The sequence below is a fragment of the Triturus cristatus genome, chromosome 10, assembly GCF_964204655.1.
Source record: "Triturus cristatus chromosome 10, aTriCri1.1, whole genome shotgun sequence".
NCBI lineage: Eukaryota > Metazoa > Chordata > Amphibia > Caudata > Salamandridae > Triturus > Triturus cristatus.
The window spans coordinates 438404743-438476831 of NC_140593.1; positions in this window are offsets into that span (position 1 = coordinate 438404743).

The following is a 72089-nucleotide window of genomic DNA, read 5'->3' on the forward strand; positions in this document are numbered from 1 at the left end:
ACTGGAAGCGGACCTTAAGAGCATTGAGGCTGCAATACAATCTAGTCCCACGCCAGAGTTGCAGTCTCAATTACGTAGTGTACTCAGTGAATACCAGGAGACGGCCGAGAGCGTGTGTAGGTTCCGAGGGAAATATTTTAAGGCTCGCCAGTACGGGGAGGGGGATAGACCAGGCTTTAATTCGTCCTCTGCACTTTTCCAATATGGTCCTTGAGGTGGTGGATAAGGATGGGCAGACGCACAGAAACACGTGTGAGATAGTGGAGACGTTTCGCAGGTTTTATAAATGTCTGTACAAAACTCACAGAGACCACCCAGTTGATTTTACTTCCTTTTTTGATGATACCGTAATCGCTTGGTTGGGGGATGGTCAGAGGGAATTCCTCTTGCGGCATCACGAAGATAAGGAAATAATAGAGGCCATAATGCAATTGCAATCCAGAAAGGCGCCAGGGCTGAATGGCCTTCCAGCTGAATTTTATAAAACGTTTCACCCATTACTCATCCCGATACTGCGGCATGTATATGAGGAGGCTCGCGAGACTGGGATACTGCCTCCTTCTATGCGAGATGCACGTATAATTTCTCTTCCTAAGTCGGGCAAATCACCTCAATACTGTGACTCGTATAGGCCTTTGTCTCTAATAAACGTGGATGCCAAAATGTTGTCTAAATTAATTGCTAATCGCATCAGTCCTCTCATGCCGGCCCTGGTACTCCCTGACCAGTCAGGATTTGTGCCTACAAGGGGTACGTCTCATAACCTGAGAACGTTGTTTGCGTTGCTACAGGACATGGACCCTGACGTTAGCGCGGCTGCCATATTTCTTGACACCACTAAGACGTTCAACTCCCTGGAGTGGGAATACTTAGATTTTGTGTTGCAGCGGATGGGCTTCCCCGCCCCATTTCTGGCCTGGATAAACGTATTATACTCGGGTGTGCGAGCGAGAGTTATGGTGAACGGTATCCAGTCGTCCCCCTTCACGATCACACGTGGCACCTGGCAGGGGTGCCCATTATTACCTCTTCTCTTCGCCATAGCCATCGAACCACTCGCGGCCAAAGTCCGACAACATTTTCGGGATCATGCATTGGTACACCCAGAAAGGCAGATCTTAATTTCTATATATGCAGACGATCTTACTTTATATCTGCGGGACACTGCCATTAGTCTAAACCCCATTCTCTGTCTGTTGATTCGGTTTGGCCACCTCTCTGGAATCAAGGTGAACTGGGGTAAGTCACAAATGTTACCCCTCACAGACTCCACTTCTGAGTTTAGGCCAGATTACCCCTTGGAGTGGTGTGCGGAAACCCTTAAATACCTCGATATACACGTCACCCGCTGCCGGGAGGAGTTGATGCATGCTAATTATGGTCGTACTCTTGAGGCCATAGCGGACAAGGTCACCAGATGAATAGTGATGCCCCTTTCAATGGCGGCCAGGATATCCCTGATTAAAATGGTGGTATTACCTAAACTTGTCTATCTTTTCACAAACATTCCTCTTGTAGCGCGTTACACAGGGGGAGTGGGAGAGGGATCCGGCTTTGGCTAAGGGAAAATGGGAGGCGGAACTGGGAAGTTCCATTACGACTGAGCAATGGGCTTTTTGTTGCCGGCAGATTGGCAATATATCCGCCAATAGTAGGTTGCGGCTTATACATTATAAATATATTCATAGATTGTATTACACGCCGGCCCGGCTTCACCGGCTGCATTTGCGAGACACGGACTGCTGTGATAGATGCGGAGCGGACGGGGCGGACTTTGGACACTTGACTTGGGGCTACCCGCCTATCAGGGAATACAGGGGGGAAGTACTACACGCTCTGGATGAAATGACAGGAGTACACGTGCCGGATGACCCCCTCACAGTCCTTCTCGGCTATACAGAGCGAATCCCTGTTAAGGTGCGGAGGTACGCATCACTTGCTCTCCTTATGGCGAAGAGACGAATAGCCAGTAAATGGGGACGTGGTCGAGCTCCAAAATTCAAGGACTGGCTGGCTGATTTGATTTATTGCCAGGAGCAGCTCCACCCTTTTGCTGACCTAATGCCACCTTCCTCTTGTCCTAGAGATATTTGGGCTCCTCTTCACACATATTTGTTAGCACACACCACACCTGTAGACACGATCCTTGAACCGAATTAGAGTGGGGGACATGGCGTAGACGGTGGGGGGGCGAGGGGGAGGCTGGGTCTGTCCGGGAGATAAGGCTGCGCTGCCTACCTCACTGGGTTTCGGGGACTGTGCTAGTCCTGATGGGGATATAAGACATGGACTAGAAAGCGATAGATGGGTAATGAAGTGGAAATGCTCTGGTGCGCCTGGCGTGGATGGCTTTAGTAAAGGGGTTTATGGTTTTTGGGGGGTGTTATGTCTTTGCTGGTGACCTGAGTTGATGACTGCCCATAATGCTTGCCCACCTGACGCGGCCGGCCCCATGGGGTTGTAGGCGACTTGTTGTGTTTCCATCCTCGCGGCCCTAAGCCATGAATAGTGACTGCTGCAGTGCCGGCCCGCTGGAATGTAGGCATATTGCTGTGATACTAAGGTGCAGTGTCAATAAAGGTCTTAAAAAAATAAATAAAAATGGTTTGGTCTCCCCCTGGGGCCCATTGTATATTCTGCTATTTACTGTTGTTTTAGAACTGTATTATTGTGTGCCTTGCTCTCTAATCTCATAAAGAGGTTAGTAGAGAGTGTTCAGAAATAAATACATATATTATATATATATATACCTTGTGTGGTTCTCCTTTAATTGAGTTATTCAAGAGATTATAATCTGGTAAACCAAGCTGCTTTACACTCCTTCAAGACTTAGCCTGAAGGCTGCTCTCCATAGCTACCACTAGGATAGCTTTCAATAAAGGTTGTCTTAAACCTAATCATCAATAAGGGTTGTTTGGACTGGTGCAAGGTGCCCACTATAACTAGTGGACAGCATATACCAGGCCAACTTCTCACAGTGGGCCCATGCTCACCAGCAGCAGTTGACAGCTTTTACCTCCACACAACACTGACATCAACAAGATAACACATTAACAGAGAAACATGTATGAGAAGATCACTGATATTTGAAGGAAGGCGATAATTATGCTGAACGCCTCTGCCTACCTTTGGTTACACCTTCATTGTTAGGCCCATCATGCCTCATGAGTATGATGTCTGTTGACAAATCTAAAGGAGTGTGCATCATCACGCAGAACAGTTTCACATTTGCACATCAGATCATATAATTGCACTGGAGAGTTTATATGTGAGATGTCCAATAGTGAGGTTCATTTTGTGGCACATTTGTGCTTTCCTCCCCATGAAGTCACAAAACTCACTTAGGACTGGGAGATCACACATTTGTTTTGTTCAATCTTTGTGTGTCCTCAGTTCCCATTATACATGTACGACATCATGGTAGAACTTAGCTGTCAATGGATCATTTCTTGTACATCACACATCCTAACCTCATATATTATCCTGTCACTTATAAATGGGAATACGATAGAAGAGGAGACAGCTTAAATACATATTGTGGTAAAGTGTAAATGCTTGGATGTTTACCGCCTACACTGGATTTGGGTTGTGCAGTTCAGCCACCTGATATATATGTTTCACTTCCTCTACATCCACCTTAGCGCCCACACACCCCTCCCAAAACAATAGAAAAAAATGGCATCAGTGCGACCCTCATCCACACGAATTTCCATACATTTTGTGCCCTGTGGTTTTCCTTGAGAGTTTTCATATCATTGACTTACAATCCAGTTGAGGCTACTCCACTTCACATGACACAATATAGTCCATTTTGTACATACTGCACTAACTTGCCATACATTTAGTGTCATCCTTTCACTAGCCACCATGATGTGATATGGTATGCAGTAAAGGCCATATGTGGGCATATTGTGATGAAGGACAACAGTGATGTTGAACACATACAGCATTCTGTAGACATTAAATCCACATTTTATGAGCATGAGAATTCAGGATGTAACAATAGGTAGGGGAAGACAAGGATCAATTGTGATCCAGTAGGGCATTAATTACCATTCACAAGAGAAGGGAATGGAAGGTCCGGCCACAGTCGTAGCCCCAGATATGAAAGCAACAGAAAGAGATGACTGGGCTGTTCCTTAGGAAAGGAAAGAGGAAAGGATCACTAGGAAAAAATGGGGTTAGTGCTCAATGGAGGACAACCCCTGGGTATCCAATTTGTTGGATATAATGGCCTCACACACCCTTGCGAGTGTCATGCTTCATCATCGGCAATGCTCCACGTTGGGCAGGCGGTGCAATGCCCTAAGGGCTCACCTCTAAGAGGGGCTCTTTATCGGAGATCTTTTATCCAACTGCCTATGGGTGAAGTGGGGGTGAGGGGCCAGGACAGAGTAGATAGTGTGGGTGGGGATAAAATGTGGCCTAAGGTACCGGAAAGCAATTTTTATTCTGGTGGTCCTCTGCCACAAGTAAAATCAAGGATAGCCGGTGCTCATGGGGACTATGGTTTCCCGGAATGGACCAGGGCTAGAGTGCAAATGATGTGGTCAACATGTTTCTCGCTTCTAGTACATTGACTGCGAGTCTTCAGGACCTAGTAAAAAACTACAATCTACAAAACATGACCTAATGATTAGTATCAGTTTAAATACAGCACATAAGTTGTACTACCTGTATGACACTGCTCCTACCTAGAAAGTGAAGATAAAGGAGAACATTACCACAGGTAAGTAACAACATGACCCTGTAGTGACCGTGAACACACTGTGAAGAAGTGACATACTAGTGCAGATAGTGACTAGTATGTGATTAAAAACCAAGTTAAAAACTGGTAGCATCAGTATCCATTTGAACTACTTCACGCACCCATGGAATCGGTGATACTGTTACTCACCTAAGGGTTAGAGTTATAGGGTGTCAACAGTACCCGGTGGATCTGACATCAAGGGAGAAGCCATAAAGTTTCAGGCTGGGAAGAAAAGGACAAAAGTGGGATGGTATTGAGATAAGTGGTAAACTCAAATGTTGGGCGCATATGTATCCTGCTGCCTCGGTGCAGACGTTCTGTCTACGGAGTAGAAAGCCAAATGGTGGAATATTGGCTAAGTAGTATGTATTTGAGGCGCTACACGGCACTACGTGGGAGTAAGCTAAATTTCCTCTATCCAGCCAGTAATAACCCGTTAATAGATGGTGGACTGGGCTAGGTTTTTGGACATGTTAGGTAGCTAACAATGGGGAGACGCTCCCATTGTAGTTGTATTATAAAGATATTGCAAAGATAGAGTAAAAATATAGTAAAATTAGACCCGAGTCATGGGACACTAATGTGCCGCAGTGAGTACTGGTCAAAAACGGATATTAATTCCTGGTCGCTGTAAAAGCGCACAATTCAAAACTGCTGTTTGTTCCTCCCAGGGCCGCTATAAGAATAACAGGAAAATAGTTAAAAAATAGTCAGGCAATAGGACCCTGCAGCGCGGTAAAGAGGTTTTAGTCATAATGGGTTGGAAATCCCTGCTGGTGTAGAAGGCGGTACACCTACTTTCTACTGCTCGTGTCAGGGCCAGTCAAGCCTACCCATCTCACCGGGTCCGGATAGTGGAAAGCCGGTCGTGTCCCTCCTCATTAAGTAGCACCCAGGGTGTGTTCCACAGGATCCCAAACAGGAAGTAGGACCCGCCCGTAGATCATGTGGTTTCCCTCGCGAATCGGGCGGCCATGATGGAGTGGGGGGTAGTGTACAAAAAGGCAGTGAACACATTCAGGGTTATGTCACTAAAATGGCGGTGTAGCTCAGTGATAAGTGGGAAGTGATTGGCCTTATTAAGTGTGGTACGCCAAGGCATGTGTATTGGCCATGATAACTGTTGTAAGACCAAGCCAGCGGGTGTACACTGAACTTTGCATAGTTCGCTGGGCGGATCAGGGATGTTTTGGCAGAGATGTGTTCACAACGTGGAGCATTGCCGATGATGAAGCATGACACTCGCAAGGGTGTGTGAGGCCATTATATCCAACAAATTGGATACCCAGGGGTTGTCCTCCATTGAGCACTAACCCCATTTTTTCCTAGTGATCCTTTCCTCTTTCCTTTCCTAAGGAACAGCCCAGTCATCTCTTTCTGTTGCTTTCATGAGAATTCAGGTACATCATTCTTGGGTCCCGCATCTGCTCAGTGTGTGGTTCCTGACCAGATTTCACAGCAAACCTTGTAGCAGATTTCACTGAGGGGACTGGAACTAATCCTGGATGACATCATTGGATCTACAACGATACGTGTTTGCCAGTTAATATTCCAGTTGCCATATGTGATGCACTCAATTTGAGAGTTCAGTTTACAGTCTTGGCACTGTTGATGAAATACATGTAATGGCCCGATGTACAAAGGTAAACTGAGACAAAAATCGAATTTATGACTGTTGGTATTCACAAATGGCATTTACTACTCATAAATGGCCTTTCTGAATACCGAAAGTCATAAAGTTAGACTTTCATCTCACTTTACCTTTGTGAATCGTGCCCAATATGTCCATCTGATGTCTGCTGACAATGTAGGCTTTTGGACCCTCTCCTGACCAGTTTTATTTACCAGTTTGTGAGGGTGGTATGGCTTGTTGTGGGTGATGTTGTTTCATCCCAGCAGATGCAGGGACCTCTGCTACAGTGGGTGACTGTACTCTGGCTGAATGTGTCAAGCTAAGAGAACAGAGAAAAGTCCGTAAACCAAAAATGTACATGTGCAACTTGTCAGAAATGTCCTCAATGCATCTACATGCTAACAGTAATGCTAAATGCAGCTGTGGCCGGTGGGGGTAGGAGCAGTGGACGGGGTCGATGGGGGTGTACATGGTAGGGTTGGGCAGGGGAAAATTAGGCAGACGACAGATTAGGGAAAATCTATTTAAAAAAAAAGAAAATCACTCACTTTGTGCTTGCCAATGCTGCGAGCGCAAGGTAAAGAAGGGTTTTGATTATTCTTTTTATTTTATTTTACCTGTTACGTTGTCTGTCGATTTTCACCCGCCCACCACGCCCCACCCCATATCACTTTTACATGTACTGGCCACAGCTGGCTAAGTGGAAGGGGATCTTTGTCTATTGCTATTTACCATTGTTCGGTACATACGCCAGCAGTTCTGAGCCCATGTTTTTTTGATAGTGGGAATGAGATTTACCATTTCCATCTCAAAGGGTTCTGGGACTTGTGGTGCAATGTACAGAAGGAGACACATGAGGCTCTGACTCACTATTCTTTTTATACATACTTGGGACAACTTTCTTAGTCACAATTGTGGTGCAATGCAGACAGACATTTCATATCCATGTTCTTGTCATCACATTTACCTGGTACCACATTGTGGACATCACTCACTCACAGGCAGCCCATGGAGCATGTGGGGGTGTATGGTGTTGAGGTCATCCTCGTCTAGTGGGGTGAGACAGAGGCGGGCTCCGGATTGTAAACCAGTGAGAATTCTGGCTACCTCAATCCTGGCATACTCCCCCTTCACCCGCCTCTTCTTATCCTGCCACTTCTTCTTTATGTCAGTGACAGTGCAGACATCCAACCCCATTGCTGTGAATACAGTGGCTAACTGCAGCCATAGGGCTGCCTTCTGTGTGCCACTGGTGCTGTAAGGGGGAAAACCATGGAGCCATTTGTGGTGCCTCACAATAAACTCCAAGATCATGGTGGCCTCCTCCCCTGTATATTTTTTCTTCCCCCTCTGGTGTAGCAAATTCCTGAAGTAATGCCCAGAGAACTCTATGTGGGCAAACCTGGTCCTTGTTTGTGTGCTGCTTTTATATTGTTTGTAGTGCAGGTCTTGCAGGTGGTGTCAATTGACTTAACTCTGTGTAAGCATGGGGAGTGGTAATCACTTACACAGGTGTTTAGCATTGAAGACAATGACCATTCGGCCCGAGTATGGAGATTCCGGCCCGGATGCAGGGCCGCACTGGCTACCGGGCATTTTTGCATGCTGCCGAGCTGGGGGCTGATGTCACTGCGGTGGGGGCTAATTTCGTTGATAGAGAACTGCGTGTGCTTCAAACAAAGCGAAACAAATTTCGTTCAGCACACGCAGGTCCCCATCAACGAAACCAGCCCCCAGCTCTGCAGCATGCCAAAACGCCCGGTAGCCAGTCCGGCCCTGCCCGGATGTGGAGAGTTTGGCCAGGGTGTGGAGAATCCGGCCTGGGTGTGAGGATTCTGGCCTGGGTGTAGAGATTCCAGCCCAGGTGTGGATATTCCGCCCCAAGTGCGGAAATGACTTCTGTGAATACCAAAAGTCGTAAATGACTTATGTGAACACCAAAAGTCATAAAGTTAGACTTTTGACTCAGATTACCTTTGTCAATCGGCCCCAAAGTGTTTAAAAAATCAAACACAAGGTTCCAGGTTTTTTAAAATATTTTGTGGACTTTTACCATGATTAATGACTGACTTTCTTACAAATCGATAATTTGGTACTCCCATCCTGTCACATTGGGCGGGTTGCAATCCATCCATAATCTGGTGATTTGCAATCTAGAGAGTACGACAGAAGCAAGAATAATACCCTTAAATCTTGCCAGAATTGTTTCAGAATACCCAAACAAAATTAATTTTGGTGACATGGGAATTTCTATTTTTAACAAACGGCCTGGTTCCCTCTCCGTCTGTTGCCAATATTCCTATTTTTTTTTAAATTATTTTTATTGCAGGAATCAGTAAATCTTTACACCATCGGACCGCATTACATCTCAAGCCGGAGCGTTGAAACCCACCCCTCCGATCCCCTCCGGAAGTTGCTTACACAGCCGTTCAGCCCACAACCCTGGGGTCGGGCGGCAAAAGTCCATGGGGGCTCAGGAGGTTGACGAGGTCGGCCCGGAGGATTCGTTGTCCTTCATCTGCTTTTCTAAACAACCCCATAACTCCAAAAAAAAAAAAAAGAAAAACACCCCCCCACCCTTGAAACCCCCCCTATCCCAGAAACCCCCCCCCCCCCCGCCATCAGCGCGCGGCATCAACCGCAACCGGATCTTCTAGGGGATCTATGGGGAAAGCGATAAAGCTGAGAAGTGCAACCGTCTAACGGGACTCAGGGCGCGCCGCTTCCTCACGTTCTGCATCGCCGGGGGCGCAATACTCCCTAAGGGCCTGCACGAGCATCTCCCACTCCAGCGCTGTCTCCTCGGCCTTCTCGTTACGCTGCCTCCTAGCTAGCTGGTATCTAAGCGTACTCTCCCCCGCCGCCCACTTCAAAAATTCACTGTGCCACCGGCTCCCTGTCGGGCCGGTCCGTGCCTTCCAATTCCTGGTCACCTCCCGCTTAGCAAGGAGCAGCCCCAAATCGATGAATTTGCTAGATATTTTATTCTTGGGGGTATGAGGGAACCAATGCAGGAGACCCACCGCCGCATCCAACGAAAGGGATCTCCCCGTCGTTTCCTCCAGGGTCTTCCCCACTTCCTCCCAATAGGCCGCCAATCCCGGGCAGGCCCACAGCATGTGGAGAAGGTCCGCCTCCTGGGCCGGGCACCTGGGGCACTCCGCCGAGGCCGCCGCAAAATATCGCCTGATCTTCACCGGGGTCAAATATGCTCTATGGAGCACATAATAGTGGACTAATTGAAAGCGGGCGTGGCGCGTGCCCTTCCAGGCTCGCCGCACCAGCTGAGCCCAGGTCGTCTCTGGGATCTCCTTGCCAATGTCCTCCTCCCATCGGTTTCTCAGGGTGGTGAAGGGAGCCAGCTCCTCCGTGAACAGTCTACCGTAAAGGCATGTGACCGCCCTTACCGTGCCCGCGGACATCATCACGTATTGGCACACCGGGGATAAAAGGGGTTCTGCCTGCCCGGACCTCCAGTGCGCCTGGATCGCTCGAACAAGGGCCGAGTGCAGCAAAAAGTCGCCGCGGGGAATCCCGAAGCGATCCATGAGCTCCTGGAATGGCAGGATCGTCCCGTCCTCGTAGAGATCACCGATGAGCTGCAGCCCGGCGTCCTCCCAGGTCGCCAGCCGCGACCAATCACCCCCATGGGGTAAAGCCGTTAGCATCCCCAGCGGTATTTCGGGTGCATATGGTGTTCGCTGGTGGCCCCGGGCGTGAGCCCGGTTCCAGCACAGGCGAACAGCCCGCTCCTCCATGGACAAGTCCTGCAAGGCCAACCGTTGCCTCATCACTATGAAGGAGAGAACATGCCTGGCCATACCCGTTCCCCTCCCGTCCTCAGGGCCCCGGAACTCCCGAGCGATCTCCTGGGTGAAGGTCTGGAGCTGCGCCGCTAAGTAATACTTTTCGAAGTCCGGCGCCGCAAGCCCACCCTCCTCCTTCGGCCTCATCAGGGTCTTGAGGGCCACCCGCCGGCGGCCCGAGCCCCAAAGGAATCCGACTATCATTGACCGTAAGAGTCGAAACGTGGTCGGTGGGATCCAGATCGGTAGTGTCCGGAAGTAATATAACAGCCGGGGGAGCGCCACCATTTTAAGCAAAGCGATCCACCCTGCCACCGAGAGCGGCAGCGTGGCCCAAAAGCCCATACTGCCCCGGAGAGCCCGGATGCCCCGGGCAATGTTCCCGTCAAGGAGGCCAGAAGGTTCGTGGTAGATGTACACCCCTAGATATTTGAAGCAGTCGGGTTCCCATCTAATCTCCCCACTCAAGGCAGGTGTAGGGGTGCCCCTGCGAATCGGGAAAAGACAAGTCTTAGTCCAGTTCACTCGAAGGCCCGAGACCTCCCCAAACTCCGTGAGCGCCGTCGCAGCTCCACGTAGGGCAGCAAGCGGGTCCTCTAGGAAGAGCAACAGGTCGTCTGCGTATAGCGAGACGTAATGCGGGCCCGACAGGGTCCACAGGCCCGCGTAATGGGCTCCCGACCGGAGATGCAACGCAAGAGGCTCCACCGCCAGCGCAAAGAGCAGTGGGGAGAGCGAGCAGCCCTGCCTCGTGCCCCGTTCGACCGGGTATCGCGAGGAAATCAGCGAACCCGCCCGAACCCTGGCTGACGCCGAGGCGTATAGCACCCTGGTCCAGCTGACGAAACCCTCCCCGAGGCCGAACCTCCGCAACACAGTGCAGAGGTAGTCCCATTCCAGGCTATCAAAAGCCTTCTCTAAGTCCACTGATAGGACAACCGGGCACGGGGCGTCCACAAGCGGTTCCCCAAGCAAGCGACACAACCTGCGAATGTTCATGGTCGTGTTACGCCTGGGGATAAAGCCAGCCTGGTCCTCATGCACTAAGGAACTCATGTGCCCAAGCAGCCTCGTGGCCAAGATGCTGCTCAGTATTTTATAATCCACCGTCAGCATCGATAAGGGACGGTAGGAGCCCGGATCGGATGAGTCCCTGCCGGGCTTGAGGAGCGGGACCACCAATGCCTCACACATCGAGCCTGGAAGGCGCCCCAGCCTCCTCGCCTCTCTATATACCACCATCAACCTAGGGGCCAGGAGATCGGCATAAGCCGCGTAGAACTCCACAGGAAGCCCGTCCAGGCCAGGGGTCTTATTTCTCGCCATCTTTTTAATGGCGCTACGGATCTCTCCCAGTTCTATGTCGGCCCCCAAGGTTTTAGCCACCTCCTGCTCCATTGCTGGAATCTCTAGGGGCCGCAAATAATTATCTCGAAGGGCCGGGTCTTGGACAGAGCGACTGCGGTACAAGCGCTCATAGTATTGCCGGTAGCAGCTCAAAATCGCCGGCTGAGTGTACACCTGGGTTCCGTCTGCCCTGCGCATGGACGTTGTCAGTGAAGTCTGCCGCGTAGGGTTGGCCAGCCATGCCAACAGCGCACTCGACCTGTCCCCCTCCGCGATGGACCGAACCGTATAGGCTTTATAGTCAAAACAGCGGAGCCGTTCGACCTCTGCTGCCACCGCCTCCCTCGCCTCCGCCGTGCGCGCCTGTAAGTCTGGGTGCCCCGGGCGGCGTAATTCCAACTCGCGGAGTTTCCGATCCGCTGTCTCCAGATCTGCGAGGATAACTCGCCGTACCCCTACCTGTTTAGATATGCAGTACCCCCTCACCACCACCTTAAAAGCGTCCCACTCTAGCGCTCTCGTGCTCGCGGTGCCACCGTTGGACGCGAAATACTCCGAGATCGTGTCACCCAGGTCCGCCTTGAAGACACTGTCCTCAAGGGTCTCGGGACGCAGTTTCCAGGTGGGCACCGCCGGCACCCCAGGAAACCAGCGAAGGTCCATCAGGAAGGGGTTATGATCAGAAATGGTTCTGGTCAAATATTCAGACCGGACCGCCGCCGAAACCAATTCGGGCGAACCAAGAAAGCCGTCCAATCGAACGTGCAATTCATGGAGGCTCGAGAAGTAGGAGTAGTCCCTAGTTGTGGGGTGTTGCGCCCTCCAAATGTCCGTTAGACCCCAGTGAGTCTGCCAGTCTCGACGGTCCCTAGCCAAACGACGAACCGGAGAATCAGGGAGGGGTGGGTGCGAACGGTCATTGTCTACATCCACTACCGAATTGAAATCTCCACCCAGCAGGATGGGCCCGGAGAGGCAGTGGGCCAGCGAGCCCGATAACCTGGAAAGGAAGGCAGTCTGGTCGACATTAGGAGCATACACACAGCAAACGTTTAGGTCTCTCCCTCCCAAAGTCCCCGAGATGGCCACATAGTGCCCCTCTGGATCTATCACTGTGTTCGTGACCTGGAAGGGGACTCCAGCTCTAACCCAGATCAGCGCCCCTCTGGCATACGCGGAGTACGAGGTGCAAAAGACCTGCCCTCTCCATCTACGCTGTAGCGCCGCCCCTTCCGCCTTGTTCAGATGGGTTTCCTGCAGCAGCGCCATTTGTATCCCCCTACGCACTAAATAAGCGTGGACCTTGTGACGCCTGGACATTGTATGAAGCCCCCGTACATTCCACGTAACACATTTCAGATTGGCAATCTCAGCCATTGTCCCATATCAGTCTCGCAAAGTCTCCCCAACTGGGTCCCATCCATAAAAGGACATCGATCCTCATAGCACTGATGGCGGCCATTGTCCCCAAACAAAACTGAACAACCCAAATATTAATCAACTCCCCATCCACCCTCCCCAGAACAGGACCCAAATAGCACCATCTAGTTCCCATCCAAACCACACTCACCAACAACCCACTACACCCTACTAATCCTGCAGTCGCCACCACAGGAAGGCCTTAAGGGCCAGGTGCGGGCCGGACGGAGGTAATGGGCCCTCGTCGCCCAGGCCACCAGGACTAGAGCAAGCCCACAACAGTGTCACGAAAAGACCCCCTGGGGGCCAGTCCAGGGCACCCCGCCCATCCTACCCCAGTAGACAACAACTCGTACCGTCATCCGCCATCCTCCCGCCGGGCCCCCACCCAAACTGAAGAAGCACACCCAGTTACCCCTGTCCATCCAGTATGTCCTCCACCGATTGTGGTGTGATCTCCGGCGTATGGCCACTGTCCGGTACAGATCCCTCGGAGTCCGTTGAACCCCCCTCGTCACCCGGGATCCCCTCCTCCGTCGTGGCATCGTCCCGTGACCCAGACAGCGCCGTCAGAACCTCCAGCACTCCTCTCCGCTCCGTCGATGTCTCCACCGTTGAGGGACCCCCCGCTCGGCCTCCGCGACCTCGGGGCCTCCTGGATTTCCGCCTCTGTCCCGGCTCTGCCATCCGTCGAGGCGACGAGCCGGATCCACCTTTCCCCGCTCTATAGAGTTCGAGCCAGTGACAAGCATCCTCTGGGGTTTCGAAGAACTGGGTTTTGTCATCAACAATTACGCGGAGCCTCGCCGGGTAGAAGAGCGAGTACTGGATACCCTCACTCCGGAGCTCGCGCTTGACCGCCAGGAAGGAAAACCGTCTGCGTTGGGTTTCATAGGTGTAATCCGGGAAGATGTTCACCTGACTGTTCGCCACTTTGAATGGTCCATTATGTCTGGCGGCATTGAGGATCAGGTCCCTGTCCCTGAAGTGCAGCATCCGCGCCACCACCGGCCGCGGGGCACGGCCCTGCTGCGGTGGCCTCGCCGGGACTCTATGGGCACGCTCCAGAGTGTAGAAGGAGGACAAACCCTCCGGGGCCACCGTGTCTCGGAGCCAAGCCTCCAGATACGCCACCATGTCACCATCCTCGACCTTTTCCGGCAGGCCAACCACCCGAATGTTGTTCCTCCTGTTGCGGCCTTCTGCATCCTCCGCTCTCTGCTCGAGGACCGTGATCCGGGATAAAGCCTCCTTCATTTCCGCGGCCAGGGTGCGCTGCGCCGGCTCCAAGGTTTTCACCGAGCCCTCCACTTCCTTGACCCGGTCCGACAGTTTGCCGTGGTCCGCTCTGAGGAGACCCAGGCTCGTCGCCACCTGGGCAATGTCCTGCTGGAGGGCCGAGCGCGTGGTCTCTATTGCCTCCAAAACGCGGTCGAATTGCTGCTGCAGAGGTGCACCACTGGCTTCCTCCGGACCTCCGCGTTCCTCCTTGTCCTGGGTCTCCAAGTCCGAGACGACCGGGGCAGTCCCCTTGGCACCTCTAGGTTTCCCCATGTCTCCGGCCGTTCTCCGCACGGGTCCCGGATCAGGCGTCCCCGAGTGTCGGCACCGGCTACGACTCCCTCGGGTGCTAGGCCTTAGGTCAAGTGCCGGAGATCTCCGTCTCCAAGGCCCGTTGGATCGTCCCAGCCGCGGCCCGCGCCACCGCCTTGCTGTCCAGGGGCACCGTGGAGGAGGCGGGGACAATCGTCGCTGGGCCGGGCAAGCCCACACGGCCGACCGGGTGTCACCAGCTCTATCGGACGACTCGCGGCTCCAAAGGGTTGCGCCTCCCATGGGAGTGGGTCAGCCAGGAGAAAGTAGCCAAGTACGATGCCGGGATTGGGGCCACCGTCGGGATCTCCGGTTGTCCCAACGTGGGATCCGCTATGGTGTGGGCATCCGTTCATCCGAGTGCAATCCCCAGTAGAAGAGACCACTCTGACCGATGTCCAGTTGCAATCCCCACCTGGAGACCACCGAGCAGGGAGCGCCCCGTCGTCAGCGACGATCCTCCATTCTATCGGGTCCGGCCACGGGGACAAAGAAGTCCGGGCGCCATGTTGGGTCACACTCCGCAGTTCCTTCAACCGCGATTTGCACCGGGTTACCGCTCGCGCCGATCACGCCGGGGGTCCCGGCAGGTCTCCGTTGGGCCGGTCACCAAAATACGGGGGTCGGGGTGCCCCGTAGCCGCCGATTTACAGGATAATTACGGGCTCAGTCCCGGAGCCGAGCTCTCAGGCGACCATCGCCATCGGCGCCCAAGCCACGCCCCCCTGTTGCCAATATTCCTATATAGCTTGACAGGTAATGAACATATGGGCAGTGTCAGAATTGGCTATGTGGCATCATGGCATTTTGAGTCAACTCGATATCACCATTTATGCAGCCTGTCAGTGTATAGTAACTACCCTGAATAGGTTTAAAATTATGAATTTTAAGCTGAGAAACATTTAGAAGTTTATGGATTGAACACATGATATGCTATGCTTCCTGGGTGGAAATTGGTTTGGAATGCGCCCAAAAACATCCATCCGCAAGTTTGGGATGTTAGAGGTTGCTTCGCCAAACAAAGATAGTAGACCTTACAGATAATGCCCTAATATCTAGAAGACAACATATATTCTATAAAAGTAATTGATGTTAAATTAATAGATTGACCTTTGAAATAATACATGATCTATAATTCTTTTTAATATCCCGAAACTGGAATCAATGTTGATGCCAATGGATTAAATTGATGTAGAGCGTTATCCAAATATTTGACAAAATGTCTGCAATTTTGTGCAGCACCAGATTTGGACTAAACCGTCCTATAGAAAACTGGGAAAACATGATTTATGTAATAACAAAATATATTTATTGACTCTAGGAATCTGTAGTTTATTCGATATAACGATACAGTCTATTTTTTTTTAAAGTAGAAAGATTCAAAGAACCTTCGCGCATTGGTGCTAGCTCACATTAGAAAATTCTTTGAGGTCGGACATTAGGGAGTGGCAAGAACTTGTAAGAGTCTTGTTGAAAAACTGGCCTAAAAATAAAACTTTAAGCATGGAAGTGCCCACCCCCAATTGCTTAATGGCTGTTGCAGCTGAGAGAAAGCTTTCCTTGGTTTCTTGTTTTGCCATATAAATTGGGATCATATTTTAGCCATCTTGTCAAAGAAGGAATTGGGAATCCAGATAGGTAAAGCCCAGAAAAAAACAGAATTTTTGGCAAGGCTAACACCTTATTCACATTACATCAGCGTTTTATTCGGACGGGTAGATTTTGTCATTGTGTAAGAAGTTGAGAAAAGTCATTTATCAGTGATGTATTAATTAAGGATGAAAATGTCAGCAAGAATAGGTATAATCTGAACCCTGAGTATAAATCGGGGGGGATGTTTTCTGTTATATAAGACTTGAGTCTTATCCACATTTAAAGCATAGACAGACAAATCACCCTATTTTCTGGCTTCTTATTCGAGTGCTGCTGTGACTGAGTTAGATGTAAAAAATGGCCACATCATCAGCGTAAGCTACAACCTTCCTGGTAGATCCATTTAAAACTAAAGGTAGGATATGCTTGGATTGAATTTATTTATTTATATAGGGGTCCAGATATAAGATGAACAATTGGGGGAAGAGGAGACAGCCTTAGTGTGTTCTCCGTAAACTTATTACATTGCATGCCCATTCTTTGAGTCAGTTTTGGGCCAAATCCAAACTCCTCAGACCACACCAGAAAAAAGGCCTGTTGAATGCCTTTTCGACATCTAGCAGGACCATGCCAGCAGCTAACCTGAGTTTTGGTGCCCCATTGAAGGCAGCGACAGCTAGGTTTGTTTAAAGCGTGGTATCTCTTCTAGGAACAAAACCATTTGGGGGTCAACCTGGCTATTAATCTAAGACTTCGATCTAGCTGCCAAAATTTTAGAATACATCTTGGAATCAGCATTATAATATTGGCCGATACCACCTACAACTGAGAGGGTCTTTATTTTTCTTAAGGAAGAAGACTAGGGGGGATATTAGCAAGGGCCTTATCGCCGCTTTAGCAGCACTTTTTGCCGCTAAAGCGGCGATATTTCTATCGCCCTATTAGCAAGCTGTCGCTAACAGCAGTTATATATATATATATCGCTAATGACATGCAAAGTAGGCGTTCAAAAACTTAAAGCGACTGAAAACAGTTGCCAACACAGCTTCCCCCTATTTGCAATGCCCGCGAAGCGATAAAAAAATTTGCGCTAACCGCGACTATCGCTGGTATCTAACCTCTGCTAAAAACCTGACTTAACCATTCTTGTCAATGGGAGGTGGATTGTAAGGTTAAGTCCTCACCTGCCTATTAGCAAGCTTTTCATTAGTGCGTTGAATTTATCGCTGGATTTCTCGTGCTATTGCTGGGTTTCGCCACTATCGCTGGATACACTATCGCCTTGGAGATAAGCGTTGATAATAACGCGTTATCTCGGCGATGAAATCCAGCGATAGCTGGCGATAAAAAAAACAGCGCTAAGCGCGCTTTGCAATAATTATCGCAATTTCTTGGTAACATCCCCCCATATTTGTTTCTTTCCAGGAGGGTGAGATCAAGTTATTACTATCTACATAGCTTAGTACATTCCTAAATAGTGGCATAAGAATAGCAATGAACCTTTTATAGAACTCCAAAGGAATACAGTCTGATCCAACTGCCTTGCCAGTGGGGAGATCATCAATCCCTTTTTATAGTTCCATAGAAGTTGTGGAGTTGTAGCTCTTATAAGTTGTGCTGTGTGATGCTTATTCTTTGAATCTTTGCATCCTCTATATAGGCCTTAACTTCACTCAGTGAAAAATCTTTAGATTCACTGTAAAGTGTCTCATAAAACATACAAAAAGTTGAGATTTACCCTTCTTTCTCCGTTATTATTTGACCCTGAGGGTTGCAGATTGCCTATATATAGTTTCTACTTTCTTTCTCTTTACACTGCATGGTCAAACTTTTCCCCAGATCTTCATTAATCTCAAAGAATCTTAAACAAGTCAAGAGTGTCTAGCAGGTTTATCCCACAGATGTTTTTAATTAGCATTCTAGTTACATTAAGCTGGCTCAGCAAAGTATATAAAGGTGAGGTACAAACCGCCCATTATCTAACAATCTGCCCTAGCTCAGTTTCCAACCTTTGGTGTTTATCACTCAGTTCTGCTGACCCTTGAAACTCCTCCTTATCTTTTTTGCTTGTATTATATATACTTTCTTTTCTTTCTTTTATTACTTTATTTCGGCCATATTAGGCCATGAAAGTTACAATAATAAAATATCAACATAAAAACATCCACTTGTATTAAAATCATTCCATAAAAATCGTAAAAATTAATTTACATGGGAATTCTGATCAAAGGGGGCAGTTGCAGTTCATATCATCAATGTTCAGTCTTTTAGTAATTTTCTCCTTATCTGCCACATGGCCATTATGAATTTGGAAACTGCAAAGACTATATGGGGGAGCGTGCTCGTTTTCAATATTCTGTATGAGTGCGAGTGGCTCCGTATACCCAGGTTTCTGCATAATGGTACTAGCCAATATTTCCTTGGTCTATTGTAAGCTGGGCAGAAGAACAGTACGTGAATTTCCTCCTCATCATGATTACAACACCCAGGACAGATTTTATCATCCCTCTTTATCCATTTACAGGTAAAAGTTTTAATAGGCAGAGTCCCTAACCTCCATTGGATGAACAATTTTCTAGCTGAGGTGGGGAAGATAATGTCCATAAAACCTTCAAAATGATAGGAATTTTTAAAATCCAAAAATCGATCAGTTAGAATACCGTTATTGGATGCAGAGACCAGAGAAGCTAGACTTTTCTCCTTATATATCTCCACAAGACTTTTTCGTGAGACCCTTTGGCAGCCTTGTTCAGGAAGCTCCCACAGCTCAGGGAGTCTCAAACGATACAGTTCTTTCTTTATATAAGCCAACCACGGGATTCTATCGCACTGGTTCAAGTTCATTACGTGAATGAGCTCTTGCCTATAATGTACCAGCTCGCCAGTGGACCAGAGCCTATGCCAAAATCTTAATGGCATTAATTCCAAATCCTCTCCTATAGAGCGAAGACCTATCTAGTCTTAAAGGGAACAGGGGTGTACCACGGGGAAGGGCCAGGAGGCGTCTAAGAAAATTATTTTCTACAGTAACAAGTTCTGCCCCTGCTTTATACCCCCATAGCTCACCGTCATAAGATGCGGCCGCTGTAGCCCGGGTTTTATACACTTCTACTGCCGGACTGATGGGTTTAAAAGTAGAAGTGTTTACAACCTTCAAAATTGCCCCAGACAGTTGGGACAACTTTAGTCGACATCTTGCTATTTGGGGTTCCCATGATAAGTTCTCTTGTAAGGTGAGCCCCAAGTACTGAAAAGTTTTTACCCTCTCCAGTCTTACTGAACTCAGTGATGGATTAGGTCTGGTTTTAGGTGAGGGGTTAAATATCATGAACTTGGTCTTCTCTGTATTGATTTCTAGACCGTATTGTCTACAGAAAAGACCAAATCCATCTAAAATCCGTTGAATCCCCATCGGGGATTTTGAGAGCAGGAGGGTATCGTCCGCAAACATGATGGCCGGTACCCTCCTGCCCGCCAAAGAGGGAGCGTCATTGTCCCCAATGTTGTCAAGATGGGATATGACATTGTTAACATAGAGACAGAACAGGGTTGGCGCCAAAACGCAACCCTGTCTTACCCCTCTGAGGACTGGGAACCTGGATGACAACGCTCCATCCCTCCCGCACCTAACCTGAGCAAAGTTGTTGTCATAAAGCCTAATTATGGCATTTAATAGATGGATAGGAACACCCAACTCCTTTAGGACCTCCCATAATTTCTTGCGGGGGACCAGGTCAAAGGCTGACCTCAGGTCCACGAACACCATGTACAGCCTCCCCCCCTCGATCCTCACAGTTTTCCAGTAGAGGAGAACGAGGCGGAAAATCTGATCCATGGTGGACGTGTTTTTCCTGAAGCCAGCCTGGAGGGGGCTGAGGATTTCATTTGTCTCCATCCAATCTAAAAGATGGTCCAGGAGGAGGCGAGAGAATAGTTTTTGGGGGACATCTATGAGGCTGATCGGCCTGTAGTTGGCTGGGAGAAGAGGAGAGCCCTTTTTAAAAATAGGTACTATCTCCGCCCCCAGCCACGTACAGGGGATCTCCATACCTCCCGCAATGGAATTAAAAAGAATGAGGAGGTAAGGGCCCCAGATCTCTGGATGTTGACGAAAGAGGTCACCAGGCAATCTATCGAGTCCTGGGGCCTTCCCTATCGCCAGACCCTCTATTGCACTAACCACCTCGCCGAGGGTAAATTCCAGTCCAGCTACAGGATTAGATAGGACAACGGAGGCCACATCATTAGCAAATTCAGGGGTTTCTTGGTACAATTTGCAAAAGTGGGCCTCCCAGACAGAAGCTGCAATGTTTGGCTCCACCGCAGCTTTAGGTTCTCCTGTGCCAGTATTTACCAAAGACCAAAATGTTCTCGGATCCCTCACTTCTAGTGCTAGAGAGAGTTCCTGCCATCTATTCCAGTCCCATTCCGATCTTGCCAATGCCATAGCTTTCCTGTATTTCCGCCTAAGCTCAATGACCGTACCCTTATCAGAACCTACTTTTATTGTATTTATTAGTTCTGTCTTGATCTTTTTACAGGAGGAGTTGTACCAGGTTGGGGTTCGGGTATTTTCCTTCCATAGTGGTACCACTGGGTAGAAAACTTCACCTAAGGCTCCCACTAGGTCTTCGTGGATTTGGGCTAGCTTCTCATTGAATTCTAGGGGCCCGATTCACAGAAATAACTTAAGACAAAATCCTAAACTTACTAACATTTTTGTATTCACAGAAGGCACTTACTCATTTTGGTATTCACAGAAGGCACTAACTCATTTCGGTATTCACAGAAGTTAGGAGTCCTAACTTTAGGACTCCTAAATGCCTTCTGTGAATACCGAAAGTCTTAAAATTAGGTATTTTCTCAGTTTAGTAGTAGTATAGTTAGGGCTCCTAACTTTAGGACTCCTAAATGCCTTCTGTGAATACCGAAAGTCTTAAAATTATGATTTTTCTCAATTTAATAGTAGTAAAGTTAGGAGTCCTAACTTTAGGACTCCTAAATTGAGAAAAATCCTAATTTTAAGACTTTCGGTATTCACAGAAGGCATTTAGGAGTCCTAAAGTTAGGAGTCCTAACTATACTACTACTAAACTGAGAAAAATCCTAATTTTAAGACTTTCGGTATTCACAGAAGGCATTTAGGTGTCCTAAAGTTAGGACTCCTAACTTCTGTGAATACCGAAATGAGTAAGTGCCTTCTGTGAATACCAAAATGAGTAAGTGCCTTCTGTGAATACCAAAATGGTAGTAAGTTTAGTATTTTGTCTTAAGTTAGTTCTGTGAATCGGGCCCTAGGGGTCTGGGCTGGTTAATTAATACATCCAATTCTATTAGCTTAGGGAGTGCTAGCTGATAAATTTTGCTTATACTCTCTTCTGAGTTGGCCAATTTCCCCCATTTAACCCTGCGTCTGTTGGAACTAAGAACCAAATTCCCTGGGTCCTCACTGGGCTCGGCGGGGGGTGGTCCAACAGCCCATGCGGGGTGCACCATATCCAGTAAAAGTGCATTATGGTCACTGTCTGTTCTTGCAATTACTCTAAAATCCTGGACCTTGGGCCAGAGACCAATGTCTACAAAAATGTAGTCCAGCCGCGATTCATGGTCCTTCCTATTGAAGGTACATGATGAAGGGATGTCAGAAGGAGTGCGTCCATTACAAGCCCTTAGCGCAAAGTTTAATGTTAGGGACATAATTTGTACTGCAAGGGGGGACCAAGATTTGGCGTGGGGGATTGACATGGGGGAACACCCCAAAAGTCGTCTTCAGCAGTAAGGGCACCTTCCTTTAGACCTTCCAGAGGTTCAAAGTGACAATTAAAATCACCGCCCATCACTTTCTTACAATCATTTGGAAGTTGACCCAAAAAAACGAAAGATCGTCTAGTGTGGGTGATTCCATAGCCGCACTAACTGGACGGGAGTACACATGAATGATTGCTATATTTAAAGCATTGGGCCACTTGAGTAGAACACACTGTATGTCCTGCGAGAGCGTAAGTACATTCTCCGCAGTGCACCCAATGTGACTAGCTACCCAAACCGCCAGACCACCTGAAGGCCTCCCTTTACCAGTCCAACTAGCTTTAATTTCAAATACTGCATATCCTACTCTACACAGCGGTTCCCTCGCCCAAGTCTCTTGAAAAAGACAGATGTCACTGTTGCCTACTAGGGAGTCCCAGTCATTTGTATGTAATTTATTGGCGATGCCCGCCACGTTCCAAGAGAGAACCTTCAGGATTTCAACTGAAGGTTTTAATCCCAATCCCCCAGTTTCCTCAGGTGCGACTTCCAGTGTTGGGACTAAAAGCTCTTGCAGTGATATTTCCAAAATGGATGGGACAGTAGAAGTTATATGGGGAGCAGGCGGGACTATCGATGTTAAGTTATGACCAGGTGGACTCTGAAGTATATTAATTACTTGACCCCGGGAGCTAGTAGGGATTAAATTCTCCCACGGGGGTGCATGGGATTCTCGAGTGATAATATCTGTATCACCTCTCACGGTCCCCTGTCCTACAGATTTACTAGTGATACCTTGGGTATACCGTGAGGATACACCCTTATATGGTCAATCAACCTGGTCAAGACAGCTGTACCTATTAGGGTTTATATGGTTGCCGTGAGTAGTAAAAACATTATGAGTGGGCCTGTATCTGGACCCATCAACAGCAGATTCCACCCTTGTCCAGCCATCGTCCCTCATCATAATCGGGTCAAGTGTGTTGGGATAGAAATATGACAGATGAACCAATTCGATGGATGTGGCTCCTACACTCCCAGACCAATTACAAATATAAGGCACAACCAGCGGACTCTTGAAGCTTACAATTATACAGTCCCCCACACTTTTCTTAGCGGTGTATCCAACCCATGGAACCCTTCTAACCATAAGGATTTCTCCTCTTAGATTAGGTGGAAGAGACCTTTGGATGTTTAACCAGCTAGTGACCTTATTACGTAGAGAATTATAAGATTCCACCACATTACCGGGGAGCACAGGTACCCCCTTCAGAATCACAGTATAGGCTGCCGCCTCTGGAGGCAAATTGACTGTTTTTCGCCAATTATAAGGGCTAACTGACCGAAGTGGGTAGTTAACTATTTAATTTGCTAATCTCTCCTGGCCTGAAGTAGGGGCCGGAGCAGACGGTTTCGACCTCCTGACAGCTGGTGTTGGTGGCAGTTGCCTAGGGAGAGATACAGGGACAAATTGTGGCAAGGGAACTATAGTAGTGTTTTCCCGAGAGGTGGCTGTTAGCAAAGTAGGAACCACAGTGATTGGATCAGTAGAGGTGTAAGAAGTCCCAGTGTTTGCCCCATGGGCTCCGTGTGAGCTTGCTCTTGGCCCTGCTGCTGGGTGTAAAAGTCCTTTTTGCAAGTCCAGTAGACACATTTCCATATTTACTAAGCGGTCTTCTAGGGGGGTGAGCATTTCCCTCAGAAGAGTACGAATACCCAAGAGAGTCAAATCCTCCACCCCCACTGGAACATTTTGGCTAGAAGGGATTTTAGGCGGGATCTGGGGGGTCGATGCCCCTGTTTTTAAAGGCAAATTTGACCCTTTGCCAGCTGTACCCGGTTGGTTGCCCTCACCCCTAGGATTAGGTTTTGGAATCTTTGGCTTTCGCCCCCCTGGAGTATATGCCCTTTTTTTCCTTTTCGGGATAGCTCCCTCCCTCACTCCCTGTAATGGCTGCACAAACTGGTGAGCCCTATCAGTAGTTGTGTTCATGTTAGAGACACTCCCTTCAGCAATAATTTGGGGCGAAGGGGCCTTAAATGTTGGAAGGGGTAATATACTAAGCTCTGCAGTAGCAGAGATGTCACAATCAATAGTAGAAATAACAGAGCAATTTAGGTTAGATGAAGCAGGCATGCCATTTATCCCCCCTGGAACTGATAATATACAATCAGGCGTTTGTTCTGGAGTAATAGCGTGAGCAATGGGTCCCAAAGAAGATCTCCTGACCCAGTCAATTTCTTGCGAAATGCGCCTTTCTAGGATAGTGATCTCATCAATAAGAAGGGGCCCCGCTTTGGCAAAATACGTATCCAAGGTACCTGTTGTCTTCCCGGTGGCCAGTGAGCTTTTACTCCTCGTTTCTCTGGAAGTCATAGTCCCGAACAAAGTACCAAGATTGTAATATGGGGACTTTGGCAGGGGGATAGGGCCCAAGCCCTAACTCGCCCGTTCTCGAACGGCCTCAAACGGCCCGCTCTTTGCCCGGTCTTCGCCCCGAGCGTCGTCCCGCGCGCGTTCCGCTGGCGCGTATGCACAGGGCACATAAGTCGTAGGAGGGGCCAGAGGAGGAGTGGGCGGGAAGAGGCCCCAGCTGCAGCGATGGTGGTAACGCTGTGCAGGCTGGTCCTAGCAGTCCCACCGGCAAACGGATAATGCAACACAAGCTCCCCAAGGTCCAAGAGAACACCAGAATCACCAGGAGTAACGAAGGTCCGTGAAGCAGCGAGCGGCACCCGTGAAGCGGGGGCCGCGAGTCTTTTTATTGCACAAATGGGAGGAGCGGGCGGGAAGAGGCCCCAGCTGCAGCGATGGTGGTAACGCTGTGCAGGCTGGTCGTCGCAGTCCCACCGGCAAACGGATAATGCAACACAAGCTCCCCAAGGTCCAAGAGAACACCAGTATCACCAGGAGTAACGAAGGTCCGTGAAGCAGTGAGCGGCTCCCGCGAAGCGGGGGCCGCGAGTCTTTTTATTGCACAAATGGGAGGAGCGGGCGGGAAGAGGCCCCAGCTGCAGCGATGGTGGTAACGCTGTGCAGGCTGGTCCTCGCAGTCCCACCGGCAAACGGATAATGCAACACAAGCTCCCCAAGGTCCAAGAGAACACCAGAATCACCAGGAGTAACGAAGGTCCGTGAAGCAGCGAGCGGCTCCCGCAAAGCGGGGGCCGCGAGTCTTTTTATTGCACAAATCGGAGGAGTGGGCGGGAAGAGGCCCCAGCTGCAGCGATGGTGGTAACGCTGTGCAGGCTGGTCCTCGCAGTCCCACCGGCAAACGGATAATGCAACACAAGCTCCCCAAGGTCCAAGAGAACACCAGAATCACCAGGAGTAACGAAGGTCTGTGAAGCAGCGAGCAGCTCCCGCGAAGCGGGGGCCGCGAGTCTTTTTATTGCACAAATGGGAGGAGCGGGCGGGAAGAGGCCCCAGCTGCAGCGATGGTGGTAACGCTGTGCAGGCTGGTCCTCGCAGTCCCACCGGCAAACGGATAATGCAACACAAGCTCCCCAAGGTCCAAGAGAACACCAGAATCACCAGGAGTAACGAAGGTCCGTGAAGCAGCGAGTGGCACCCGCGAAGCAGGGGCGCGAGTCTTTTTATTGCACAAATGGGAGGAGCGGGCGGGAAGAGGCCCCAGCTGCAGCGATGGTGGTAACGCTGTGCAGGCTGGTCCTCGCAGTCCCACCGGCAAACGGATAATGCAACACAAGCTCCCCAAGGTCCAAGAGAACACCAGAATCACCAGGAGTAACGAAGGTCCGTGAAGCAGCGAGCGGCTCCCGCGAAGCGGTGGCCGCGAGTCTTTTTATTGCACAAATGGGAGGAGCGGGCGGGAAGAAGCCCCAGCTGCAGCGATGGTGGTAACGCTGTGCAGGCTGGTCCTCGCAGTCCCACCGGCAAACGGATAATGCAACACAAGCTCCCCAAGGTCCAAGAGAACACCATAATCACCAGGAGTAACGAAGGTCCGTGAAGCAGCGAGCGGCTCCCGCGAAGCGGGGGCCGCGAGTCTTTTTATTGCACAAATGGGAGGAGCGGGCGGGAAGAGGCCCCAGCTGCAGCGATGGTGGTAACGCTGTGCAGGCTGGTCCTCGCAGTCCCACCGGCAAACGGATAATGCAACACAAGCTCCCCAAGGTCCAAGAGAACACCAGAATCACCAGGAGTAACGAAGGTCCGTGAAGCAGCGAGCGGCTCCCGCGAAGCGGGGGCCGCGAGTCTTTTTATTGCACAAATGGGAGGAGCGGGCGGGAAGAGGCCCCAGCTGCAGCGATGGTGGTAACGCTCTGCAGGCTGGTCCTCGCAGTCCCACCGGCAAACGGATAATGCAACACAAGCTCCCCAAGGTCCAAGAGAACACCAGAATCACCAGGAGTAACGAAGGTCCGTGAAGCAGCGAGCGGCACCCCGTATATATACTGTAGCCCCCTAATTATAGCCATTTGGCATTCCCATACCATGATGGGAGAGGTGCTATGTATGTTAACATCAATATATTCTTTCATATCTTGGTGATATGATTTAAATTAGATTCATTTTTAGAAAGAGTTCTGTTAATGGTCCATCTAATTGGATTAGAAATTGAACACAGTGATCTCTTATGAGACCCAGTGAATTATGATCGGAGATGATTTGTGGGTAGATATCTATTGTAGCATCACTAATTAGGCTATAGCTGACTAAAAACACATCTCGAAAAAAAGTATGCTGTTCCTAAGGGAGGACAAAAGAAAAAGGGGAATAGGTCAGAGAACAAGGAGCCACTAGGTGGGGAGTGGTTCCTTTATGGAAATGGGGCTCTCACACATCCTTGCGGGTGTCATGCTTCATCATTGGGCTTGCTCCTCGTCGGGCGAGTGCTGGTATGCCCTACAGGCACCCTCAAGGGGGGCTCTTTATTGGAGATCTTTATCGAAAGCAGTTATGTGAAGTGTAAGTTAAGGGCCCTTTGTGTAGATTTAGGGAACATGGGGGTCGGTGTAGTGAGTAGCAACTTAAATAGAACAACTCACTCTCTCACTCACGCTCAAAGTGATTCACTTTGATCACAGGAGGTCAGAGGGGCACCAGAGGCAAATCTGCACAGCTTTTTGCAACCCCATTGACAAAAAAGTAATCTAAAACTCTCAAACCAATTTTCTGTTACCAAGCCCAAGAACTTGAAAAAGACCCCCTCGAGCCTCATAAGTAATTCAAACTTCTGAGTGATGGGAAAGGCTTGAAAAACTCACCTAGTCCAACTATCTGAAACCAGATAACTATTGAACCCCTCAAAGCTACTGCTGCATCTATTTGATTGCTTTATTCTCCTTGAAGTTGTGATTTAGTTGTTGCTATGCTTCTAAACGGTATCACCATGTGTTGCAATCTACTTCTATGTAATATGGTGTTTTATGTGAAGCTGTCCACTACCAATATGGTGATGTCTGCGCTACTTAAATATCAGAATAAATAACTAGACTATGAAAATGATGTGAGCATGAGGCATTTCTCTTTCACCAGAAGGTGATTCAATCCAGACCCAGCAATCTGCCAAAATAAGTCAATATCTGTCAAATCCACCATTTCCATGGAAATGTGAAAGGTTACACTCAGGTCTGTAGTGAGGATAGGACATTTACAGTGAAATGCAGATATCAAATACTTGTGATATGCGGAAGGAGACAATGGCCTTCCAGACTAGTGGCAAAAGTCCATTCCGCGTGGTTCCAGAATATCATTTCACAATATCAACTGACATAATTATTGTGAACAAAATATTGTTCACTGAACTATCTCCCAATTGGAGATAATGCTTAGAAATCTAAGCCACATGTGCCTGGTCACACCATTCTGACCTTTAATTACTGCCTCCGACTAAAAGCGTCTGAGAAACCAAGGGCGTACTTCCTAGTGTTGAACCATAAGCTTTGAATATATGTGATGTGAATGTTCACATTAACATTATCATTTCTTAGAAGAATTGGGACAAGCAGTGTTGCAAAATTGGAAGCTGTTGAGCGTGCCAGACCTTTACTCTGCTCTATGTTTAGAGTCTGTTTGAGTTTTGTTTCCGCAGCCAGGCATCTGTCTCTGCAGTCCAGGCACATATCATTCCTGATCTGTAAGAGTTTCTATTCCTTCTCTGGACAATATGTTTGTGTGAACGATTTCCTTATGAAGTTTCTTTTTAAAACAAAGAATTTATTTCAGAAAGGAAGATAGATGGATAGATAGTTCGACAGACAGACAGACAGACTGACAGACAGACAGACAGACAGACAGACAGACAGACAGACAGACAGACAGACAGACAGATAGATAGATAGATAGATAGATAGATAGATAGATAGATAGATAGATAGATAGATAGATAGATAGATAGAGAGATAGATAGATAGATAGATAGAGAGATAGATAGATAGATAGATAGATAGATAGATAGATAGATAGATAGATAGATAGATAGATAGATAGATAGATAGATAGATAGATAGATAGATAGATAGATAGATAGATAGATAGATAGATAGATAGATAGATAGATAGATAGATAGATAGATAGATAGATGATAGATAGATAGATATGGGCGGTTCACTATTGTCCACTCCCTTAAGCCAAATAAAGCAAAAACAAATATATATATATATCCACATCCACAAGATCCGGAGACCCGGGGCTGTGTGTGGCAGTGGTCCTGGTCGGGCCCCAGAGGCCCACTCTATTTACACCATGTCTCCACCAATACGGAAACTCCAGGACAACACCAGGATACTTACATTTACTTTATTATCAGCTTGCTGGAGAGAGGGAGAGAGAGAGAGAGAGAGAGAGAGAGAGAGAGAGAGACAGAGAGAGACAGAGAGAGAGAGAGAGAGATGAAGGATTATCAGAAATCTGCCTGGTGCTAATTCTCACGGAAGTGGTACTCAACCAGTGTAAGTACAAACTTAATATATAAATAAATATGTCTGAGAATGATATTCATCACAGACGCTTGTTCCAATCACTTCCTTTATTCTTCAAAATATGTTGTCACTGTAATACAGCCGAGCACCCACTCACAGGTCCACTCAGACACTCATGCACTCACTCACAGGCTGACTCACACACTCTTTGAGCAGTGCTTAATTTATAAAATATTAAGTGCATGTGCTCTAATTTTTTTATTAGGCCACACCCACTTCCCCTGACTCCACCTACTTCCACCACTGGCTCCACCCACATCTGTATATGCTCCGTCCTAATTCTACAACTGGCACTGCTGAAAGCCAGATGTAATACCGGAGTTGAATTTCAGCCAGCGAGCCTTCCTCCAACATGGTTTTGATAGAAGGTTCCTCCCCTCCAGCGCCCCAAGTAAATTTTGAAAAAAAAGTAAATCACAAAGTGCATTTAAAGCACAATTTTGGCATAAATTTGCTAAAATCACTAATGCACTAAAAGGTAATACATGGAATATTCCTGTGCTTTATGTGCCGACTTGGGGAAAGGAGAATACTGGGGTATATCCTGGCCCCTGTATCTTAGCGGTCAGCCTGAACTTCTGACTTTCCCCCAGTCTAGATCGACCAGATGACCGCAAGTGGGGCTTTGTGCTTTTAGGTGCAATACCTACCATAAATCTTTAAAATTGCACATCTGCAGTTCTAACAATTAGATTTTTGTATTTTTGGTGTCAAATAATGTATTACATTTTACTCTATTGTTCTAAATTGGTGTGGGGTTTTTCCTATGTTGTGTTTTCACTTTAATACTGTTTGTGAATGCTGAATAAACACTTTACACATTGCCTCTATGCTAATCCTGACTGCTCTTGTGACAAGCCTTCCGAGGGTTAAGCACAGATTAATTTAGTAACTTCTAAGGTTCACCCTGACAGGGATTGTTACTGTTGCTTCAGAAGGGCTCACACCCTCCCCTTCAATCAACAACCTAATTTCTCACAACAGCCATACAACTTTCATCGTGTACATACACTGCACCAAGATTTGACTGTGACTGTGGTCACTCACCAGGGATAGTGGAACACCCTCTTTTACTAAGTAGAGCAAAACTTCAGAGCGATCAGGAGAAGGGACAGGATAGAAAGAAGGCAGTGCTGAGAAGAGAGGGACCAAGGAGAGGGAGGGTATAAAAGAAGGCAATACTGAGAACAAAGCAGGTAGGGGTAGGGAGAGTGAGAGAGCAGGCACTGCTGAGGGGAGACTGGGCAAAAGCAGGAAACGGGCTGAGAGCAGAAGGTTTGTAGGCAAGAGGTTTGGGAGAAAGAGGGAGAGCAATGATTGCTGAGGAAAGAATGTCCAGGCATGAGGGGGCGTGGCTTCGCAGGGCTGCGAAATGGCCGTGCATTAGTTCGGCACCGCCGGCCGAGTATAATTAATCCGTTATAAATTCTTCCATACTGCACCAATCGAGAACCGATTGCTAGCTGACTGTCCTGCTCGAGTAGTTGGAGTGCTGGGACCCGTAAAAGGCAAGCAGCATAGCGGGTGATTGAAGTGAAGCAGGTGCGGACCTCCGCATCCGGGACGGCGAAGCCGGGACCTCGAGTAGCCGCCGCCCCGGGGAGCCGGAACCGTTGTTGTGGAGGTGCCGGGGTGCGGTAAGAACCGGTCCGTGGAGTAGAGGAGAGCGCTGACTGCGTATGCAGTACCCCGTCCTCAGACCATCGATTGAACCCGGGAGACCCGCCGTGACACGGGAACAAAGCGCCGAGCGCGGACAGCTGCACCGGTCCGCGCGGCGTTGTCGGATTATTGCGGTATGCCCAGGGAATGGTGGCGGTGAGTGGCAGAGCGACGCGCTGCATGCGCTGTACAGAAGCTGACCTGCAATGAAGTGTGGTCCCTGGGGGGTGCAGAGGGCGGCGTGTTGAGGACACCGCCACTGAGAAGGAATGAAGTGCTGGGCAGTCATGGCTGACGACGACGTCTTACTGCAGGACCTCCGGGGGCAGTAAATATTGGTTGTTTCTGCGCGCGGACCCCTACAGATTGCCTACAGAGTGGTGGTTGCTACTTTGGCGAAGGAGGACTGCAGTCTACTGGGAGCTTACTGTGGCGCTACAATTATACTAATTAGATCGGTAGGAGTCGGCGCGCTGAACAGATTGATTGTGACCGGCCATAGGAAAACTGACCTGGCTGTTGCGGACCGTGGTGGTGGAGAGGGCACTGAGATCCTGCCATCTCGCGTAGTTCAAGTGTGCTGGTGCTGGAACGCAGTAAATAATCACTACAGCTGAGCTGTCGGCCCTGTGCTACTGGGCGCGGGGAAGCCTGTGTTGGTTGATAGCTGAATCGGATCACGCGGGACCCCTCTGAAATACTCGGGCAGGAAGTACAAAGCCTGACAAAAATACGCCACACATCTCGGACAAGTGGTCTGTCGTGGTGTGCGCCAGTGGAGGGTAGTGCCCGTAGGTGGACGATGCCATTGCGTGGACTGAGCGTAGAGGAAACTAAACAGGAGTCGCAATTTTGGAGGCCGTTCGAAGCCAGTGCGTCTGCGCTTGCGGAGTAGCTGTCCAGTGTCCAGCCTGACTCTGAGAGGCCCACTCAATCCGGGGTAGATTGCAGATCGTGCCGACGGTGGCAGACAGTGACCAGTATCGGACAGCTCGGCGAGATACGCAGTAGCACATAATCCTGCGCCAGGTGACGGATAGCAGAACGGAAGGCGGGTCTGCCTCGAACCCTCATTGTTGCGAGTCGCCAAGCGCTAGCCAGGATGGGTAAACCAGACACACGCCAACCAAGAATAACTTTTGAGAAAAAATCCAACAAGGCACCTGACGGCGTAACTAGCCAGCAGAATCAAACGGAGGAGGCGACCTCGGCGCTGCTGTCGATAGAGGACATTCGCTCAATGTTCAAAGATCTGAAATCAAGTATCCAGGGCCTGGACTCTAAGATGGACTCCCTGGCAGACAGGTTGGAAAGGATGTCGCAAAGGGTAGACAAACAGGAAGGCCGAATGACAGCGCTGGAAACCAGGGTTGCGGAGACCGAAGAGGGACATACGGAACTGGACAAGAAAATGCGCGAGATAGGCGGGGTGTTGAACGCAATCACGCTAAAGAACGAGGATTTGGAAGCACGGTCAAGAAGAAACAACGTACAAATCACGGGAATATCGGAAACAACAGACATGGAAAACATGGAGAAGTAGGTAGAGACCATGATGAAGGACCTCTTCGGAAGCGCCCTGTCCACCATGTTCATAGTGGAGAGGGGTCACAGAACGCTGGGCCCGAAGCCACGACCAGGAACACCACCACGCCCCATCCTAGCGAAGATCCTAAACTACAGGGATCGAGACATGATACTTAGAATGGCGTGAGAAAAAGGAGGCATACAATACAATGGTAACAATATAGCGCTCTACCCTGACTTCACGCTAAAAGTCCAAGCGTCCCGCAGAGAGTTCCTGCCAGCCAAGAAGATTTTTCAACAGATGGGCACCAGATACTCATTGATCTATCCAGCCAAATTGGGAGTCCAGGGTCCCGGAAGGCCTACATTTTTTACAGATGCGAAGGCGGCTTTAGCGTACGCAAAGAAGATTGCCAAGGAGCAGAAACAGGGCAGTAGCTCGACGGACCCTACCGAGGCAAACAATCTGAGTGACAATGACTGAGGACCCCGGCAGATTACCATGGCTGTGCAGATAGGTATACAATAAAAAGCCTTTACACATATAGGAGGAGAACGACAGAGGAAAGTTCCTCCACATATGAAACTGCGATGTTGGCACATGTTAAAATGTTTGTAGACTTCTGTTTTGTCTGAAGCACAGTCGGATTTTGCTGTAGACATATAAGCACTCTATGTTTTGGGGCAGTAAGCACTAAACTCGGCCACCCTGCCATGAGCGCAGGGGTGTAAAGCCGGCGGACCCACGTTCCCCATGGGATGATTCCCTTAGGGTTCCTAACTCAGAGCTCTTATTTACAGTTGAAGGGTTTAGGTGGGAGGGTATCACAACCTGTTTGGTGGGTTGGTGTGGGTGGGGAGGGGGGTTTTGTAATGCATATTCTGAAACACCTGCCACATGGAAAATGTGCACCTCGATGTGTGTTGTGGTTGACACGTGGGATTGCTTACCTGCTACTTATTGCAAATGAAGTTTTGAAGTCTGATACTTGGGCCAAAACTTTGAGGTTTTCTGTTGTAGAGGGAGCTACGTCATCCTCAATGTCTCCATCTACTCAATATCTATACTCGACATGTCACACCTAAAATGTCTCACATGGAATGTAAGAGGTCTGAACGACCGTAGGAAGACGAGACTGGTATACTCATACCTCGCTAGACATGGAGTGGACATATGTCTACTGCAGGAAACCCATCTAACCGGGGATATGGAACGCATGCTTAGACATAACAGATGGGGTGAGGTGGTGGACTGCGGGTACTCCAACTACTCACGGGAAGTGGCTATACTTATACGTAGGGGACTGCAGTGGCGCACGCACAGCACATTGTTAGATAGCGACGGACGATATATATTACTGCAAGGCACCCTATATAATACGCCCATGGTGATCAGAAACACATATGGCCCGAACACGGATGCTCCGGCCTTCTTTCAACATGTTAGGCACATGGTGCACTCCTTGGCTCCTGCTGCGGTGGTCTGGGGCGGAGATTTCAATGTGGTCTTCTCCGAGGAGGTAGATCGGCGGGGATCATCACGGGAACACCATCTGAGAGCAGCCGCAATGCTCCAGGATATTAAGTCTGAACTAGAGTTGGTGGACTCCTGGAGAATGCTACACCCAACCCTTAGAGAGGGCACATGCGTGTCACAGCACCGTAGTGCATGGTCGAGGCTTGACTACTGGCTATTATTCAGAGACATGCACACATGGGTCACTGAAGCGATGCACCACCCGCACACTCTTTCGGACCATGCACCTGCACAACTGACACTTAAAGTACCAGATCCCTATACAACCCCATTCAGTTGGAGATTTCCCTCGGGAGCGCTGCTGGACCAGGTATTCCGTGAAGAATTACGGGGAAAGATAGAGGAGTATTTTATATTTAATGAGGGAACAGTGGAATCCCCGGGCATGCTATGGGAGGCATTTAAAGCTTTAATACGAGGTGACTGCATAGCACTAAAGCAAGGGTACTTAGAGATATACGTATCACACTACAAACACTGGAGAGGGAGACAGGTGAGCTTGAGCGTGCCAGGGAGCGTGCCCCATCCCAGGCTATTGCGGCGCAGATCCGAACTAAAATGTCGGAATTCCAAGCAGAAGCGGAAAGGGAAACAGCATATTTATACATGCATGTGAAGGCGCGACGATATGGAGAAGGGGATAGAGCCGGGAAAACGTTAGCAGGTCTATTGAGAGCACCCAAGGGAGCTGACTATATAACTGAACTGTCTACAGAAAACGGTGAAAGGGTCAGAACACCGCCAAAAATCCTCACCACAATGACCAGATACTATGAGAAGCTCTACACTTCCCAGTCCAGTTCATCACAGTCTGACATAGTAGATTACTTGGACACTATGGCACTGGCGTTGTTTAGTGACAGTGCTAGACAATACATGGAGCTCCCCATCACGGTTGAAGATATTAAACAAGTGATTAGAAGTATGCCGGCGGGAAAGGCTCCGGGAGCGGATGGGCTGACTGCAGCCTTTTATAAGGAATATTCTGATTTAATAGCCCCACGCCTCCTGCAGGTATATATGGAGACGGTGGAGACAGGGTTCCTCCCTCCCACCCTACGTGAGGCCACCATTATCGCCCTGCTGAAGCCAGATAAAGATCCTACTGCACCTGATTTGTACCGGCCCCTTTCCCTAATACATTTAGATGCAAAAATATACGCCAAACTCATTGCAAACCGGCTCCAACCTATGCTGCCGCAGATAGCGCTGCCGGACCAATCTGGTTTTATACCGGGTCGCTCAACAGCCCATAACTTGCGTACGCTGTTTGGTCTGCTACATTATTTAGCTCCACATGTTCAAGCAATAGCCACATTGTTAGACGCCACGAAGGCATTTGATTCGCTGGAGTGGCGCTTCCTGTTTACAATGCTGCCCCGCTTAGGGCTTAGCCCTCTATTCATCCGTCAAATACAGGTGCTATATGCAGGCCCTGTGGCACGAGTCAAGATTAATGGACAAATGTCGGAGCATTTTGCCATAACAAGGGGAACAAGACAGGGATGCCCACTGTCGCCCTTGTTGTTTGCCATCGCCACTGAGCCATTGGCAGCCCGGCTGCGCCAGCACCATACGCAGCGGAGCATAGGATTTACGTCTCGGGGACTGTTGATTTCTATGTATGCAGACGATATGATAGTATATCTGACTAACCCGAAAGAAAACTTTGTAGCTGTAATGAGAGACATCGTCCGCTATGGTGGGCTCACAGACGTAATTCCCTATTCGGTGGGCAAATGGTGAAGTTAAGTATTTGGGAATATGGGTGAGCAGATCACTCCAGGAAATATGGCTTGCGAACTATGGGAAAGTAATGGACTGGATAGAGGGCAAGATAAAGCGATCAAGACAACTTCCACTAACACTGATGGGCCGCATATCCATCATCAAGGTGGTAATCCTGCCCAAACTATTATACTTGTTTGTAAACATCCCGATGCCGTTGAATACACACTTTTTCCGGAAACTGAGATCCATTATGATAGATCTGGTGTGGGCGGGCAAGCAGCCTAGGGCTGCCTGGAAGCTGCTGAACCTGCCATTTGCGCAAGGAGGACTGGGAGCTCCCGATTTCGAACTCTATGCATACAGCGCACAAGCGCAGTACTTGCACTTCTGGCAGCACCCAATGCCATTTCAGCCACACGTGGCGGTAGAAATAGATAAAATAGCCCCCATGCCTCTAAACACGACAATCTACCAGCCTTACAAGAGACCCCACTCATAAATTGACACGGTAGAAACCATGACGTGGGCATGGACAGGAATTGCGCGGAGGGCCAAGCTTGAGGAACTATACGCCCCATCCATGCCAATAGGGGGTAACCCGATACTGACTCCATTAATGGACAAAGCCATTGCATTAAGAGCAAAGACACATGCATTGGAAAGGGGCAGCGATCTATTCCTGGGAGACACGTTTCTGCCGTCACAACAAATGTGTAACCCCGATACACCCACGGCATCTGACATGTTGTTGTACTATCAGATTAGGGCTGCATGCTGCGCTAGATACTCGTCATTTCCTCAAGCGCCTCGGGCAATGCCTGCACTAGAGAATATATTGGTTAACCCCTCTCCCCGCAAATTGATTACGCGAATCTACAGTATAACACAAAAAGAGTCACCTATAATCATATGCACCACAAGAGCAGATTGGGAGAATGACTCCAATATCATGATCACATAAAAACAATGGCAATATTGCTGTTCACAATTAGAAAACCTCTCCCCTAACTATAGACTAAGACTAATTCATTTTAACTTTCTGCATAGATTGTACCGGACGCCCTCCCAACTGCATAGAATGGGCATCTACCCGGACACTAAATGCTGAAGATATGGGGCCCAAGAGGCCACATTCTCCCATCTGGCATGGTACTGCAGACCTGTTGAGGGCTTTTGGATGGCAGTCCTGGGGCATATCAAGCAAATAACTAACACCGAGGTAAGGGCATCCCCGCTGACGGCACTCCTGGGCTACGTGGCAGAAGTCCCAAAGAAGTCCCGAAAACTTAGTCCATGCTGCTCTTGTTCGCTAAAAGGCAGGTTGCGCTTAATTGGAAGAAGCGACGAGCCCCTACAATAGCAGCATGGTTGAATAATGTAATATACTTCAAGGACCAGCTGTCCAATTATTGGGAATTAATGTCTAGCAGATCCAGACCTTTGGATATTTGGCAACCATTTGCCACCTGGCTTGATGCGGGAGGTTCAGACCTATGCGGGAACTAAGCATATATGCTGTGGTAGAGTGGCCGGGGCTGGGGGTAATCACTAACCATTTCAGACTGGGATCTAGGGCAAGGGGAACAAGAGATGTAACTCCAGGACAAGTGACATGAAAGGGTATGGAAGATCGGACCAACTACATCTCTCATATGCATCACACGACACACAGGGTGGCACTACAGTCCATTCGAATATGGTAGGTGGGAGGGGGCGGGGGGGTTATTCTTGTTTAAATGTTTTTATTGACTGCAAACAAGGCACAGTAATGTACATATCCGTGCGCCACCAACCTAGGGCCCGCCACCTTTTCTCATATAGCAACCAACTGTATCGGCTCTCCCACATCCCGGAGGTCGGGCATCGCCGTGCATAACTGATGTAATACCCACTGCTTCTCGAGTGTCTCTCCACCTCGACGCTCGTTTGCGGGGCAGTCCCCCTGTCGGCGGCCAGGCTCTAGCGTGCTCCTCCCTCAGAACGTAGGGCACAGTCACGCGTTTGTGGCCGTAAACACCAAACCCCCTCCCTCCCCCCACGATTCCCTCAACTCCCCTAACCCACCCACCCCAGCTAAACAATTGAGGTCCTAAGTCAGTCGCAGCCCCATTCGCTTCCCGCACTCAGCCGCCACTCATCTTCATCTTGCGTCCCCCACACAAACCCCTCCCCCGGGAGCTTCCTCTTCTGCAATCTCCGTAACAGGACCCCCATCAGGGCCCTCCGCCGCAGTCTCCCGCGCGCTCAGGTAGTCTACGTACAATTCCCAGAAGTTTTTTGGCCGGCTACGCGGTGGCAGCAACTCACTGAACCTCTCCGCTTGGGTGCAGCAGTATAGCACATCGCGCTTCCACTGCTCCACCGTGGGCAAGGGACCACGCATCCAGCTCATCGCAACTCGTCATTTCGCAACGAGCATCCCCATATCCACCAGGCGCCGGGCCGCCTTCGGCACCACTCTGGAATGCCCCAATAACGCCACTGCCGGGTCCGGAGCCAACTCCACCCCCGTCACCCCTACTATCTGGTGGTATACCGCCTCCCAGTAGTTGTATATGCCCGGGCATTGCCACGCTAGGTGAAGGAAGTCCGCCGTCGGGTGTTTGCACCGTTCACATACAGGGTCTTCACGCAGCCCATATCTATGTAAGCGCTCCGGCGTGTAGTAGTACCTGTTGAGGAACTTGAAATGGACGAGTCGATGCCTGCCATGCAGAGAGATGCGTCTGATCCCTGTGCAGCAGTATGCCCACATAGCATCGTCAATTGTAACACCTAAGTCTCTTTGCCAGTCCAATCTGCATTTTGCGAACTCGTGCACCCTATGAGATTGCGCCATTCGGTACAGCTTAGAAATCCACCCTTGGGGGTTGTCATTCTTAATTATGTACGTCAGTTCCTGAACCTCCGCCGGCTCCTCCATGTCACACCCCAACAACTGCCTCCAGGCATGCCTGACTCTGTGATACTGAAAACGCTGCAACTGCGTGCCCTCTACGCCGGAGGCTGCCACCGCCTCCCACGTCTTGACCTGGCCGTCGGCAAACATGTCACCCAAGGTGTGTACACCTATCTCTTTAAGCGATCGCCGCACTCCGTCCTCATTACAAGGGGCCAGCCACACCGCCCAAGCAATTGGCATTGCCGGCGAATAAAGTTGCGCCCCCGACTCGCGCTGTAGTATACAGTTCCAGGCATGCCTAGTGGAGTTCAAGGAGTCGAGAAACCCCATGCGTCGGTCCGGATGCCCAAAAATGACCGCGGGGAGCGGCTGCGGCGCCGCAAACAATGTCTCTAACTTGAGATACGGGACAGTCTCACCCCCGTGTATCCAGCTATGCGCCTGAGCCCCCTGCGCCACCCGATAGTACAGCTCCATATCGGGCGCCCCCAGGCCGCCCATCTGGTAAGGCAGCGTCAGTACTCTCCAGCTGGTCCGCGCCTGCTTGCCTGCCCACGCCAGCCTCAGCATTGACGCCTGTAGTCGCGCGAAGAAAGCACGGGACAGCACCATGGGGATGTTCGCAAACAGAAACAGAAACCGAGGGAGTACCACCATCTTCATGATGGATATGCGCCCCAATAACGAAAGGGGCAGCTTGATCCAGGTCTCCACGTCGTCTTCAAGTTTACTGATGGCCCTTCCGTAATTCTCAGACAGCACCACCTCTGAGTCCCTATGGAGCTGGATCCCCAGGTATCGGACCGGTTCCTCAGACCATTGCAACGGGTATTCCATATCAAATGGGGTCGTGACCGGTGTCAGCGGGAACACGATAGACTTGTCCCAGTTAACCTTCAGCCCGGAGAGCGCTCCAAATTGAACCACCTCCCTCAACACTGGGGCCAGGTTATTTTCTGGGTCCCTGACATACAGCAAGGTGTCATCTGCGTACGTGGATACCGTTATCCTGTAAGATGGAAAATTAATACCTCGTAGGCTGTGGTATTCACGCATAGCGCACGCCAGCGGTTCTGCCACTAGGGCGTACAACAGGGGCGACAGGGGGCAGCCCTGCCTCGTGCCTCTCGAGATTGTTATCGGTTCCGTGACTCGATCGCCCAATCGTATTCTCGCCGTGGGGCCACTATACAGCACCCCTATCATTTGAAGGAAGATCGGGCCTAGCCCCATTCTCGTCAGGACCTGCCGCATGAATGGCCACTCGACAGAGTCAAAGGCCTTTTCCATGTCGAGGAAGACAGCGAGCGCGCGCGCGTCAGGGCGGACATGTTGCATGACGCCAAACACCGTCCGCAGATTGTACGTGAGGTTCCTGCCCGGCATGAACCCCGCCTGCTCTGGGGCAACCAGTTCGGGAGCGAGAAGGGCTAACCGCGTGGCCAGGACCTTGGCATATAATTTCGCATCCACGTTGAGCAGCGATAACGGTCGATAGGAGCTGCACTCATCGGGTGGTTTGCCCGGTTTCGGTATAGCGACCAAGAGCGCCTCGCGCATGGACGGCGGCATATGTCCATTGACACACATATCGTCGAACAGCGTCGACACGTGTGGCAAAAGCTGGTCTATAAAAGCGCGGTAGAACGCGACAGTGAGGCCATCAGCTCCAGGGGCGCTCTGCGCCTTCATGCTCGCAAGGGCCTCTAGAATTTCATCCCTCTCGATGGGCAGGGATAGAAACTCCCTGTGTTCGCTCGCTAGGAACGGCAACTTTATATAGTCCAGATAGTCCCTTATGCTGTCCTCCATCCCGGTTTGCTGAGAAGCGTAGAGCCCGGCGTAGTACGACCTAAATCACTCCACCACGTCCTCCTCCGCCGTGAGCAGCGAGCCATCCCCAGACTTGAGCTGCGTGACGGCGGTTCTGCGTCTGCGGGCCTTGAGCAGATTAGCTAACACCGACCCCGGTCTGTCGCCCTCACCATAAACCCTGGCCGTAGCATACTTCCCCAGATGCAGCACCTCTGCATCAGCAGTTTCGTGGTACTTTGCCAGGAGAGTTTTTATCTCCTCAGTAACGTCCTCTCCTCCCGTCTCTAGTAGTCTGGTCTCCAGTGCAGTCAGACTGCGCTCCTGCGTCGCAAGGCGCTGCCGGATATCTCGGAGAACCCCCGAGTGTTTGGCCATCGACACTCCGCGAATGTAGACCTTAAAGGTCTCCCAGACAGTCTGGAAATCCTCCACGGAGCCCAAATTGGTGTCAAAGAATAGCTCGATCGCAGCTGCCAGCTCCTCCTTAAATAGGGGATCCAGCAGCGAGTAAGGGGGAAATCGCCAAAGAAACGGCGGGGGGACCCTTCTGGGCGCCGCCAGGGAGATCAGTATCGGCGAATGGTCGGAAAGCGTGCGCGGGAATACCGCGCACTCGCGTATCTGCGAGAGGAGGGACGCAGATAGTAGCCAGTAATCTATCCGCGTATGCAGGTTATGGTATGCTGAGTAATGTGTGTAGCCCCCTATTGCCGGGTTACGAGTTCTCCACAAATCCACGAGATCCAAACAAAGCATACCTCGAGCAATCGCCTTCGCTGCCGCTGGTTGCGCTCGTGTCGGGCCGCCTGATCTATCCAGCTCCGGGTCTAATACTACATTAAAGTCGCCTCCCCAAAGCACATGCCGCGCGCCTGCATCCCCAACCGCGCCTGTCATCGCTGTGAAAAACTCCGGGCAGTCATAGTTTGGCCCGTAACAATTAACCAGGAGTAAATCCATGCCCTTTCCCTGGAAGCGCGTGAGCGTGGACCTGCCAGCGCTGTCTGTGGCCACGCGTTGCAATCTGTGCTCCACCCGCGCGCTAACCCATGTCAGCACCCCTCTAGAGTGAGTAGTGAACCCCGCCGCATGTGCCTCCCGCAGGTCCCTAGTGCGTAGGATAGGGCTATTATTAGGAAGATGCGTCTCTTGTAAAAAAGCAATATCTATCTTATGCCTCTTAAGGTAGTGCATTACTTTACGGGCTTTGCGGTAATCATTAAGGCCCCTTACATTCCAAGTGAGGATTCTTAGTGTGTCGTGCCTCTCAGGCATGGCCGCTTCGGTGTTCGCCATAGCCTGCTCTAGGGTGCAAATCCCTCAACTGAGCGCGTCTCCAAGCGCAGGAGCATACTAGCAGATAAAACCACGCACCCCAACCTAGTGACCTCAAACCCCCGTAACCCAAACCCCCCCCTCCCCCCCACCCACAGCAGACCCACCCCAACTCGGCCTTGCAGATTCCCATACTTGGGCACCCCATACCTCCCGCCACCCCACCCATAACTTTTGAACCCTCAAAGGTGTGGCACGCACACGCGGGCGGAGGTCGCTCAGCGCTCACACACTAGTGTGGAAGCGCCTAGTACCTAACTGCCGCCGCCCGGCCCAGCGAGCCACTATTGTGTCTCCCGTCCCATCCCAGCGCAAAGTTACCACTTCTCAGCGGCCCTCTCAGGTAGCAGGTCCCAGCAGCGTCCTCGATAACCATATACAGGATTGGAGCAACTGGGGGATGAGTCACTGTCCATGGGCCTCCCATTCGCGTCTAGTCAGGGGGGGGGGGGGGGGTGCATCTCACATTGTACTGTACTCCATAACGATATCGTCCAAATGTTCCCCACCCGTGCCCCCCCAAGCCTACCTCCCTTCAGCCAAGCATGTCCCGCCAAAAATACAATCTAGGTGAGTCCTGTCCTCGTGGTCAGTCCTGTGCGTCCAGATCGCCGTCTCTCTCGTCCTCCCGCGGTGACGTCGCTGGGCTCCGGCGCTGCTCCTTCGTCCAGTCCTTCAGCGCCTTTTGGAGTGCTTTAGGGTCTTGGAAGATGTGCGACTTGCCCTGCCGGTTGACTCGCAGCTTAGCACGGTACAGCATTGCATAGTCTACTCCTAGTTCCCGCAGCTGCTTTTTGGCAGGGGCAAACTGTCGCCTGGCCTCCTGCACTCGGGCCGTGAAGTCCGGGTAGAGCGAGATAGGCGACCCTTCGTAGGACAATGTCTTTTTTTCCCGGGCAACCCTCAGCGCTGCATCTCAGTCCCTGTAGTTCAATAGTTTGGCTATAACCGGTCGGGGCGGTGCACCTGGCGGGGGCCTGGGGCCCAGGGACCTGTGCGCTCTCTCTACCACGAACATCCCAGAGAACACATCTTTCCCCAGCAGCGCAATCAGCAGTGTTTCCACGAAGGTCTCCATTCGGCCCGTGGCAGTGGACTCCGGCAGGCCAGTGATTCGCAAGTTGCACCGCCGAGAACGGGCCTCTAAGTCCTCCGTTTTGTCCTGCAACATCTGCATTTGGCGCTCGAGCTTCTTGTGTTCACGATCCAGTATCGTCTGCGCGCCCTCCACCTCCGATATGCGCTTGTCGGCTTGGTCCAGGCGCTCCGAATGTTTGTCCAGGCGCTCCCCCATGCGGTCCATTCGGTAGGAGAGCGCGTCAATCTTAGCGCCCAGGGCGGTGATGCCGCTCTGCAACCCCTTCTCCATGGACAACAAGAGGCCCCTCAAGTCCCGGTCGTCCTCCGCGGGCGCAGACTCGCCTCCCGTAGCCCCCTCCAGCGGTGTCTGCGTCTTGGGGCGCCGCTGCTCGAACGTCAGTTTTGACTGGGTTTTATCGGATTTGCCCATCTTGGACCCACACACCGTTCAGGGCAGCGCCGTCCGGCCTGGGCGTGCTCCAGTCGCCACGTAGCCGTGCCGCGATCGCAGGCAGCCCTCCGTGGGCGTCCTGGTGGCTTGCTCACCTCCAGTTGGCTCCACCAGGCGTGCCAGTCTTCTGCAGTCTTCGCCTCGCCGCCGCTAGGCCGCCCGCTCTGTCTCAGCTCCTCACACTCCAAGCTCGTGGCGTTCGCACCCAGCCCTACACCGGAGGCACCTCACCAGTGGTTTCTCCTTTCCTGCGGCCTCCTCCGCACTACCGCAGCAGGGTGCACCAGTTTCCCTCGCCCAGGCCGCCACTGCAACGAGGCCCGGGAATGCCTCCAATGTGTCTCACTCCAAGTCGCTCTGCCACTTCTCTCCTGGTCGCTGCGGGGGTTTAAGGGGGTGCTGCTGACCTTCCGTGTATCGAGCGCTGCGGGGCTCACCCAGGGCCTCCCAGTGTGCTCTCCGCCGATCTCGCTTGCTCCTCCTCGGCGCCCCGCTCTCTGCGCTATCTGCTGCCTCTGTACTCGCCGCAGGTCTCCACCTCCGATCTCTGCTGTCAGTCTCTATGAGCCTCGGGTCCGCCTCTCGCGGCCGCCGCTGGCCGCACGTCGCCCCACGTCGTCGGCCGTCCTCCCCACGCGAGGCTGGGGATCTTCGGCCTAGGACGCGTCCCGAGTCTCCGGCTCCGGAGGTCGCCTCTTCGCTCGATCGGGCTGGAATTTCCGCCGGTCGACTGCCCAGCTCCTCAGGATGTTCCGCTGGGGCCAACCGTCGTTCTGGGCGTCGTTGGGATCAGGATAATTGGCGAATATATGGCGTGGCTCGCCGGAGCTCCGAGCTCAAGCAGCCATCTCCGTTGCGAGCTAAGCTCCGCCCCCGGGGGCGGGGGGGTTATTGGTAAGTTAAATCAGGTTTTATTGTAAATAAACTCATGACATATGCTGTGACAGGCTTATCAAAAGACAATGGGATGCTACTACACAAATGTTTGACTTCGCTGCCGGCCCGCTGGGTTGTAGGCATGAAAGCCGTGTCCTGTTAGTCAAGGAATATTACAATTAGTGCTGCCGGCCTCCGGGTTGTGTGCATACAGCTGTGTCGTGAAAGCTTGTTTAAATAAATAAAAAAAAGAATGTCCAGGCATAAAGGGATTGGAGAGAGTGAGATCAAGCCCTTGTGGGGAGAGAGGGACCAGATTGTGGAAGGGAGAGAAAGGAGGCATTGTTGGGCAGAGACTGGAACTCAGTCAGGACCTGACTCTCACACTGGGGCATGCTTCGCGCCTTCCCTGCCTCTAGCCTTCATCCTGAGATATTAAAAGGAGTCATCAAACTATTTCATATTAAACAGGTTTTACCTTGTTTAATTGTGTTTTTCTGCGTCGATATGTGCAATTGGTACCACCTAAAAAATTAATCTTTGCTTCTTTGAATTTTGCTCCCCAGCCATTTGAGAAAATAGTTTCCATTTACCAAGTTCTCGAGCGGTTCTTTCCTTAGTCTTATAACTAGTTACCTTTTGCCAGCAGTAACTCACTAAAGATATCCAGGTACTGCATGACCTGTCTCCCATCCACCATGAAGCTTTGTTGATAAAAACTGCCAGTATTGTAGGTTAGAACCTTTTTATATTCGAGCCAAAATAAACCTACCTCTACGGAGAAAATTATGTAGGTTTGTATGCAAATCATTATTATGAAAACTTATGTTAGAAAGTCAAAGACAAAACGCGTGAACAAAATACTTGAAATGATGCTCAGACATGAAAAATATCTGGTGCCTCCTAGGGGTCAGAATCAATGAAAAGACAGTTGACCATGAGGTGGGCATGGACAGGAATTGCGCGGAGGGCCAAGCTTGAGGAACTATACGCCCCATCCATGCCAATAGGGGGTAACCCGATACTGACTCCATTAATGGACAAAGCCATTGCATTAAGAGCAAAGACACATGCATTGGAAAGGGGCAGCGATCTATTTCTGGGAGACACGTTTCTGTTGTTACAACAAATGTGTAACGCCGATACACCCACGGCATCTGACATGTTGTTGTACTATCAGATTAGGGCTGCATGCCGCGCTAGATACTCGTCATTTCCACAAGCGCCTCCTGCACTGCCTGCACTAGAGAATATATTGGTTAACCCCTCTCCCCGCAAATTGATTACGCGAATCTACAGTATAACACAAAAAGAGTCACCTATAATCATATGCACCACAAGAGCAGATTGGGAGAATGACTCCAATCTCATGATCACAGAAAAACAATGGCAATATTGCTGTTCACAATTAGAAAACCTCTCCCCTAACTATAGACTAAGACTAATTCATTTTAACTTTCTGCATAGATTGTACTGGACGCCCTCCCAACTGCATAGAATGGGCATCTACCCGGACACGAAATGCTGGAGATGTGGGGCCCAAGAGGCCACATTCTCCCATCTGGCATGGTACTGCAGACCTGTTGAGGGCTTTTGGATGGCAGTCTTGGGGCATATCAAGCAAATAACTAACACCGAGGTAAGGGCATCCCCGCTGACAGAACTCCTGGGCTACGTGGCAGAAGTCCTGAAGAAGTCCCGAAAACTTACGTCCATGCTGCTCTTGTTAGCTAAAAGGCAGGTTGCGCTTAATTGGAAGAAGCGACAAGCCCCTACAATAGCAGCATGGTTGAATAATGTAATATACTGCAAGGACCAGCTGTCAATTATTGGGAATTAATGCCTAGCAGATCCAGACCTTTGGATATTTGGCAACCATTTGCCACCTGGCTTGATGCGGGAGGTTCAGACCTATGCAGGAACTAAGCATATATGCTGTGGTAGAGCGGCCGGGGCTGGGGGTAATCACTAACTATTTCGGACTGGGATCAAGGGGAACTAGAGATGTAACTCCAGGACAAGTGACATGAAAGGGTATGGAAGATCGGACCAACTACATCACTCATATTCATCACACGACACACAGGGTGGCACTACAGTCCATTCGAATATGGTAGGTGAGAGGGGGCAGGGGGGGTTATTGGTAAGTTAAATCAGGTTTTATTGTAAATAAACACATGACATATGCTGTGACAGGCTTATCAAAAGACAATGGGATGCTACTACACAAATGTTTGACTTCGCTGCCGGCCCGCTGGGTTGTAGGCATGAAAGCCGTGTCCTGTTAGTCAAGGAATATTATAATTGGTGCTGCCGGCCTCCGGGTTGTGTGCATACAGCTGTGTAGTGAAAGCTTGTTTAAATAAAAAAAAAAGAATGTCCAGGCATAAAGGGATTGGAGAGAGTGAGATCAAGCCCTTGTGGGGAGAGAGGGACCAGATTGTGGAAGGGAGAGAAAGGAGGCATTGTTGGGCAGAGACTGGAACTCAGTCAGGACCTGACTCTCACACTGGGGCATGCTTCGCGCCTTCCCTGCCTCTAGCCTTCTTCCTGAGATATTAAAACCGGGGTATCCCCTAACCCACCCACCCCAGCTAAACAATTGAGGTCCTAAGTCAGTCGCAGCCCCATTCGCTTCCCGCACTCAGCCGCCACTCATCTTCATCTTGCGTCCCCCACACAAACCCCTCCCCCGGGAGCTTCCTCTTCTGCAATCTCCGTAACAGGACCCGCATCAGGGCCCTCCGCCGCAGTCTCCCGCGCGCTCAGGTAGTCTACGTACAATTCCCAGAAGTTTTTTGGCCGGCTACGCGGTGGCAGCAACTCACTGAACCTCTCCGCTTGGGTGCAGCAGTATAGCACATCGCGCTTCCACTGCTCCACCGTGGGCAAGGGACCACGCATCCAGCTCATCGTAACTCGTCGTTTCGCAACGAGCATCCCCATATCCACCAGGCGCCGGGCCGCCTTCGGCACCACTCTGGAATGCCCCAATAACGCCACTGCCGGGTCCGGAGCCAACTCCACCCCCGTCACCCCTACTATCTGGTGGTATACCGCCTCCCAGTAGTTGTATATGCCCGGGCATTGCCACGCTAGGTGAAGGAAGTCCGCCGTCGGGTGTTTGCACCGTTCACATACAGGGTCTTCACGCAGCCCATATCTATGTAAGCGCTCCGGCGTGTAGTAGTACCTGTTGAGGAACTTGAAATGGACGAGTCGATGCCTGCCATGCAGAGAGATGCGCCTGATCCCTGTGCAGCAGTATGCCCACATAGCATCGTCAATTGTAACACCTAAGTCTCTTTGCCAGTCCAATCTGCATTTTGCGAACTCGTGCACCCTATGAGATTGCGCCATTCGGTACAGCTTAGAAATCAACCCTTGGGGGTTGTCATTCTTAATTATGTACGTCAGTTCCTGAACCTCCGCCGGCTCCTCCATGTCACACCCCAACAACTGCCTCCAGGCATGCCTGACTCTGTGATACTGAAAACGCTGCAACTGCGTGCCCTCTACGCCGGAGGCTGCCACCGCCTCCCACGTCTTGACCTGGCCGTCGGCAAACATGTCACCCAAGGTGTGTACACCTATCTCTTTAAGCGATCGCCGCACTCCGTCCTCATTACAAGGGGCCAGCCACACCGCCCAAGCAATTGGCATTGCCGGCGAATAAAGTTGCGCCCCCGACTCGCGCTGTAGTATACAGTTCCAGGCATGCCTAGTGGAGTTCAAGGAGTCGAGAAACCCCGTGCGTCGGTCCGGATGCCCAAAAATGACGGCGGGGAGCGGCTGCGGCGCCGCAAACAATGTCTCTAACTTGAGATACGGGACAGTCTCACCCCCGTGTATCCAGCTATGCGCCTGAGCCCCCTGCGCCACCCGATAGTACAGCTCCATATCGGGCGCCCCCAGGCCGCCCATCTGGTAAGGCAGCGTCAGTACTCTCCAGCTGGTCCACGCCTGCTTGCCTGCCCACGCCAGCCTCAGCATTGACGCCTGTAGTCGCGCGAAGAAAGCACGGGACAGCACCATGGGGATGTTCGCAAACAGAAACAGAAACCGAGGGAGTACCACCATCTTCATGATGGATATGCGCCCCAATAACGAAAGGGGCAGCTTGATCCAGGTCTCCACGTCGTCTTCAAGTTTACTGATGGCCCATCCGTAATTCTCAGACAGCACCACCTCTGAGTCCCTATGGAGCTGGATCCCCAGGTATCGGACCGGTTCCTCAGACCATTGCAACGGGTATTCCATATCAAATGGGGTCGTGACCGGTGTCAGCGGGAACACGATAGACTTGTCCCAGTTAACCTTTAGCACGGAGAGCGCTCCAAATTGAACCACCTCCCTCAACACTGGGGCCAGGTTATTTTCTGGGTCCCTGACATACAGCAAGGTGTCATCTGCGTACGTGGATACCGTTATCCTGTAAGATGGAAAATTAATACCTCGTAGGCTGTGGTATTCACGCATAGCGCACGCCAGCGGTTCTGCCACTAGGGCGTACAACAGGGGCGACAGGGGGCAGCCCTGCCTCGTGCCTCTCGAGATTGTTATCGGTTCCGTGACTCGATCGCCCAATCGTATTCTCGCCGTGGGGCCACTATACAGCACCCCTATCATTTGAAGGAAGATCGGGCCTAGCCCCATTCTCGTCAGGACCTGCCGCATGAATGGCCACTCGACAGAGTCAAAGGCCTTTTCCATGTCGAGGAAGACAGCGAGCGCGCGCGCGTCAGGGCGGACATGTTGCATGACGCCAAACACCGTCCGAAGATTGTATGTGAGGTTCCTGCCCGGCATGAACCCCGCCTGCTCTGGGGCAACCAGTTCGGGAGCGAGAAGGGCTAACCGCGTGGCCAGGACCTTGGCATATAATTTCGCATCCACGTTGAGCAGCGATAACGGTCGATAGGAGCTGCACTCATCGGGTGGTTTGCCCGGTTTCGGTATAGCGACCAAGAGCGCCTCGCGCATGGACGGCGGCATATGTCCTTTGACACACATATCGTCGAACAGCGTCGACACGTGTGGCAAAAGCTGGTCTATAAAAGCGCGGTAGAACGCGACAGTGAGGCCATCAGCTCCAGGGGCGCTCTGCGCCTTCATGCTCGCAAGGGCCTCTAGAATTTCATCCCTCTCGATGGGCAGGGATAGAAACTCCCTGTGTTCGCTCGCTAGGAACGGCAACTTTATATAGTCCAGATAGTCCCTTATGCTGTCCTCCATCCCGGTTTGCTGAGAAGCGTAGAGCCCGGCGTAGTACGACCTAAATCGCTCCACCACGTCCTCCTCCGCCGTGAGCAGCGAGCCATCCCCAGACTTGAGCTGCGTGACGGCGGTTCTGCGTCTGCGGGCCTTGAGCAGATTAGCTAACACCGACCCCGGTCTGTCGCCCTCACCATAAACCCTGGCCGTAGCATACTTCCCCAGATGCAGCACCTCTGCATCAGCAGTTTCGTGGTACTTTGCCAGGAGAGTTTTTATCTCCTCAGTAACGTCCTCTCCTCCCGTCTCTAGTAGTCTGGTCTCCAGTGCAGTCAGACTGCGCTCCTGCGTCGCAAGGCGCTGCCGGATATCTCGGAGAACCCCCGAGTGTTTGGCCATCGACACTCCGCGAATGTAGACCTTAAAGGTCTCCCAGACAGTCTGGAAATCCTCCACGGAGCCCAAATTGGTGTCAAAGAATAGCTCGATCGCAGCTGCCAGCTCCTCCTTAAATAGGGGATCCAGCAGCGAGTAAGGGGGAAATCGCCAAAGAAACGGCGGTGGGACCCTTCTGGGCGCCGCCAGGGAGATCAGTATCGGCGAATGGTCGGAAAGCGTGCGCGGGAATACCGCGCACTCGCGTATCTGCGAGAGGAGGGACGCAGATAGTAGCCAGTAATCTATCCGCGTATGCAGGTTATGGTATGCTGAGTAATGTGTGTAGCCCCCTATTGCCGGGTTACGAGTTCTCCACAAATCCACGAGATCCAAACAAAGCATACCTCGAGCAATCGCCTTCGCTGCCGCTGGTTGCGCTCGTGTCGGGCCGCCTGATCTATCCAGCTCCGGGTCTAATACTACATTAAAGTCGCCTCCCCAAAGCACATGCCGCGCGCCTGCATCCCCAACCGCGCCTGTCATCGCTGTGAAAAACTCCGGGCAGTCATAGTTTGGCCCGTAACAATTAACCAGGAGTAAATCCATGCCCTTTCCCTGGAAGCGCGTGAGCGTGGACCTGCCAGCGCTGTCTTTGGCCACGCGTTGCAATCTGTGCTCCACCCGCGCGCTAACCCATGTCAGCACCCCTCTAGAGTGAGTAGTGAACCCCGCCGCATGTGCCTCCCGCAGGTCCCTAGTGCGTAGGATAGGGCTATTATTAGGAAGATGCGTCTCTTGTAAAAAAGCAATATCTATCTTATGCCTCTTAAGGTAGTGCATTACTTTACGGGCTTTGCGGTAATCATTAAGGCCCCTTACATTCCAAGTGAGGATTCTTAGTGTGTCGTGCCTCTCAGGCATGGCCGCTTCGGTGTTCGCCATAGCCTGCTCTAGGGTGCAAATCCCTCAACTGAGCGCGTCTCCAAGCGCAGGAGCATACTAGCAGATAAAACCACGCACCCCAACCTAGTGACCTCAAACCCCCGTAACCCAAACCCCCCCCTCCCCCCCACCCACAGCAGACCCACCCCAACTCGGCCTTGCAGATTCCCATACTTGGGCACCCCATACCTCCCGCCACCCCACCCATAACTTTTGAACCCTCAAAGGTGTGACACGCACACGCGGGCGGAGGTCGCTCAGCGCTCACACACTAGTGTGGAAGCGCCTAGTACCTAACTGCCGCCGCCCGGCCCAGCGAGCCACTATTGTGTCTCCCGTCCCATCCCAGCGCAAAGTTACCACTTCTCAGCGGCCCTCTCAGGTAGCAGGTCCCAGCAGCGTCCTCGATAACCATATACAGGATTGGAGCAACTGGGGGATGAGTCACTGTCCATGGGCCTCCCATTCGCGTCTAGTCAGGGGGGGGGGGGGGGGTGCATCTCACATTGTACTGTACTCCATAACGATATCGTCCAAATGTTCCCCACCCGTGCCCCCCCAAGCCTACCTCCCTTCAGCCAAGCATGTCCCGCCAAAAATACAATCTAGGTGAGTCCTGTCCTCGTGGTCAGTCCTGTGCATCCAGATCGCCGTCTCTCTCGTCCTCCCGCGGTGACGTCGCTGGGCTCCGGCGCTGCTCCTTCGTCCAGTCCTTCAGCGCCTTTTGGAGTGCTTTAGGGTCTTGGAAGATGTGCGACTTGCCCTGCCGGTTGACTCGCAGCTTAGCAGGGTACAGCATTGCATAGTCTACTCCTAGTTCCCGCAGCTGCTTTTTGGCAGGGGCAAACTGTCGCCTGGCCTCCTGCACTCGGGCCGTGAAGTCCGGGTAGAGCGAGATAGGCGACCCTTCGTAGGACAATGTCTTCTTTTCCCGGGCAACCCTCAGCGCTGCATCTCGGTCCCTGTAGTTCAATAGTTTGGCTATAACCGGTCGGGGCGGTGCACCTGGCGGGGGCCTGGGGCCCAGGGACCTGTGCGCTCTCTCTACCACGAACATCCCAGAGAACACATCTTTCCCCAGCAGCGCAATCAGCAGTGTTTCCACGAAGGTCTCCATTCGGCCCGTGGCAGTGGACTCCGGCAGGCCAGTGATTCGCAAGTTGCACCGCCGAGAACGGGCCTCTAAGTCCTCCGTTTTGTCCTGCAACATCTGCATTTGGCGCTCGAGCTTCTTGTGTTCACGATCCAGTATCGTCTGCGCGCCCTCCACCTCCGATATGCGACTGTCGGCTTGGTCCAGGCGCTCCGAATGTTTGTCCAGGCGCTCCCCCATGCGGTCCATTCGGTAGGAGAGCGCGTCAATCTTAGCGCCCAGGGCGGTGATGCCGCTCTGCAACCCCTTCTCCATGGACAACAAGAGGCCCCTCAAGTCCCGGTCGTCCTCCGCGGGCGCAGACTCGCCTCCCGTAGCCCCCTCCAGCGGTGTCTGCGTCTTGGGGCGCCGCTGCTCGAACGTCAGTTTTGACTGGGTTTTATCGGATTTGCCCATCTTGGACCCACACACCGTTCAGGGCAGCGCCGTCCGGCCTGGGCGTGCTCCAGTCGCCACGTAGCCGTGCCGCGATCGCAGGCAGCCCTCCGTGGGCGTCCTGGTGGCTTGCTCACCTCCAGTTGGCTCCACCAGGCGTGCCAGTCTTCTGCAGTCTTCGCCTCGCCGCCGCTAGGCCGCCCGCTCTGTCTCAGCTCCTCACACTCCAAGCTCGTGGCGTTCGCACCCAGCCCTACACCGGAGGCACCTCACCAGTGGTTTCTCCTTTCCTGCGGCCTCCTCCGCACTACCGCAGCAGGGTGCACCAGTTTCCCTCGCCCAGGCCGCCACTGCAACGAGGCCCGGGAATGCCTCCAATGTGTCTCACTCCAAGTCGCTCTGCCACTTCTCTCCTGGTCGCTGCGGGGGCTTAAGGGGGTGCTGCTGACCTTCTGTGTATCGAGCGCTGCGGGGCTCACCCAGGGCCTCCCAGTGTGCTCTCCGCCGATCTCGCTTGCTCCTCCTCGGCGCCCCGCTCACTGCGCTATCTGCTGCCTCTGTACTCGCCGCAGGTCTCCACCTCCGATCTCTGCTGTCAGCCTCTATGAGCCTCGGGTCCGCCTCTCGCGGCCGCCGCTGGCCGCACGTCGCCCCACGTCGTCGGCCGTCCTCCCCACGCGAGGCTGGGGATCTTCGGCCTAGGACGCGTCCCGAGTCTCCGGCTCCGGAGGTCGCCTCTTCGCTCGATCGGGCTGGAATTTCCGCCGGTCGACTGCCCAGCTCCTCAGGATGTTCCGCTGGGGCCAACCGTCGTTCTGGGCGTCGTTGGGATCAGGATAATTGGCGAATATATGGCGTGGCTCGCCGGAGCTCCGAGCTCAAGCAGCCATCTCCGTTGCGAGCTAAGCTCCGCCCCCGGGGGTGGGGGGGTTATTGGTAAGTTAAATCAGGTTTTATTGTAAATAAACTCATGACATATGCTGTGACAGGCTTATCAAAAGACAATGGGATGCTACTACACAAATGTTTGACTTCGCTGCCGGCCCGCTGGGTTGTAGGCATGAAAGCCGTGTCCTGTTAGTCAAGGAATATTACAATTAGTGCTGCCGGCCTCCGGGTTGTGTGCATACAGCTGTGTCGTGAAAGCTTGTTTAAATAAATAAAAAAAAGAATGTCCAGGCATAAAGGGATTGGAGAGAGTGAGATCAAGCCCTTGTGGGGAGAGAGGGACCAGATTGTGGAAGGGAGAGAAAGGAGGCATTGTTGGGCAGAGACTGGAACTCAGTCAGGACCTGACTCTCACACTGGGGCATGCTTCGCGCCTTCCCTGCCTCTAGCCTTCATCCTGAGATATTAAAAGGAGTCATCAAACTATTTCATATTAAACAGGTTTTACCTTGTTTAATTGTGTTTTTCTGCGTCGATATGTGCAATTGGTACCACCTAAAAAATTAATCTTTGCTTCTTTGAATTTTGCTCCCCAGCCATTTGAGAAAATAGTTTCCATTTACCAAGTTCTCGAGCGGTTCTTTCCTTAGTCTTATAACTAGTTACCTTTTGCCAGCAGTAACTCACTAAAGATATCCAGGTACTGCATGACCTGTCTCCCATCCACCATGAAGCTTTGTTGATAAAAACTGCCAGTATTGTAGGTTAGAACCTTTTTATATTCGAGCCAAAATAAGCCTACCTCTACGGAGAAAATTATGTAGGTTTGTATGCAAATCATTATTATGAAAACTTATGTTAGAAAGTCAAAGACAAAACGCGTGAACAAAATGCTTGAAATGATGCTCAGACATGAAAAATATCTGGTGCCTCCTAGGGGTCAGAATCAATGAAAAGACAGTTGACCATGAGGTGGGCATGGACAGGAATTGCGCGGAGGGCCAAGCTTGAGGAACTATACGCCCCATCCATGCCAATAGGGGGTAACCCGATACTGACTCCATTAATGGACAAAGCCATTGCATTAAGAGCAAAGACACATGCATTGGAAAGGGGCAGCGATCTATTTCTGGGAGACACGTTTCTGTTGTTACAACAAATGTGTAACGCCGATACACCCACGGCATCTGACATGTTGTTGTACTATCAGATTAGGGCTGCATGCCGCGCTAGATACTCGTCATTTCCACAAGCGCCTCCTGCACTGCCTGCACTAGAGAATATATTGGTTAACCCCTCTCCCCGCAAATTGATTACGCGAATCTACAGTATAACACAAAAAGAGTCACCTATAATCATATGCACCACAAGAGCAGATTGGGAGAATGACTCCAATCTCATGATCACAGAAAAACAATGGCAATATTGCTGTTCACAATTAGAAAACCTCTCCCCTAACTATAGACTAAGACTAATTCATTTTAACTTTCTGCATAGATTGTACCGGACGCCCTCCCAACTGCATAGAATGGGCATCTACCCGGACACGAAATGCTGGAGATGTGGGGCCCAAGAGGCCACATTCTCCCATCTGGCATGGTACTGCAGACCTGTTGAGGGCTTTTGGATGGCAGTCTTGGGGCATATCAAGCAAATAACTAACACCGAGGTAAGGGCATCCCCGCTGACAGAACTCCTGGGCTACGTGGCAGAAGTCCTGAAGAAGTCCCGAAAACTTACGTCCATGCTGCTCTTGTTAGCTAAAAGGCAGGTTGCGCTTAATTGGAAGAAGCGACAAGCCCCTACAATAGCAGCATGGTTGAATAATGTAATATACTGCAAGGACCAGCTGTCCAATTATTGGGAATTAATGCCTAGCAGATCCAGACCTTTGGATATTTGGCAACCATTTGCCACCTGGCTTGATGCGGGAGGTTCAGACCTATGCAGGAACTAAGCATATATGCTGTGGTAGAGCGGCCGGGGCTGGGGGTAATCACTAACTATTTCGGACTGGGATCTAGGGCAAGGGGAACTAGAGATGTAACTCCAGGACAAGTGACATGAAAGGGTATGGAAGATCGGACCAACTACATCACTCAGATTCATCACACGACACACAGGGTGGCACTACAGTCCATTCGAATATGGTAGGTGAGAGGGGGCAGGGGGGGTTATTGGTAAGTTAAATCAGGTTTTATTGTAAATAAACACATGACATATGCTGTGACAGGCTTATCAAAAGACAATGGGATGCTACTACACAAATGTTTGACTTCGCTGCCGGCCCGCTGGGTTGTAGGCATGAAAGCCGTGTCCTGTTAGTCAAGGAATATTATAATTGGTGCTGCCGGCCTCCGGGTTGTGTGCATACAGCTGTGTAGTGAAAGCTTGTTTAAATAAAAAAAAAAGAATGTCCAGGCATAAAGGGATTGGAGAGAGTGAGATCAAGCCCTTGTGGGGAGAGAGGGACCAGATTGTGGAAGGGAGAGAAAGGAGGCATTGTTGGGCAGAGACTGGAACTCAGTCAGGACCTGACTCTCACACTGGGGCATGCTTCGCGCCTTCCCTGCCTCTAGCCTTCATCCTGAGATATTAAAAGGAGTCATCAAACTATTTCATATTAAACAGGTTTTACCTTGTTTAATTGTTTTTTCTGCGTCGATATGTGCAATTGGTACCACCTAAAAAATGAATCTTTGCTTCTTTGATTTTTGCTCCCCAGCCATATGAGAAAATAGTTTCCATTTACCAAGTTCTCGAGCGGTTCTTTCCTTAGTCTTATAACTAGTTACCTTTTGGCAGCAGTAACTCACTAAAGATATCCAGGTACTGCATGACCTGTCTCCCATCCACCATGAAGCTTTGTTGATAAAAACTGCCAGTATTGTAGGTTAGAACCTTTTTATATTCGAGCCAAAATAAACCTACCTCTACGGAGAAAATTATGTAGGTTTGTATGCAAATCATTATTCTGAAAACTTATGTTAGAAAGTCAAAGACAAAACGCGTGAACAAAATACTTGAAATGATGCTCAGACATGAAAAATATCTGGTGCCTCCTAGGGGTCAGAATCAATGAAAAGACAGTTGATGAAAACTATTATTATAACAGACCCACTGAACAGCCCCAATAGCCATGGATTTTGGTTCCCTTTCATTTTGTAATTCACTTCTGCTCGAGCAAAGCATCACAAATGTAATAGTAAGGATGTAATACATTGTAGTATAACTGAACTAACTGAGATCTGTGGCATAACTTGATTGCCACAGGACTTAATGCAAAGATGGAAAATAGGCTGCCTATCACCTGATTGGGTTATAAAAGGACAATATAATTGAGCTTCAGTGGGCCTTACGCAGCCCTGGATCCCGGCGCCACTACACCTGCAGCATAATTCATAACCATACCCCTTATTGCGATGCAATTATAAATGGTGCTGGATATTGCCTTCACTTTCTTAAATTGCCTTTATAAATGAATGCACAATTGAAATAGCATTGTCTCTCTGATCAGCTACCATGCCCTTCCTCGTCCATGTGCTTCCAGCCATCCTTTGTCTTCCTTGGGTTCCTGCTCTCTCTCACTCTGAATTGTAGCCCAGTGCGGAATACACAGAAGTGTTTGCTCGAGTGATTTTTCATCTGTATTGGTGAACAGGTGGTAAGATTAGCACAAGAAAGCGAGTGTTTCCCGCAGACACCATTCAATACCATCACACACCCATTTTAATTTCAGCAATTATCAGTAAGCGGGGTGCCTGCAGATCAAATCAATGCATGGCAGCCGATGAGTGTTAAAGGGCATTTCACAAAGGGACGCCCACTCACACCTTGTAGCTTGAGGTAAAGCGGGCTTTTTGTGTGCTTGAATATGTTACACTTGTCCTTCAGTCACAAGATCGTATTTGCATACATATAGATTGTAGGAACATGGGCACTAAATAGCATAGCAGTCAGATGTGAATGCATCGCTTATCAGCACACAGTGTTTGAAGTTATGTTTTATTTGCTGTTTTATAACATATAAGATACACACATACTCACCTCGTCTCACACAATCATCAAGCACACATATACACACACACACACACACACACAACCCTCCTCCCCCCAAGGGCCCATCCACCTCCACTTTACTGCTCAGTGAGGAGGGTCAGGCTGATATGATGATGCTTCCCCCCCCCCCGGTCGTGTGTGTCAGCCCGGCTGAGACAGCTTCGCGGGCTGGCGACCCTCTAATTGCAGCCACACCCGAGTACTTCACAGGTCTTTAAATGACCATTTACTTGTTAATCAGGCTTTTGATGTGTGTTCACCCCTTCTTAGAGCCACTCTGCCTATGGCTCGAAGAAATTTGGCTCTAGTTGCCCGCCTGATTGGAATAACCAATCTGGGAATCCGGCAAATTAATAAACAAGATCGACCTCAAAAGAGCATATTGGGCATGGAACGACACTAAAGAGATTAGTAGCCCCAATTTAGGTAGGTTAACAGAAGACTTCTATCTACACAAGCAAGTCGTTAGCCTTGAGCCTTATCTTGATTTTATCCAGAAACCAAGAGACAGAACGCTTTACATACAATTTAGATTGGGCACACTACCAACCCGAGAGTACACTAACAAATGGAAGCCTCCCTTCCAAACACCGGCATTTTGCCCGAATTGTAGCGGGAAGGTTGAAAGCATTGCACACCTTATGTTCGAATGCCCAGCCTATAGAAACCCAAGAGACAGATGGCTAAGTCCTGTCTGTAGACAGCTGGGAACATCGAACCATCGTGTAGCCCTTAGAATCTTACAATCAGACACCAGGGCTGTGCTGGTTTGTGGTGTGGTCAAATTTCTCGGATGGTCCTGGATAATTAGGCTCAAGTCTTTCCGTTCTGATATGAATTCCTAGCTTTTAATACCTCACCTCTTTTAGATTGCTTCTCTCAATCATAAGCACTGGGTTGAATATTTGAATTTAATTCTTTTTTATCTGATTGTAAATATTATATTATATATCAAATGTATTTATGAATTTTTATCTACTTACCTTTAACATGCCAAACTGCATCTTTTATGTCTGTATGTTGATGCTTTTATGATATAATTTTTATCGAAATAAAGCTTTGATTGATTGATTGAATAACCAATGACATCCCTAGTTAGCTGGCTTCGCTTAGCTACTAGTACTAAAGTTAGTTAGTTTACAATCACTACTTAAGTGCTTAACTTCTAATCTTACCAGTGCTTAATTTGTGCCACTGCTGCCAGCCCCTCAAACTAGCGGAAGCAGATGAACACATGCTAAAAACCAGCAGTCATGCAGTAGATGACATCACAAAACAACGCAAAACCTGCGCTAACGTCATCAAACTTGCAATCTACAACACCTACTATTGGTTATTGACAGAAAGAAGGAGCGAGGGATTCACAGGACGATTCCCTGTGGCAGCTCAGCTTCATGTGACTCTGGCCAATAGCTCACTTAATCTCCCCGGCGACCCACAGCACCTTGAAACATTAAGGGCTGATATGCGCACAAATAGGAATTATTATTATAAAGATGCAGGACTCGATAAAGAGAACTGTGTTTTTTCTGTACACTTGACAGTCTCTTTAACACCCTCTTTCGAACGGTGCAGTCCAGCATTTTGCACAAAGCCGCACCTTCAGCTGGACTAAGGTGCTGCACTTTGTAGACCCCTTTAATAACATGTTTTTCCCCCCTGGTTTCCGGCATTCGTGCTTTGTTTCTCTTCCACCCTGCTTTCCAGCGAGCCTGGCGCAGTTAGGCCTCTCTGGCATGGATGTGTAAACTCAGATCCCTAGCGCCGCAGTGGCTGCGAAGTCCCTGGAAACCCTTTTTGTGCAGTCAATCAAAGGGGCCCCTGTCTTGCTGATGGTCCCTGCAAATTTAATAATATGACAGTGCATTCTTGAGTGCTTGTGTGTGTGTGCTTATGTGCCTGTGAGTGCGTATGTGTGCATCATGCATACACATGTGTGAAAGCATGTTTGTGTGTGGGTTTTCATGACTGTGTGTGCGTATATGTTTGTGCTTGTGTGTGCGCATACATGAGTGTTTGTGTGTGTATTGTACTGCATTGTAGTATGTACATAGGGCTTCCAACTCAACTCCTGACAAGGGCACGCCGCGCTTGTTAGACGTAGGTTGTCTTACCACAGAAGTGTGGGGTGAGGTGTATGAAGTTTGGAGATGTGCTGTAAATGTGGTGCAGCGGCGTTGCTGCACATAATCATGAAGTGCTGCGGAGAGTGTGAGAATGCACACATACACTTATGTAAATAAATAGTTTGTTATGAAAACAGTGAGGAATCCACTTACCGTCTCTCTTGGTGGGCCGGTCGGCAGGGACACACACTGGCTGCACTGCACTGCCTTGTGCCTTTGCTTTAATTAGTTCGATTGATTAGGCCGCTGCGGCCTGGTGCTGCCTGCTTGCTACCAGACCGTCAGTACTGTAGTACTACTGGCTGCCAGTTGATCGATGCCTGCACAGGCTGCCCAGCTCTGCCCTTAACGTCATCGGTCGGGTCGGGTCGGGCCGGGCCGACAACGTCGACGATGACTCATGGGGAGCTGCAGTGGTTATGCTGGGGCGTGGCAACTGGTGGCAAAATGAAAAAGATCTGCGCGCGCTAACGCGCGCACAGCACCTACCCCTTCAGAACAAACAGCATGGCCCGCCCAAATAAATCAGTGTGTGTTCCACGGCCCGCCCACTGGCAAGTGGCAAACAATCAACACTGCACTGACTGAACGAAGAAGGGCCGTGTGGGCCCGCGGCCGCCATGATATATATATTTATTATTAATTTGACTATTCTCCTGGACTTGGGCAGGGCTGCAGGCTAAGTGATTAAGAATTGAGTCGCAACACTAAACGCCATGACACTGTGACTCACACTCGGCGGGATACGTGAAAAACACGCTGCGGGCCTGTGACTGCATTGAGTACAGTAAAGGTACATTTTAAAAAACATCATTGTGGACGTGCGTAGCAGATGCATAGACCCGGCCCTGATAATTAAGTGCTGGTGCTAAGCACCGGAAAGCACCGGCACAAATTAAGCACTGTCTTTGAGACACCCGCAAACCAAGTCAGACACTCATGCACCCACTCACAGACCCAATCAGACAGTCATGCACCCAGTCAGGCACTTATGTAGTCACTCCCAGACCTACACAGGGACACACACTCAGTCACTCAACATTGGATCTTTATTAGAAAACAAATCAAGATTCATAGATACTTTTCTCGCTCAATATGTGACATCATTGCCATCTTAAATATGAGAGTCTATAGATTTTTTTAAATAAAGTTTGCGGAACCACTTGGAAGGAAGACTATTTAATAGCAACAATAGACTGAAAAAAAGCAAAGGTTACAGGGATGTTATAGTTAGGAAATAGAATTAAAAAACATTACAAATTCACTGAAAAAAACAAAGGTTACAGGAATGTTATAGTTAGGCTAAGAATTCACTTGTGCAAAACCATTGTAATGCAGCAGTTATATTTACCTGAGCTAACTATAACTTATGCTCCCGCAATGCACTTCTTGACATTACATATTACATCACTCATGATATGGTTAGTGACATCACTGATGACGTCTCAAATCACATCACTGATTTTATCCCCTGCTACAGCAAAAACCTGAAGACAGCCCTAAGTCACCTACTTTATCTGCATATGAACAGTCAAACCCATTATTGCTCATAAAAAACATCTAAGCGTGGGTGGTTCTGAAAAATTGCTAGTGCACTCCACTCCCTAAGTGCTCATGTGTGTTTGGCTGGCCATCTCAGGCGGACCAAAACACACAAGCACACTTAGGTTTTCTCCAGCCCAATGCATTGAACAGCCGTGCTGGAGAAACCCCCACAGACCCTCTGGTCTGAGCAGGGCGTCTTTCCTGCCCACTCAGACCGATCTCCGTGCTGCTCTCTGTTCGGAGTTGTTAGGGACTTTTGTAACAATTGTGTGGGTTTTATTGCAAATTGTGAAATTCCAAAATTCTGCAGGGTGTGATTAGATAATGCCATCTGAAAGGGTGTGCCATCCCATACAAAATGCTGCCTTTGAGGAACAACTTTCCCTTTGTTAATGTGAGCTGCAGGCAACAAGAGAAGCCAAAAGGGGTCCTGGGAATTGCTGCATGCTCCCCATTGACCCTTTGCATCGTGTCCACTTTTTACATTTTGATTTCAGCTTTGTCCCTATAAGATACATGGACTGAGATTCCAGAATTTTGTCAATGGCTGTCTGTTGTCCCTCCTAGGCCTCCAACACTGCATTCACAGCCACCCAGTAGGATTCACCGGATTTCTGTAAATTCGGCTAAATGTCTTTTTTTCAGATTAGTACGTAAATCACAGTACAAAAATGAATTGGGTCTCAATGAAGCTTTGTGCAAAAAGAGCAAACACTTTGCCACATGATCCTTCATGCATCAGGCCCTACGACTTTTGAGGGCCCATGAACAAATGTTGGGGCATATCATCAATGGGAAGCGATATAATTATCGCCGCTTTAGCGTCCGTTTTCGAGCGAAAAGCGGCGATAATTATATCGCACTATCAGCAAGGACACGCTAACACGTTTTCCTATGCCTCAGCGCCGGTTTCCCTAACGCCCATCTTTGCAACGCCAATGATATGCAAAGTGGGCATACCCTACTAAAATGACGTGGTAAATGTCGCTAACAGACATTTCTCCAATTATCAAGCAAATCGCTAACCTGTGTAGCGACGAGAAAAGTAGCTCTAACCGCGCTTATCGCAGGTTTCATTACACTTGCTTTTAAACTGACTAAGCCATTAGAGCCTATGGGTGGTAGATTCTGAGGATGAGACCACCCTGCCCTATCATTAACGTATTGCCTATCGCTGTGCGATTATCGCTGGATTTTCAGCGATAATCGCACATTTAGCAGCTATCGCTGGATTTTTTATCGCATTGGAGATAAGCGTTGCTGATTGCACGCTATCTCTGCAATAAAATCCAGTGATAGCTGGCGATAAATATCCTCGCGCTAAGCGCGCTTAGCGATAATTATCGCAGGCTGTTGCTGATATGCCCCGTCGGGTCTCAAAGCATTTGCTGTTTCTTGCACAGGGACTGCTTTACGACCCTACCTCTCCTTTGTACTGTGACTAATGTGAAAATCGTTTGCAAAGCAACAACACTATTCAAGAGATCGCAAAAAAATCCTGCCTCGTTTATAGGTAAAAGGCAGTATTCTTATTTTGACTCACTGTGAATAGCGGAGAATCCGAGAACAGGCCCACAAAGTACCCCCTACCCCCCCCCCCCCGCCTCGGGAGACTGGCTGCTCCCACTGATGCCGCAAGGGGTGATTTGCTCTCGGGAAGTTCCCACTTTGAAAATCAGTCAAGGAGCTGGGGGCGTCGGTGGGGATCCTCTTCACATTTTGATTCGGAATGAGTCGCAAAGTATGCTATGCGCATCGCAAATCACAGACTTTGCGACTGTAAAACTGTTTCGTGCATCACGCCTGTGGTTGGGTATCACACATGGATAAAATGTTGTGTATCTGCGGCGCAATGTGCTCTACAAAATAAGTTATTACTAATCAGGACTCGAGACGGGGTACCACGCGGGTGGGCGGCGTCCCCCCACTTATTTTACCAGGAGCTCTATAACTGGAGCAAATGGAGCCACACATTCACTCTTTGGCCTCTCTGGGGCGAGATCGGAGCCCATTCAGAACGCTGCTCACGCGCTGGCTTCTCTGATGCAATCGCATCTAAGGGGTGAGCGAGGGGAGGCAATGAGTCTGATGGTGCAAGCCACCTTGCATGACGTCACTTCCGGTCGTGACGTCAGCGTCCCCCCACTTCTTTTTATAGGACTTGTGCCCTGGTTATTATAATATGTTGTATTAACTGTGACCACATTTTAATATACGCGCAGCGTATGGAGTGAGGATCTTTCTGACCGGATCATTGCTAAACTACTTGGCCCAGAAGTCGTTGGGGGCCGTGTCACCATCAGCAGCCCCTCCCTCCCTCCGGCGGCGGACTTCAAAAGAACTCGCGCCTCCCGCTTCGCGGGACACGCAGCGTATAGAGTGAGGATCTTTCTGACCGGATCATCGCTAAACTACTTGGCCCAGAAGTCGTTGGGGGCAGTGTCACCATCAGCAGCCCCTCCCTCCCTCTGGCGGCGGACTTCAAAAGAACTCGCGCCTCCCGCTTCGCGGGACGCGCAGCGTATGGAGTGAGGATCTTTCTGACCGGATCATCGCTAAACTACTTGGCCCAGAAGTCGTTGGGGGCAGTGTCACCATCAGCAGCCCCTCCCTCCCTCCGGCGGCGGACTTCAAAAGAACTCGCGCCTCCCGCTTCGCGGGACGCGCAGCGTATGGAGTGAGGATCTTTCTGACCGGATCATCGCTAAACTACTTGGCCCAGAAGTCGTTGGGGGCAGTGTCACCATCAGCAGCCCCTCCCTCCCACCGGCGGCGGACTTCAAAAGAACTCGCGCCTCCCGCTTCGCGGGACGCGCAGCGGGACTCGCCGGGCTAAGCCCGGGCAAAGGGCGGGCCGTCTGTGGCCGTCCGGGGCAGGAGGAGGCAGGGCCGGGCCCTTTCCCTAAGATCATTACACCACCCTCAAAGGTACTGTCTGTACATCTGTTTATGCTAAGTGGTACACCCTGACTGACCATCGATTTCGCTTGTGTGCTCTGTTTATTTGTGGTTGTGATATTGTAAATTCCCATTGACGGGCATGTCCATCTGACTATTGAATATAATGTCAAAACGAACACCAACACGTAAATCATCCATGCTGGGAGGCTCAGTTAGAGGCACGCTGGACAATTTCATCACTAGAGCAGCTTCTGTTCTTGAAAAGGAGATTGCCATGGTGGAGCGGCGTCTATCGGCAGAACTTTTACAATCTAAACGTTCTTCGCTCGGCCCTATCCAGACGGCCGTTTCACCGGCGATGGTTCCACCTACCTCCTGTTGAAATATTAGCCAGATTGCCTGTAGATCTTCCTCGCCTATTCGTGTCAGCAAGATAGTGACGCAACCTCATACACATTTAACATCCCCCGTTTCTAATCCTCATGTTAATCACTCTTTGGACTGTATATCATTGAATTCGCAAGCTCTTAGGGCTATGCCCATTGCCATTATTCCTAGCCCACAAAAGAAGGGAAGGTCCTCCCCCTCTAAAGAAAAGGAAGAAGGGAGGAAAGAAATACAATAAAGTGAACCATTTTGGCAATGACAAGTGTAACCAAGTAGAAAATACTGTAAATTGTCCCCCTCCAACAGCCTATAGACCTAGCAACGGAGTCGGACCCTTATAATTATGATTCTTTAACAAACGACATTATGTGTCGACTTGAGACACTTGTCAAATCACTTCTCCCATTGTTAGAAAGGATGAAGGGTGTGTCGAACCATCTTGGGCTAATTGAGCAGATGATCTTGAAAAACATCGACCATTCAAAAGAGACATCAGCTAAGGTTTTGGCACCATCAAATAGTAACTCTTGTCCTAATCCAGCTTCCGCGCCAGATGATTGTGGTTTACAGATAACTAAAGCCAAAATTCTTCCATCATCACTAAACGTAACTAATTTGTCACCCAACCGAAATACAACTGCTACCCTGTCTTTTAATGGTCCCCACCCTTCTACAAGTAATGTACTCCCTGGCACCTTCTCAAATAAAATGCATGGTGCTAGCTGTCATCATATAGACCTGCCCCCGGAGGCAGCTCCTTATGTTGTACTTATGACAGGAGTCCCAGTACTAGAGGTAGGCAAGAAAGAGGGCTACTATGACCTAAAAAATAAGGTCCTGCACTGGCTGGGAAAGAATAGGCCCTTACCTCTTAACATAAATGGTGAACTCTTGAATGTCCGTAGGCTTGGTTGGGTGGGCTCACGGCCAAATGACATCGAAGGTGATGTAGTTATTGTTAACTTCAGAGATCATAGAGCAACTAGACAATCAATCAATCAATCAAGGAATTTATATCGCGCACTACTCACCCGGAAGGGTCTCAAGGCGCTTGGGGGAGGGGGTCTGCTACTGCTCGAACAGCCAGGTCTTGAGCTGTTTCCTGAAGGCGAGGTGGTCCTGGGTCAGCCGCAGGTGGACGGGCAGGGAGTTCCATGTCTTAGCCGCCAGGTAGGAGAAGGATCTTCCTCCAGCGGTGGCTCTCTGGATGCGAGGGACGACGGCGAGGGCGAGGTACGCGGATCGTAGCTGTCGGGTGGGCGTGTAGAAGGTCAGGCGGTCGTTGAGGTACCTTGGGCCCAGGTCGTGGAGGGATTTGTGTGCGTGGGTGAGGAGCCTGAACGTGATCCTCTTGTTGACAGGGAGCCAGTGCAGGTCTCTTAGGTGGCTCGAGATGTGGCTGCGTCGGGGGGCGTCCAGGATGAGACGGGCGGAGGCGTTCTGGATACGCTGAAGTCTTATCTGAAGCTTGGCTGTTGTACCGGCGTAGAGGGTGTTTCCGTAGTCTAGTCTGCTGGTGACGAGGGCCTGGGTGACAGTCTTCCTGGTCTCAGTCGGGATCCATCTGAAGATCTTGCGGAGCATGCGGAGGTTGTGGAAGCAAGATGAGGAGACGGCGTTGACTTGTCTGGTCATCGATAGGGAGGAGTCCAGGATGACGCCCAAGTTGCGTGCGTGGTCCGTTGGCTTGGGTGCGGTGCCCAGGGCCGGGGGCCACCAGGAGTCGTCCCATGCAGAGGGCGATGGTCCCAGGATGAGGACTTCTGTCTTGTCCGTGTTCAACTTCAGGCGGCTGATGTTCATCCATTCGGCGACATCTTTCATCCCTTCGTGTAGGTCGGCTTTGGCGGTGTCGGGGTCTCTGGTCAGGGAGAGAATCAGCTGGGTGTCATCGGCGTAGGAGATGATGTTGAGGTTGTGTTGGCGTGCGATGGCAGCGAGGGGTTTCATGTAGATGTTGAAGAGAGTGGGGCTGAGCGATGATCCTTGCGGGACGCCGCAGATGACTTCGGTGGCCTCAGAGCGGAACGGAGGGAGGCGTACTCTCTGTGTTCTGCCGGAGAGGTATGAGATGATCCATTAACACATAGTTAACTGGTTCCAAGGCCAATATCATAGTGCCATTAGAACCTTTGGCCTAACTTACTTTTACCCGCAGACATTAACCAGGAACCCAACATACCCTAATATGTCCTCTCGGCCACAAGCAGGGCCCCCTACTTTTAATTTACCTACTTTTAATCGTTTTTCCCCACTTAGAGGACTAGAGGAAGTCGATTGACTTTCCCCAGGAGACAACATTCAGCATTCTCCCTGTGATTCATCGAAGGTACAATCAGCTAGTGACCACTGTCTCCTTCCTTCGACCAAGGCTGTATCAGATAGTGGGGGGGGCAACTCTGGAACAATCCATATACTCTCGTGGAACATTGCAGGCCTTAAGAAGCACCTGGCTAGCCCGGACTGGCTTGACTTTGTTAACCAACATGAAATCTGCATGTTCCAGGAGACCTGGAGCCTGGACCCCCTCTATATTTCTGGATATTCTACTTTCTATATACCGGCAGTGCACCAGGGTGTGGGGCGCCCTTCGGGAGGCCTACACATATGGATTAAGGTAGCACTAAATTTGGATATCAAAGTCCATAATGCCAAGTCAGTAGACATTCTTCATCTATCTTTCAAACGGCCATGGAATGGCTCTAGAGTTGATCTTTTTAATGTATATGCAAGAGGAGGCCCTCCTAATCAAAATTCTGTCACCATTTCCTCCCTGGAAAATGCCTTGACAGGCATCCCTCCCCTTTCCAATATTATTTTAGGCGGTGATCTAAACTGCACATATGAACCGTTAAGAGACGTAGATCTTTTAGGGTTCAGTGAGGATGACATTAAAAACTGTATCCCTCCCTTAAATCTGAGTCCCGTCAAGAGATGGACAGTGAGGGCACTGCAGATTACCGGTCTCACTTTGGAATTCAATCTTCGAGCACTAAATGGAAGAACCCTCTCCGACCCTTATGGGGCTATGACTTTTAATAGATTAAATGGGCCATCGCGCATTGATTATATCATCTTAGATACAAAATCCTGGGGGTATGTGGTTGATATGAAGATAGAACAGATGCCAGATAGTGACCATAACCCTCTCTGTGCAGTTATAAAATGGCATACAAGGACAAACTCCTTAAATTTGAATTTAGTATCAAAAGCAGTAATCCCCTCAAACTGCAACAGAAGGCTGAAATGGCATAAAGTATCATGTCATGAGGACATCTTATCTTCTATACACCTTCAAGTGGCCACTAAGGCTGCAGAATTTGCTCTCCTTAATTCTACGTCGGTGGAGACGAATTGTGTAGAGCTTAACAATTGTTATAAAGTATTTATTGAGGACATAGGCACTCATTTTAAAATTAAAGGGTCAAAGGCTGGTACGAACCCCGCAGCTAGAAGAGGCAATCCATGGTTCACTGCTGAATGCAGAACCCAGAGGAAGGCCATCTCACTTGCCCTACGCAAAAGAGATTCTGTAGCTGTTAGGCTGGCCAGACAAGTTTATAAAAAATCCATCGAAGTTGCTAAACGGGCGTGGGAGGAGGATCATTGGCAAGCACTAAAGAAGGCAGCCTTTTTAAAAAGATTCTAGTACCTTCTGGGCCCTAATAACCCAATTAACCAGAAGAGACTCTGATCCAATCCCCAATTATATTACCGAGCAGCAGTGGTTTGTGCATTTTTCAAACCTATACTGTAGTGACGTAGAGCCCGACTACCTCGCGACTGCCAGCCCAGACCCTAACCTAGTTTCTGTACAGCTTGAATTAACAGATTTCTTTACACTTGTGGAGGTACAGACCGCCATTAAAAGCATAGCACCTGGGAAGGCGGCAGGCCCAGATGAGCTGCCAGGAGACTTGATTCTTCATGACCCCTTAGCATGGGCAAGTCTTATTTTTAATATGATGAATTTATTGTTACGGGGCCATGTAGTCCCAGATTCTTGGAAGGGCGCCGAGGTGGTCACAATACACAAGAAGGGGGCGAGAGAGGACCCTGCCAACTACAGACCGATAAGCTTAATTGACGTCATCCAAAAGGTGGTTGGTAGGGTTCTTAATTCACGAATGGGGACTTGGCTTGAAGAGGGAAACATCCTAACACACTTACAAGCTGGTTTTAGGAAGAAAATAGGCACTATGGGCCAAGTATTCAGATTTGTAGCCACTTACTGGAAGACTGTCCTGATTGGCGGGGGTTCTCTGTACTTGGCCTTTATAGACCTTAAAACCGCTTTTGACCTCGTACCCCGGGTTAAATTGTGGCAGGTACTGCATGATATGGGGCTCCCACGATATCTTTTGGAACTCATAAAAAGATTGCATGATGGCACGTACGCAAGAATTAGATGGGGGAGTGAAGGCCAATTGACTGATCGAATACCTGTTCAGAGGGGGGTCCGCCAGGGATGTGTGATGGCTCCGACTTTGTTCTCCCTCTTGATTAATGGTGTGGCAGACCATCTGAGGTAGGACCCAGCGGATGCCCCCGCCCTGGCGGGGGAAAAAATACCTACCCTCCTCTTTGCAGATGACACACTCCTCATGTCTAAAACTCCCTCCGGCCTCCAGAAACTGCTTGATAGGTTTAGCGTCTTTTGCAATAATCGTGGCCTTACTGTCAATACTACTAAGACCAAATTGATGGTACTGTCTAGAAACAAAAAATATAAGAAAATCAATATTGCATTAAATGGCACCTTATTGGAGGAAGTGGATGCCTTTGATTACTTAGGGGTCAGGATAAACTCTAAAATGAAATGGGATTCCCACATCGCTAAGATGTCTTTACATTTTAAGAGAGTGACAGGAGCAATCCTTAGAGACCACCGCCTGACCTCTAGTAAGCCTATCAGCCCCGCTTTACTAGTATATGAGGACAAGGCACTGTCTGCCGCAACTTACGGCTCAGAATTGTGGGGATCAGAAAGAGTTCCTGATTTAGTTACAGCAGAACATAAATTCATGAGAGAGTTAGTGGGCCTTCCAGTCTCCACCCCTATCAAACCATTACTTTATGATTTGGGACGTCGCTCAATTAAAGATATTGTTGGGCTTCGCCCCCTACTTTTTTGGGTTCGTCTCAGAAGGACTCCAGAACTTAGTAACTATGCCGCAGTCCTCGACGAACTCATTGCTCTAAATGGTTTTGGGGTGATCTCATGGTTGAAAAATTTAAGGGATTTGGTTACCAACTTGGGGCTAAAAGAAGAATGGTTCTCACAGCAGCCTCCGCCAAAAGATATTATCAAGAAATTATACTGGGCAAGTATAGAAGCAACGGATTTGAAAAATCCAAAGTTGGGCACTCTAACTGACATATTTCTGACTTACAAACCAGTACCGAAGCTGGAGCCGTTTCTTGATTTTATCTCTTCACCAAGGGATAGAGCCCTGTTCCTTAAAATGAGATTAGGCACGCTACCCTTGAATGTTTTTACTAATAGCTGGAAAAATTCTAAATCCCATCAAACAGCCTGCCCGGGATGTTCTAATCCAAGTGAATCACTTGGTCACTTCCTGTTTGCTTGTAAAGCATACAGGGCGCCTAGAAAACGTTGGCTAAGCCCAGTATGTAGAAACCTGGGAACTAGGCAGTGCTCAGTAGCCCTTCGTATCCTAACAACGGATACCACATCCATGCTAGTAATTTGTGGGGTTGCTAAATACTTAGGAAAAGCATGGCAATTGCGAACCAAGCTAGTTGTACCAAGTACCGGCTAGACAGCTATACTGTGTAACTGTGCCATTTATATGAAATAGCGCCCTATTATTGATGTGTATCTGTTTGTTATATTCCTCTAGCCTTGTTATGTTTTTTATTCATTGTGCCTTTTATTCTTAGCTATGTACTTTTAAGAAATTTTAGGTGTATTTATATATGTTTTTACTAATTTTTCTGGTTTTTATTTATGCTGTATTGTATTTACTTTTATGATACCTTGTTATCGAATAAAGTATGTATCAAAAAAAAAAATATATATATAAGAATTACCACTTTTGATTTTAAGTATCCTGTTAGAAAAAATCATCAAAGTCAATGGCCTAGTATTACTGTGCTTTTAAGCGACAGGAAGCAGGTCTCCCACTGGCCAGACAGATAACGTAAGGGCATACATCTTCCATTATTTATTTTGCCACCGGTCAGTGATAATTCGCACGCCACGGGCAAGCACTTGGCGTTATTCTATAGTAACGTCACGAGTTGGAAAGAGTGAAAAATGGTTAAGTGTCTTTTAAGCGCTGCAGAACTCCGACATTTCCTGCATTCTTGAGCACAAAACACTCCTTTCATTCGTTTGGCATTAGAGGGACATGTGGCATTCCACAGAGAGTAAACAGCTGCCCCTGGCACATAGTGCCTGAAGGTGCCGTGCTGATGAACCCTGCTTAGAATTCTGGTGCTGGAAACCCTTTCTACAGGGGCAGCCACGTGTTGCGGCAAGGTTTAATGACTCAGCACTTCTCAAGAAAAGCTCCTTCTTGGACAGAAGATTACCAGCGTTACAGATATTTACAACGTTTTTTTTCCTAAATGCAAATGCACATTTCTGGTTTAGTCGTTATTGTCGTACATTTTCTGTCACTTTTCTTGCTAATATAATTATTATCGTTATAGCGCTTAGTGACTTGAAAAATGCTTCCAAGCACAGTGGCAACAACAAATTGAGTGAACGAGCTGACGGAAAAGAAATTTCAGGGGAACGTTTGGGGAAAGCGGTGAGGAGATAACGGAACCAAGATCAAGAAGCATTGGCACGGCCAATAGGGGTGGCGTTGTCTGCCAGCCTTTTGGCTGTCATTGCTTATTTCCTTTAGCCGTGGTTTTTGGAAATCTTTCTTGTTGGGGAAATTGCCAGGTCCCTGTCAATCAAAAAAAAGTTCTACCTGCACAAGTATGTTTTTAGCCTCAAACACTACACATTGCTATAGTAGCCCAGCGTGCTGAAGGAAGCTTTGAGTGTAAATGTGTAAGGGCAGAATACTGTCACTCACAGTAAAGTTAGCAACTATCTGAGGTGATGTGACCTTTTTCTCCATTATTAATACTGTAATTGGCAGAAGAAAAATATGAATTTCACAATAACACATCAGTGGATGAGGATGGCTGGGTTCCTTATAAATATAGTAAAGTCAAGATGTGTTGTCTAATGCCAGACCAAAAATCGTGACATCAGTCCAGAGCAGAGGTGCATAAGTAGACAAAAGATGTTCATAGAAGTTACAATTCACTTAAGAAATCAGTAATAGCAGCATAAATTATCTTGAGATTTGGGCATACATAGAAATCAACAAAATTTGCACTGAGATACACAGAAAGCCAAGCAATTGCAATAGTATTCTGTTTTCAGTGTGCATGCGAATGCATTAAAATGGATTGTCAATTTCAAACATGATAAGAAGCCCCTAGTCAAACGCTGGCATTCAACTATTGCACTTGCCCAGATTCTTTTTTACCTCTACGAATTGCGATGTCCTTTTTTAACGTTTTATTGTGATGCAATGCTTTTAATTAACTTATACAAACAAATAAATACATTACAAATTAAAATAGATTGTGCTTTAGGGAGAATTCTTAAGAGTGAAACAAAAATTCTTCTGAAATGGAAGAATTTGATATCCAAGTGCACATGATGGGTCAAAGATTCAGGAGACGAGGCTATCCAACTTCAGTATTGAAAAATACACTCAAAAGAGCAAGAATGAGAAATAGGTAGGAAATATTAATTTTAAAGAAAGTTAAAAACTCAAAAAATGAAACAACGACAAGGTGTATCATTGACTTTAATCACTCAAACAATGAATTCAGAAAATTGCACAATAATAGCTGGAGTATTTTGAAAAAAGATGAAGTTCTGAGAAAATGGTATCTGATCATCCCAGCATTACTTATAGAAAAACACCCTCATTAGGTGATATTTTGATTCAAAGTTATATCACTGATCAAAAAAAATCTGAACTAAAGAATTGGTTACAGAAACTATTTTTTCAGATGCCAAAGATGTAAGGACTATCAACATGGTCGTAACAAAGCAACATTTAATTTATCAGATGGCCGAGTTAAAAGGAATAAAGAACGGATACATTGTGAAATGACTCTCACGTGATTTGTGGGTTGGAATGCGGCTGTGGCAAGAAATATGTTGGGAGCATGGTCAATAAACTTAAACTTCGCATACTCCAGCATCTGCAATCAATTTCCAGCAAAGATTTTCCATATGTAATGGCTGGACCTATCTGAGAGGAGCATGAGGGTGATAAAAGCACTTTATATTTTTATGGAATTCAGCGCGTACGAGCCAAACCC